Source organism: Theropithecus gelada, chromosome 16, assembly GCF_003255815.1.
Source record: "Theropithecus gelada isolate Dixy chromosome 16, Tgel_1.0, whole genome shotgun sequence".
Classification (NCBI taxonomy): Eukaryota; Metazoa; Chordata; class Mammalia; order Primates; family Cercopithecidae; genus Theropithecus; species Theropithecus gelada.
In genome coordinates, this window is record NC_037684.1 from 28,485,479 (window position 1) to 28,537,432 (window position 51,954).

The 51,954-nt window shown below is 51.5% G+C and overlaps 1 protein-coding gene and 1 pseudogene across 1 annotated transcript; one reads left to right on the forward strand and one right to left on the reverse strand.

Annotated features, from left to right (window-relative positions):
* Positions 1–17,067: 17,067 nt before the first annotated feature.
* Positions 17,068–17,509, reverse strand: LOC112610071 (annotated as a pseudogene).
* A 3,272-nt stretch (positions 17,510–20,781) lies between these two features.
* Positions 20,782–36,384, forward strand: IGFBP4 (insulin like growth factor binding protein 4). Its single transcript, XM_025363373.1, has 4 exons — positions 20,782–21,443; positions 30,643–30,800; positions 31,634–31,768; positions 35,110–36,384. Exons 1-4 carry the CDS (start codon positions 21,095–21,097, stop codon positions 35,242–35,244), a joined length of 777 nt encoding a protein of 258 aa, XP_025219158.1. The 5' UTR covers positions 20,782–21,094; the 3' UTR covers positions 35,245–36,384.
* The last annotated feature ends 15,570 nt before the right edge of the window (positions 36,385–51,954 follow it).

Consider the following 51,954-nt stretch of genomic DNA (forward strand, 5'->3'; position numbering starts at 1 on the left):
GTTAAGTTGTAGATCAAATTGACTTTTATTGTGATTCATGAATTGGGGCAGCCCCCATTCTACAAAATAGAATGAAAGCTTCTACTGGGCAATAGCAGAACAGTGGGTTTTGTAAGGTGGGAACCAGGAAGCAGCAATAGAAAAAAACCTGATTGGTTAACATCAGGTACTTCAGGTTACTTTTTTGTGGAGTTAAAGCAGAGGGGACTTCCTTATTAAACTGACTTAGGTAGATTGGATTCCTGTTTTCAGGAAAAAGTGGTCCATTTTGGAATCTATCTGCTTCTTTAAAGTTTCAGTTGGATTATGTGGCATTTAGCATGAATGACTCCATCTTGGTTTGGTCTGGTCTTTTGGGGCCTAGTGCAGGAGCCCAGTTTAAAACAATGACCTCCATAATTTTTTTTTTTTTTTAGACAGAGTCTCACTCTGTTGCTCAGGTTGGAGTGCAGGGGTGCAGTCTCGGCTCACTGCAACCTCCGTCTCCCGGGCTCAAGCAATTCTCCTGCCTCAGCCTCTGGAGTCGCTGGGATTACTGGCGTGCACCACAACGCTCAGATAATTTTTGTATTTTTAGTAGAAACGGGGTTTCACCATGTTGGCCAGGCTGGTCTTGAACTCCTGACCTCAAGTGATCAAGCCTGCCTTGGCCTCCCAAAGCGCTGGGATTACAGGTGTGAGCCACCGCGCCCAGCCAACCTCCCATAATTTTTAACAGTCTAAAATGGGGATAATGGGAGTACCTTCTCCTGCTCCTCATAGGGTGACATAACACAAAGTTCTTAGTGCATTGTCTGGCAAGTAATAAGTGCTCAAGACATGTTAGCAAAGACTACCTCTACTCCTTTCCAGGATCTTCTCTCCCTGCTAGTCCCACCAATTCCTTCTCCAAAACCAGTTCAGAATTATCCTCCCCAGGGAACCTTCTCTGACAGTCTTTTTCATTGAACCTCCTCAAGTCTTTTGAGGTATATTTGCATATGTAGATGAGTTCCTTTTATAAGTATTCTTTGGTTGTTTTCTCCTGGGTTGTGTGCTTCCGTTCTTTCTGCTCTTTGGCTGGGGGGTTGGGGGGGGGTGGGGGTGGGGAAGGTCCTAGAGACATAGTGTCCCTTTCTTGGATCTGGAAGGTCCCCTAGAAAGAGCAGCGTTTCTTCTCTTTTGCAGGCTTTCCCAGCAGAAGGAGGCTAGACTGAAACTGTGGCTCTGGATTTGGGGTTTGGAGCTGGCTAGACTGGACCCCACTGGGAATTCCTGGATGAGGCTGGGCCGGCGCCAGAGTACTCAGGTGGTTAGGGCTGGGCCAAGAAGCTCTGTTTACTTTGAGGTTGACAACTGGCAGAGTCTGGTCAGTTTATTTATTTATTTATGTTTATTTATTTATTTTCACCAGGGATACCAGCCTCCAGTTGGAGGAGGCCAAGAAAACCCAAAATGTCCCATAGAGCCCAGCCTATAGGTGGCCCCTGGCAAAGAAATGTGGACAAAGTTGGGAGGAGAGCAAGGGAGGTTACAGAGGGCAGCAGCTCAGGACTAGAGATGAGTAATCCCTAAGTCTACACAGAAATTCCCTAACCATCAAAAATTTAAAAGTGTATACACCTTGTAACTCCGCAGCTGAACTTCTAGGAATACTGAATTCAATCAATTCAAATCAGTTGTGGAATTGTGCAAAGATGTATGTACATATGTATAGGATTTTTGCAACGTTGGTGGTTTTCTTTTTCTTTTCTTTTTTCTTTTTTGTTTTTGAGACGGAGTCTCACTGGGTTGCCCAGGCTGGAGTGCAGTGGTACAATCTTGGCTCACTGCAACCTCCATCTCCCAGGTTCAAGTGATTTTTCCTGGCTCAGCTTCCAAAGTAGCTGGGACTACAGGTGCCTGCCACCACGCCTAGCTAATTTTTGTATTTTTAGAAGAGATGAGGTTTCACCACATTGGCCAGGCTGGTCTCGAACTCCTGACTTCAAGTGATCCACCTGCCTTGGCCTCTCAAAGTGCTGGGATTACAGGTGTGAGCCACTGCACCCAGCCTATTTATCGCAATATTGTTTTTAATAGAAAATAACTGGCAGCAAGCTAATGGAATGAAATGATATGCAGCTATTAAAGAGATGGACGTTGGTCTAAGTGTACTGATATGGAGGTCTCTCTAAGAGATACCGTTAAGTTTTTTAAAAAGTGAGGCAAATACTGTGTAGAGCGTAATTCCATTTGGGTAAATAAAATTATATATATATATATATATATACACACACACATATACACATATACATATATATATATATGGATTGAGAATATCTGGAAGGAATTGTAAGGAGGTGGAGGGAAAAGGAAGACTTCTTTTCTTCTTTCTTTTTTTTCTGAGACACAGTCTCAGCTCTGTTGCCCAGGCTGGAGTGTAGTGGCACCATCTTGACTCATTGCAGCCTCAAACTCCTGGCCTCAAGCGATTCTCCTGTCTCAGCCTCCCTGGTAGCTGGGACTACAGGCCTGTGCCACCAAGCCTGGCTGATTAAAAAAAATTTTTTTTTGGTAGAGACGAGATCTTGCTATGTTTCCCAGGCTGGTCTCCAACTCCTGGGCTCAAGTGGTCCTCCCAGTTCAGCCTCCCAAAGTGTTGGGATTACAGGTATGAGCCACTGCACACAGCCAAGACTTGCTTTTTTGTATTTTTCCTCCTATTTGAAAATTTAAAAGGATGGTCACCCTTCTCACCCCTGTCACCTCACTGAAGGCAGGCATACCTGTCTATACAAGTTTGTGTGAGAATGTAATTTTTGTAGATAAAGATAGATTCTCAGTAGACTTGGGAACTCAGTGGTAAGAACTCTACAGAAAAATTAAATCTTTGGACCAAAGTAAGGGACACTGTGCTGTGGCGAGAAGTCCCAGCCCAGCTCTGCTGTCCCTAGTTGCGTGACCTTGGGTAAATCCCCTTCTCTCTCTAGTTTTCAGTTTCCCCATCTGTAAACTGAAGTTGAGGTACCCCAGTTAGAGGAGTGGGTTGCAAAATGCCTTCCTTACAGTCTTAGAGAGGTGACAGTGAGAGCACTTGGAGGAGGTGAGGCCCAGTTAACCAAACCAAAGATGAAGCCACACCTTCATCTTTTCATATTTTGGGTTCTGTGTAAGACTTCATTAAACACAGGGATCCACTGCTTAGAGTTTTTAAATTCATGGGTAAATGATTGTTAAGGGCTCTTCAGGTTCTGACACTGTAATTCCAAATATGACTTTTCATGTATTGAGTTGGTTTAAATCAGGGTATGCCTGCAGTTTTGTCTTCCTTTCCCCCCACAGAGCCCAGCCAGGCTGCAGAGGAACTCAAGCCCATTGGGGCTGAACCCTGGTATATGGGGAGGCAGAGCAGGGCCGCAGATTCTTTTCATTCTTTATGTGACATCCCTTCCCCATCTTCTGGCCTAGTGGTATGGCCGGGGCTCTGCCAGCTCCCTAAGACATCCCCATTGCCCCTCTCTGGCACCAGTGGCTGCTGATGGCAGCTGCTGGAACTGGATCTTGTCCTTAGTTTCATGCCTACTGGAGACTTGATCAGCAAGACCTGGGCAAACATAATGAGCCCCTTGCTGCTTCCTCACCCCTAAACTCTCTAGCTCCCCACATCCTTCCTCTGTAGCCCACAGAATGGAAGTGGTAAAGTGGTCCTCCTATCTGACAGCAGAGGCCAGGGCTGGGCCTCTCTGTTCTCTCAGCTTTTCACACCAGGAAAGGGAGGCAGAACCAGACTGAGTATCTTGCTAGTCCTCAGGCTACTTGAATGGTCACCCCCAGTATGTTTTACTTGGTCACTGTGGAACACAGAAGGTCATCACCGAGGAACTTCTGTGTTGGAATCTTCTACCTTGGAAGAAGAATAAAAACGTACATCTCTGGAGTGTCTTCCCTCCATTATCCAACAGTTGTCCCCTCTGCTGCTATCTCCAAGGCAATCAGGGCCAGTTTATATCTGTAGGGGTCCCTTCACTGATGGTCTGAGACACCAGGCAGTTTGGAAAGGGGCGGAGTGGTGCTAGGAGCAAATTATTCACATGAAGAAAATAGAAAGTTAGATCTTTCTGTTTAGGATTGAAGAAAATAATGATGTTTCCCAAAGGCCTGCAGTTAAGTTCTGCTTATGTGGTTTTCTGTCTTCCTTCCTGATCATGAAAGGAGAGAAGCTACAGGAGCAGGAAGATGGGAACCCTGACTGATACACACTCTATTTCCAACAATAGTTTTGCTGATGATAGTTTGTTGAATGCCAATTATAACGTTATGCCAAACATAACGTTTCCCCTAATCTTTACAACAATCCTTCAAACTGAGGCAACTCAGGCTTGCAAGAGTTAGGCAATGTCCCCAAGATTGTGAATTTCTACTGATCTTTCAAGACACAGATCCAATGTCACTTCCTTTAAAAAAAAATTATTGACTTATTTATGAGATGGGGTCTTCTTATGTTGCTCAAGATGACCTCAAACTCCTGGGCTCAAGGATCCTCCTGTCTCAGCCTCCAGAGTAGCTGGGATTGTCACCCAACACACCCAGCTCAATATCACCTTCCTTTGAAGATTGCTCTAACCACCCTTGGTTTATCTTTGTTTTCTTGGCTTCCTGTGCATTTCTCTCTATTACACAGCGCTGTGTGTTAACCCACAAGTCTTCCACTTCAAACCACAAGCTATTCTAAAGGCAGGGATTTGCTTACTTCTTTGGTACCCTCAACACCTAGTACAATGCCCACCCATTGGAGGCCTTCTGTGAATGGTATTATTAGCACTATCATTGTCCACCTGGGGGCAGCACACCCAGCTACAGGCCCCTCGTGTAGGAAAGCCAGGTCTCTGGCCATGAGGCTGGGCTGTCAAACTCCTAAGTGAAGGGAAATGTCCACACAAGCCTCTGCTTATGCCCCGGTAGAAGCCAGGGATGACTGTATCAGCAGTTTGTTCCATCCTCTTGGGATTCAGTGGAAGGTACAGTACTCATTGCTGACATCAGCTGGGCTGTCCTTGTGGACACTGGGGCTATGAAGGAACATCTGTACCTTGGACTCAAAGACCCAGGGCTACGGTTTGAATGTGTCCCTCAAAAAGCATGTGTGGAAATTTAACACCCAATGCAACAGTGTTGGAAGGTGGGGCCTAATGGGAGGTTTGTAGGTCATGAACTCCCCCCTCATGAATGGATTAATTACAATTATAAAAGGAGTTGAGGCTGCAAGTGTGATGTCTTGCTCTCTTGCCCTTTTGCCTTCTGTCATGGGATGACACAGCATGAAGGCCCTCACCAGATGAAGGCCCCCTGATCTTGGACTTCCCAGTCTCTAGAACTATAAGAAATAAATCCATGTTTTAAATAAATTACCCAATCTCAGATATTCTGTTATAGCAGCATGAAACAGACTAAGACACCCAGTGAGAAAGCTGCAGGAAAGAAAACCCAGAAGGGGCAGAAGGGGTCAGTTGCAAGGGTCTCAGAGAAAGCTTCTCTTGAGTAGGGCTGCATCTCATAGGTAAAAGGGGAAAGGAATTCTCCACTAGAGCTAATGAACCCTGCTCCTAGCTGGGAAGTGGATAAAGTGTCAGCAGGGGTCTGATTGAGGAACCAGGTTATGTCTGTCCTCTGGAAGCGGAGGAAAAACAGTCACAGGGGACAGTGATAGAGTGTCTCTGTAGACACCTTCCTTCTTCTGTTACCAGGGGAACACCTGGAGGCAGAAGGTGCTAGGGGTAATGATGGTGGCATTAGAGGCAGTAGGGAGGAGGGAGAGCATCCACTTCTGCCAGAGAACTTTGAGAGAAGGGGAGCAGATGAAACAATGAGGGGAGTGGCAGGGTATGGCCAATGACTTAAATTATGAACAGATAGGTGAGAGAAGAGAGGGCAGGGGAGGTATCTGGCATCTGGAATTATTTATTCTGAGAAGAGAAAGACATTTTCTTCTTCTTCTTTTTTTTTTTTGAGACAGAGTCGCTCTGTCACCCAGGCTGGAGTGCAGTGTGTGATCTCAGCTCACTACAAGCTCCGCCTCCCTGGTTCATGCCATTCTCCTGCTTCAGCCTCCCAAGTAGCTGGGACTACAGGTGCCTGCCACCATGCCTGGCTAATTTTTTGTATTTTTTAGTAGAGACGGGATTTCACCATGTTGGCCAGGATGGTCTCGATCTCCCAACCTCATGATCTGCCTCCCAGAGTGCTGGGATTACAGGTGTGAGCCACCGCGCACGGTCGAGAAACACATTCTCATAGGCTTCACTGATATATGAGAATTGACATGTGTGGCTGGGCACGGTGCCCACGCTGAGTCAGGGAGCTCAGCTCCCTCCATGTCGACTGACATCTGGTCCCAGACGGGGCACCCCACAGTCACCGCCGGTGTGGGCTGAGCAATGGTGCATCAGTACAGCTGCCTTCCTGCCCACCAGGGTGCCATACTTGGAGAGGCCGGATCAGGAGAGCCAGGATCTCCACAGAGACAACACAGTGCAAAGGGAGGCCTGATCCAGCCCAGCCCCAGACTGTGGAGCCTGGGTCCTTCCCTGGGCACACATGGTTCCAGAGGTGAACACCCAGGCAAGACATGGGGAGGGGAGGGGAGAGCCATCCGCAGCTGGGCTGGCCAGGATCTGGTTTCATATCTCCAGGCCATCCTGCTCAGCTGCTTACCAGTTTTGTGACCACTTCCTGTTCCTCAGCTTCAGCTTGGCCATCTGTGAAATGGGGGAAGGCAACTCACTGAACTGTGAAGTCCCTTCCAGCTGTGGCAATCTAGGAATCTAGGACCTCCGGATGATTCCTTTTGCATGGTCCAAGGCCCCATGCTGGCATGGCTTCCAACGCTCCAGAGCCTGCAATGCTTCCAGGCCAATTGGCACCAACGGGAGCGCTTTCTCATTGTCCAAAGCCTAAGCAGGAGACAAGCCAAGTGAATGATGTTGGGCCCTATGAGCGTTCTGTCACCATTCCGAGAAGTGATGAGGCTAACCCAAGAGTGTACAGCTAGGGTTAGCCAAGACTTGTGCCAAATACAATTACTGCCTCCTACAATTTTAGCCTTCTTTGACCGGGAGCTATGGACTCAGAACTCGAGAAAGATGGGGGTAGGGGCAGAAGAAGAAAGTGCAACCTGGGAAAATCTTGCAGAGAACATTTGCAAAAGCAATGACACACAGGGGACTCTGAGCAGAGAGAGAGCCAGAGATTGGGCTGGGAAATCGTTTGCCCTGCTTCCCCTGATGCTTGTTGAGTCAAAGGGCAGGTGGCCTGACAGATCAGAGATCCAGAATCAGAGCAGACACCCTGTCCAAATTTCCTAGAGGGCCTCCAGGCCCTGACTCCTGCTTCCCCAACCCTGGGGAAAAAAGTGCCACCTTCCCCTTAGGAAATCCTAAAGAGACCAAGGGAGCTCTGAACGCAGAGAGTCCTCCAAAAGGGCTTTAGGCTTAGAGACGCCCCCACAGAGGGGGCATAAGACTTTAGATTCGGTAAGCCCCTAGAGTTTGCTGGACCTTCAGAGTGATGTCCAACACCCATGCACACAGGGACTTACCCCCCAGCTGCATGCCTCCCCCTTTTCCCCACCAGCAGTAGGAGCTCACAGATAGCATCAGTCATGCCTTCTGCATATGCCCAGACTCTCTTCTGTCCCCATCATTCCATCGCCAGAGCCAGGATCCTTCATGCCAGCGTCTATGCCTCATCTTTTCTCTCCTCCTTACCCCTGCCCACTTCCTCTTCTCCCTTCCCAGAAGAACATCCTGGCCTGAGGGGCCTCTCAAGATTGGTGGTGACCAGACATCCCAGTCCCACTTGGAAAAGTAGGGAAGGGCCTCCAGGAAAGGTGAGGGGATTACAAGAGAGGAAAGGCATGCCTCCATTTCCTCATCTGCGGAATACGCTGTGCATGGGATTGTTATGAGAAACTGTACAGAGTGGGTGGTAAGAGTGCCTGCTTCCGATTATGTCTCATTTAATAAATACATATGGAAAAACATAATGGGAAACCACTCCATACCCACCAAATGGGTAAAAAATTAAAATACTGACGATACCAGAATGTGGAGTAAGGGGATTCTCATATAATGCTGGTAAGAAAACAAATTTGTACAACCACTGAGAAGCAACCAATAATTCCACCCCTAGATATATACCCAGCAGAAATGTGTGTGTGTGTGTGTGTGTGTATTCCAAAACATATGTTCAAGAGTGTCATAGCAGCACTCTTCAGAATAGCCAAAAAAGGAACCAATAGTAGAATAGTTAAGTCTCGACTTGAATATGCTGTTGATACATCCAACAATATAGACAAATCATATGTTAGCAAAAGATTACTACTGTATCACTCTATATAATCTCAAAAACAGGCAAAACTAATGCTACGGTTTGAATGTCTCCTCCAAAACTCATGTTGAAATGTAATCACCGTTGTGACAGTATTAAGAAGTGGGGCCTTTAAGAGATGATTAGGTCATGGGGGCTCTACTCTCATGAATGGATTCATACTGTTATCACAGGAGTGGGTTAGTTATCACAGGAGTGGGCTCCTGATAAAAGGATGAAGTTTACACCGTAATCTCAGCACTTTGGCAGGCCAAGACAGGAGGATCACTTGAGCCCAAGAGCTTGAGACCATCCTGGGAAACATGACGAAACCCAGTCCCTACAAAAAATACAAAAATTAGCTGGGTGTGGTGGTGTGCACCTATAGTCCTAGCTACTCAGGAGGCTGAGGTGGGGGAATCACCACCTGAGCCTGAGGAGGTGGAGGCTGTAGTGAGCTGTGATTGCACCACCGCACTCCAGCCTGGGCAACAGAGTAAGACCTGGTCTCAAAAAAACAAAAAGGTGCTGGGCGCAGAGGCTTATGCCTGTAATCCCAGCACTTTGGGAGGCTGAGGCGGGTGGATCAGCTGAGGTCAGGAGTTCGAGACCAGCCTGGCCAACATGGCGAAACCCGTCTCTACTAAAAGTACAAAAATTAGCCAGGCATGGTGGCACATGCCTGTAGTCCCAGCTGCTTGGGAGGCTGAGGCAGGAGGATCACTTGAATCCTAGAGATGGAGGTTGCAGTGAGCTGAGATCATGCCACTGCACTCTAGCCTGGGTGACAGCAAGATTCCATCTCAAAAAGAAAAAAAAAAAAAAGATGAAGTTTGGCCTCCTTCTCTGTCTCACACACTTCTTGCTTCTGCCCTTCTGCCTTCCACCATGGGAGGACCCTTGCCAGATCCCGGTCCAATGCTCTTGGACTTTGCAGCCTCCAAAACCATATGCCAAATAAACTTTTATTGTTTATAAATTACCCAGTCTGTGGTATTCTGTTATAAGAGTAGAAAACAGACTAAGACAACTAATCTATGTTTTTAGAAATCAGGATAAAGTTTACATGTGGGGAGAGGAGTGGAGGTAGCCTTTTGGGGTACAGGTAGTATTATTTAGTTACAACCTCACTAAGTGAACATTTATTAAGCTAGACATTTCTCATTTCTGCACTTTTCTGTATGCATGTTATACTTCCATTTTTACTGGAAAAAAAAAAGGCTTTTCCTGTTTATGTTTTTCAAAGAGTGCTGGCTCTCAAGTCAGCCTGCCTGGGCTGCATTCCTGGCAGCAGAAACTGGGATAAGTTAGCCTGTGCCTCAGTGTCCTCATTCTTTGTATTAAATGAATATTATTATAGTGTGGCTATGATGACTAAATGAATGAATCTGCATAAAACATTGAGAGTGCTGCCTGCCAAACATTAAGTGCCCAATGAGTGTTAGTTATTAGCCATGACCAGCCAAGTGAGTGAGATTAAGAGCCTGGAGCCAAAAGTCCTGCACTGAATCCTGGATTTGCCATTTACTAGCTCTGTGACTTTGGCAAAGTGGCATCCTCCCTCTTATCCTCAAATGCCCTCAGTTGTAAGAGAGATAATGCCAGCCCAACCCAATAGGGCTGTGCAGAAACCTACTTAGACAATGTGCGTAAAGCACTAAACACAGTGCCTGGCATGGAGTAAGGCTCAATGCCTGTTATTATGATCATTGATCACCATGGTAACCCTATAAACCCATTTTATAGATGGGGCTCGAGGTAGTAAAAACATGGGCTTAAGGTCACATGCAACTAAATGTCATTCAAACTTATTTTTAGGACAACAGAGCCTGTGTTCCATTCACACCCAGCCTCTAATTGGCACCTCCCCCTCCCCACCTCCAGAGGCAGCAGAGCCTTGGAGACTTTTCTCCCAAATCAGCACCTTTTCCTCCTGTCCAGTGGTCCTGCTACCCACTGAAGCCCTTGTCTTTCCAACTCCAGTTGCCAGATTCTGTGTGCCCAGAGGGGGTTGTGTCTTCCCTGCTGGCCCAGCTGTAGCACCAACCTAAGAGTTCTGGTGCCCTCAGTCAGGGTGCATCCCGGGCCCCAGATCTAACCTCAGCTGTGGGAGGAGAGGATCCCAGAGGGAAGCCACAGTGCCCAGCAAGCTTCCCATACCAGGGGCCTCTATCACTGCAGTCTCCTTTTGTCTTTGGTCTGAGAGAGGTAAAGATGACTGGTGACGGCTGGGGAGAACTTGACGGTAGAGGAACAGGGCTGGGTAGGCCCAGCAACAAGGCCTATCACGCCTGGAACTCCTAATCCACAGAGCCTCCGTGTCCTCTCCTGAAGCCTGGATTCACTCCCTTGGCCTGCACCATTTTCAGAGACTTGATGTTTGGAGCCAGTCATCTTTGAGATCTGTGCAGGCTGTTCCTTACCCCCACCCAGTCATGATGATCTAAAGAGCAGCAGAAGCTGGGCCCCAAGCCAGGGAAAGCCAGACAGCCTGAAATGGAAAAGAGCTTTGCTCCCAGCTTGGGATGCACAAACTGTGGGGCAGTCTGCACTGGTCCTGCAGTCTGAGCCAAGGGTTCAGATCCCAGTTCTGCCCTTATTAGCTGTGGGCTTGTCTCTTCACCACTGTGAACCTCAGTTTCCTTATCTGCAAACTGGAGATGCTATTCCCTACTTCACTCCGGCAGGCTGTTAAGGAAGATCAAATGAGGCTGTCTATAAAAATGACAGGCTTGTATACCAGAAAGCAGGTTACAAATTGATAGTGTCCTTATTATGACCCTCTTGGATCTTTTTTGATGCTAAAATTCTATGATGATTTGGAGTGAAAGGATAGAGAGAAGAAGAGGGAGTACTAGCAAGCGAAAAACCAAGAGAGGGAGGGGCTGAAACAGGGAACAGGACAGGGAGACGGAAAGGCAGAGAAGGATGAATAGATGTGATGAAATGAAAAACTTGGAGAGATGGGAGAGATTTAGAAACAGATATGAAATCAAAGATCCCGGTCCAAACCCTTCCTCTTCATTCATTTGTTCATTCCTCAGAGGAAAGAATGAGGTAGTAGCTGTCAAGCTAGACCAAGTCTCAGAGCCCACATCTACCCATCAGACTTGCTCCCAGCATCACCCAATGGACTGGAGGATGGGTTTCTGCAGTTCCTCAAGTCAGACCCCTGGGTTCTGAGTCCAAAGTCCGAGGCGGGGGTCAGCTACTTGGAATGCTGGTCCCCTGCCCCCACTCCCACCCTGACTCCCACTAATGAATGGGAGTTTCATTAGGCTCTTTCAGGCCACACTGATGTGTACCCCTCAGTATCTGGCTCCTATACAGGCAAACAAGTAAGCAGGCATGGGATAGAGGAGGGAGAGAAGGTGTAGAGCCTGAAAAGGTGAGATGGTCAGGGAAACAGATGGATGCCGGGTAGAGGCACACAGCACTCTACCCCATCCTACTCCTCTCTTCTTTGGCCCCACCCTAGTGCCTCCCAAGGACCTCATGTGGAATGTCAGAGCTAGGGAGAAAGTGACAGGTTCAGGTGACCCTATTCCCCACCACATTAGGAGGCATCGCTGGCTTTCTCACCGCATCCCCCAGGTCAGCTTGCTGCCCCATTGCAGTCATCTATGGTTACACCTCTCTCTGGGCCTTAGTTTTCCCATTTGTACAATGGGGAGGTGGGACTTAGTAATCTAAAAGCCAGCCTGATTCTAACCTCTCTTCCATGCCTATCTCATCCTGCTCCCAACTCACCTTCTGGATATGCCTGCCCTGCTGGGCCCCCTGAATATCAATAAGTGCCACCTTGGGTGAGAAATCTCTGGGCCTTTGGGATGCCCTGGGTTGGCAGTGGAGGGGAGGTGGGTGAACAAACGGAAGACTAAGGAGCTGGAGTGAGACAGAAAACCCTCTCCTCCCTGCTTCCATCTCTACTGCTTGCCCCATTTGTTCCAGCAGGGAAAGCAGGGGCAGAGGAGTGCCCCAGGACAAAATGGGCCCCTGGCTTTCCTGGTGAAAGGGAGCTTTAGGGAACCCAAGATCCCCTGCTCCTTAGGAACTCCTCAGGGGACCCCCAGACCCTCCTCAGAGACCCTGGCCTCCCAGTACCCTCTGTGGCCCCCGATTAGCACTATCTTTGGAGGGAGCAGCTAGACCAGAGCTGAGGGTGGGTGGTATGCAGTTGGTAGGAAGTGGGTGGTGAGTTGACAGTGGGCAGACAAATGGGTGGATGGTGAGTGGGTGGGGAGGAGGGTGAATGGTGGATGGGGCTGAATGAATAGTGGGTGGGTAATAAGTAGGTGGTGGGTGAATGACAGGTGATGGCATTATTTGGGTAGAAGGGTGGTTGAAGGTCCTGTGAATTAAGGGTCTGGGGTAAAGGTGGTGACAGGAGTCTCAAGCTAAGAAACCATATTGTCTCTAACTATAGAGACAATCTCTATATTTACACTCAAGTGCTGGGATAGGTCCTGGAACCCAGTAGCCCCACCCCCAGGACCATCTTGGATTTCCCTAAGTGATCTCAGGGCCATGGGCCCTTTCCTGTGTGCATGCTCTAGTCCCAGCAGGGTTCCCAGGCTTGGCCCCACTGACTGCCCCTATAAGAGACTCCCAACTTCGAATACACACCCCTACTTCTGTGGTTCACATCCACCGCTCCGGCCTCTTCTTCCAGTTGCAAGGTAGAATTGGGCCTCTGGACCTCCTGGCAGCCCAGGATCTCTATGACCCCTAGGACCTTAGGTCTACTCTGGCCATGAGGGCCCCAGGACCACCCTGGATGCCCAGGAACTTAGGGGCTGCCAGTAACCCTGTGGACACTGGGCCTTTCAGGGTTGCCCAGCCCAGACAAGCTCCTAAGAATCCATGGAGTTCAAGGACCAGTGAAGCCTCTGGGCCAGGGTTTCCTCAAGGACAACCAGGCCAGCCAGGTCTATAGGTGAGAAGAAGCCACCTACCCTGCCAACCCACTCCTCTGTCCCAAGCCCTCCTGAAACCTTGACATCCCCCTTTTAACTTCTCTCAGGTGACTGCTCACTTATCACTGAGCTTTTTAGCCACCCTTTCTCTAGATGTCCGATTGCCACAACTGGAGTATGGGTTAAGAGACACTGACGGCCGGGCGCGGTGCCTCACACCTGTAATCCCAGCACTTTGGGAGGCTGAGGCGGGAGGATCATGAGGTCAGGAGATCGAGACCATCCTGGCGAACATGGTAAAACCCCATCTCTACTAAAAATACAAAAAATTAGCTGGGCATGGTGGCACATGCCTGTAGTCGCAGCTATTTGGGAGGCTGAGACATGAGAATAGCTTGAACTTGGGAGGCAGAGGTTGCAGTTCATGCCACCACTGGACTCCAGCCTGGGCGACAGAGTGAGACTCCGTCTCAAAAAAAAAAAAAAAAAAAAAAAGATTTAACAACTGCGTCTTTCTTTCTTCCCCTTCCCTTTGTTTCTTCAGTCTCTTCCTTCCTTCTCTTTCTTTAGCACCCCATCCCCCATCCTTCCCTACATGTTTTCCTACAACAAATGCTGCCTACTTGGTTGACACTGTGTCCTACACAACCCTGTGTGGTCAGAAACTGAAGCTTAATAGATGCTCAGTAATGCCTATTGGCTCACTGAGCCTGTACCTCACTCCCCTAGGATCTCCCCCTGGGGGGTTCTCCAGGGGCTGGAGAGCTCATCTTATCCAGTATTCTACCCCCCTTCCAAATATAGGGTAGAAGAGAGAGCAAGGCTTGCATAGTGGGAGAGGCTTGGAGGGGCCTCCTGGAGCCTCTAGTCCATCTGAAAAGGTGATCTATGCTCAGGTGGGTCTCCCTGAGAGAACAGAAGAGGCCTGTGTCCCTTTCTTCATGGCTGCCCTTTCCTCTTTCTCTTTTACCTCCTTGTGATGGTTAGTACTGAGTGTCAACTTGATTGGATTGAAAGATGCAAAGTATTGATCCTGGGTATGTCCGTGAGGGTGTTGCCAAAGGAGATTAACATTTGAGTCAGTGGGCTGGGAAAGGCAGACCCACCCTTAATCTGGGTGGACACAATCTAATCAACTGCCAGTGCGGCTAGGATAAAAGCAGGCAGAAGAATGTGAAAATACTAGACTGGCTTAGCCTCCCAGCCTACATCTTTCTCCCAGGCTGGATGCTTCCTGCCCTCAAACATTGGACTCCAAGTTCTTCAGCTTTGGGACTCGAACTGACTTCCTTTCTCCTCAGCTTGCAGATGGACTATTGTGGGACCTTGTGATCATGTGAGTTTAATATTCCTTAATAAACTCATATATATATATAAAATATATGATATATATATCTGATATTATATATGATTGATATATGATATATGATATATATAACATATATATAATATATACCATTAAGGATTAATTCCCTTGGCTTTGAGGAAGCAGTGTGTACAGTAGAACATCCAATAGATCAGGAATTGAGATCTTACACGTCAATTTTTTTTTTTTTTTTGAGACGGAGTCTCACTCTATCACCCAGGCTGGAGTGCGATCTTGGCTCCCTGCAAGCTCTGCCTCCTGGGTTCACGCCATTCTCCTGCCTCGGCCTCCCGAGTAGCTGGGATTACAGGTGCCCACCACCATGCCCGGCTAATTTCTTGTATTTTTAGTAGAGATGGGGTTTCACCCTGTTAGCCAGGATGGTCTTGATCTCCTGACCTCGTGATCCACCTTCCTCGGCCTCCCAAAGTGCTGGGATTACAGGCGTGAGCCACTGCACTCGGCCACTCTGCCTCCAGGTTCACGCCATTCTACTGTCCTGTCTCAGCCTCTTGAGAAGCTGGGACTACAGGCGTCTGCCACCATGCCCGGCTAATTATTTGTAATTTTAGTAGAGACGGGGTTTCACCATGTTAGCCAGGATGGTCTCGATCTCCTGACCTCAAGTGATCCACTTGCCTGGGCCTCCTAAAGTGCTGGGATTACAGGCATGAGCCACCACGCCTGGCTTAACTTTCATTATTACATAAGGTTTGCCTACTCAATCAGACAAGATGATCCCTAGGGCAAGCCCATTAACTCAGGGGTTCCCTCAGGGCAGAACTGTGTCTTTCCCCCTGAGAACTGAGCTTGCTTTTTTCCTATCTATTCTGTCTCTCTCTTTTTTTTTTTTTTTTTGAGACGGAGTCTTGCTCTGTTGCCCAGGCTGCAGTGCAGTGGTGCTCTCTCTGCTCACTGCAACCTCTGCTGCTCAGGTTCAAGCAATTTTTGTGCCTCAGCCTCCTGAGTAGCTGAGATTATAGGCACCTGCCACCATGCTTGACTAATTTTTGTATTTTTAGTAGAGATGGGATTTCACCATATTGGCCAGGCTGGTCTCGAACCCCTAACCTCAAATGATCCGCCCGCCTTGGCCTCCCAAAGTGCTGGGATTACAGGCGTGAGCCACCTCACCCGGCCTCTTCCTATCTATTCTCTAAGACGCCCAGCCTGAACGCTGCAGAGGTTGGAAATTGTACAAACAAGGAAGCCAGTGAGACCTTCTAAGTAACAAGCTGGCTAGGGTGGGAGGTAGAGGAGGCTGGGAGGGAGTAGTCATTTTCTTCATCCATTCATCAGGAGGAGTGTCTTCCCAGTCCTTAGGGTACCCAGGAGGCAGGGGCAGACAATGATGCTGTGGGAGAGGAGGTTTCATTTTCTGGTAGAGCCCTGGGCTGAGAAAGATGTCAGGGAAGGAGGGCCAGATTTCTGCCTTGGAGAGGGTCCTAGTCAGAGCTCCCAAAGTGCTGGGATTACAGGCGTGAGCCACTGCGCCTGGCTGCTCTTTTTAGAAACAATTTTATATTTTATTTTTAAAAGACCAGGTCTCTTTCTGTTCTCCAGGCTGGGATGCAGTGGCACTCATAGTTCACTGCAGCCTTGAACCCTTGGGCTCAAGGGATCCTCCTGCTTCAGCCTCCTGAATAGCTAGGACTATAGGCACATGCTACCATAGCTGGCTAATTTTTTTTTTTTTTGAGACAGGGTTTCACTCTGTTGCCCAGGCTGGAGTGCAGTAAGCTATCTTGGCTCACTGCAACCTTGACTTCCTGGGCTCAAGTGATTCTGCTACCTCAGCCTCCCGAGTAGCTAGGACCATAGGTGCATGCCACCACGCCTGACTAGATTTTGTATTTTTTTTTGCAGAGACAATGTTTTGCCATGTTGCCCAGGCTGGCCTTGAACTCCTGTGCTCAAGCAATCCACCTGCCTTGGCCTCCCAAAGTGCTGGGATTACAGATGTGAGCCACCGTGCCTGGCCCCATGCTCTTTATATAGCCTCTCCCAGACACGACACTTGCAGGCTGAAGGCGGACACTAAATCCAGTCTTCCGAGAGCCTCTAGTTCAGTGGGGGAGACACAGGTCTTGCCACCAGGGACTCTTAGCCATGTGGAGAAGTTACAGTTCCCAGCAGAAGAGGGGTAGGAGGGAGCAAACACTTGGTGCTTACTACGTGCCAGGCACTTTCGATAGGTCTCTCTCTCTTTCTTGCTGCAAAGTCCCATTTTCCAGATAAGGCCTAAAGCTCAGAGAGCTAAAGCAACTTGTTTTAGGTTTCCTAGTGAGCCCAGTGAGCCTAGTGAGCACAGCTGGGGTCAGAATCCAGGTCATCCTGACGCTCGCACTGTGCTGATTCTTGTAGCACGGAGGGCCATTGGCTCAAGGATCATCTCTCTCTTTTAATTTTTTTATGGTGAAAAGATACACATATATTTAGAATTAGCCAGCTGGATTCAGTTTAGATGATCCCAATTTTGTTGGCAACATCCAAAGCATCGTAATCAGGAGCCAGTCCAACATATGCCTTCTCTCCATCAGGCTGAATCAGGGTGTTGACCTGGGCCACATCAATGTCATAGAGCTTCTTCATAGCCTGTTTGATCTGGTGCTTGTTGGTTTTAACATCCACAATGAACACAAGTGTGTTGTTGTCTTCTATCTTCATGGCGGACTCAGTGGTCAGCAGAAACTTGGTGATGGCATAGTAGTCAAGCTTGTTTCTCCTGGGGGAGTCTTCCGAGGATATTTGGGCTGCCTCTGGAGTTGCAGTGTCTTAGGCCACCGCAAGGTGGGTGACCTGCGGATCTTTTTTTTGTGTGGCTGTGGACACCTTTCAACACTACCTTCTTAAGTTCGGCTTTAGAAGGGGCAGGAGCTTCCTTCTTCGCCTTCAGTGCCATCTTGTGAAAAAGGATCATCTCTAATGAAGGCTTTCAGCCTGTATGCCCTGAATGTAGAACTGACCACCTGTGGCTCTGGATCCCCACTGTGCCCCATATGAACATCTCCCAGGGCACCTGCACACTTCTCAGATTTATTTTATTTACATACTATCTTCCCTCATTAGGCAGTGAGCTCCTTGAGGACAGGGGATGATCTTGGTCATCTCTGCATCCCTGGTATGTAGCATAAAGCCTGTGCATATTAGGTATTCAGTAAATGTGTGTTGCATGAATGGTGGGAGGAGCTTGGAAGGCCTCTTCCTGTGCATCTTCCTGCCTCCTTGGAATTAACCCAATGATGAGGGGTAGAGGGACACCAGAGGATGGACTGAGGGGCTGGGGTTGAGGTGTGGGAATGTCTTGTCTGGCAGCCTTTCCAGATTCCCACACTCACCTGCACTCACGCTTCATCCCAGGCATGCTGCATGACATTGTCCAGCCTCTCCTGCACTCCTGCCTCCATGTCCCGGCACCTTTTCTCCTCTTGGGTTTGCTGACCAGGGGACATGTCTGGCATTGGGAGCAGAACTATTCTTTTCCATTCTATTTTATTCTCACAAGAGCTTCATGAGGTAGGATGGGTGGAGATGCTCTGCCTTCATGTTACAGCTAAGATGAGTCAAACTCCAAGTTCACACAAGTTGGTGGTAGAACAGGGTCCAGTGATGATGGGGTGGGGGCAGTTTTCTTTCCTTTTCTTCTTTTCTCTTTTCTTTCTTTCTTTTTTTTTCTTTTTTGAAATGGAGTCTTGCTCTGTCGACCAGGCTGGAGTGCAGTGGCGCAATCTCAGCTCACTGCAACTTCCGCCTTCCAGGTTCAAGCGATTCTCGTGCCTCAGCCTCCCCAGTAGCTGGGACTACAGGCGCGTGCCACCACGCCCGGCTAATTTTTTGTGTCTTTAGTAGAGATGAGGTTTCACCATGTTAGCTACGATGGTCTCGATCTCCTTACCTCATGATGCGCCTGCCTTGGCCTCCCAAAGTGCTAGAATTACAAGCGTGAGCCACCGTGCCTGGCCTGGGGGCAGTTTTCTGAATCAGGCACAGGCTGGGCTTCCCCAGGGACTTGAGGAAGCTGGTTCTGTTTGCCCTTCTCCAAGGCATATGGGGCAAAAGGGTCCCCACTTCATCTCTGAGATGGAATGGAGAGAACCCCAGAATCTTGGCCCCATCACTTTCCAGCCCTTCTGCAGTCTTGATGGTTGCCAGTAGGTGCCGTCAGTTTGCAACTTTTTGGTCTGTCCTGCAGGTCCGGCTGCCAGTCCCAATCTCCCTGCAATCATCTCTCAGTCTGCACTTGCAGGAAGTAGGAGGTAGCCCAACCCCCATGAGGCTGAAAGACTCCTGTCCTGGGGAAGCAGGAAGGGGGTCTCTGAACTGCATTTCAGCTTGGTTGACCTGCAGCTTTCCAGGCCAAGACAAAAACAAACAAACAAACAAACCAACCACAGTGGGTTACTGATTATTCCTGGACAGGTACCCTTATCCTGAAACCAGCTCCAGTACAGCAGAAACCTTTGTAGGGGAGGATGGGTGGGAATTAGGGGGGTCCTGAAAGGGAACCTAGGAGATGGATCTTTGCTCCAAATGCTACTGCAGGGCTCTTCTCAATTTGGGCAGGATTGGGCAAGGTTGGGGGAATAGGGGCATCAATAGGACTTCACAGAGGGTCAAGCCAGGCCCAACACTAGCCCAAGTAGCAACACTGGGTGAATTAAAAAAGCATCCCTTCCTTAAAATTCTTTTTTTTTTTTTTTTTTTTTTTGAGGAGTCTTGCTCTGTCACCCGGGCTGGAGTGCAGTGGTGCGATCTCAGCTCACTATAACCTCCTCCTCCTGGGGTTCAAGCGATTCTCCTGCCTCAGTCTCCCAAGTAGCTGGGATTACAGGCATGTGCCAGCATGCCTAGCTAATTTTTGTATTTTTAGTAGAGATGAGGTTTCACCATGTTGGCCAGACTGGTCTTGAACTCCTGACCTCAGGTGATCTGCCCACCTTGGCTTCCCAAAGGGCTAGGATTATAGGCATGAGCCACCACACCCGACCTTCTTTTACCTTCCTTCCTTCCTTCCTTCCCTCCCTCCCTCCCTCTGTTTCTTTCTTTCTTGACAGAGTTTCCTTCTTTCACCTAGGCTGGTGTGCAGTGGCATAATTCTAGCTCACTGCAGCCTCCAACTCCTCGGCTCAAGTGATTCTCCTGCCTCAGGCTCCCGAGTACCAGGGACCACAGGCGAACGCCACCACACCCGGCTAATTTTACAATTTTTTTTTATAGAGACAAGGTCTCACTACATTGCCCAGACTGGTCTTGAACTCCTGGGCTCAAGTGATCCTCCCGCCTCAGCCTCCAAAATGCAGGGACTACAGGTGTGAGCCACTGCTGCAGGCCCCTCAAAAATCCTTCACTGCCATCTGGTAAATAATCACAACAGCTCTACAAATACATAATGACTACAAGGAATGGGGCCCCACTAGAGTTGTTCAACGCAAAACTTGCACACTGCAAATGGCAATCTCCCAGGCCTGCCTCCCTCCACGAGTGGGTCTGAGTGGGCCTGAGAGGCGAACATTCAGGAAGGAGGAAGAGGCTCGGTAGCACCTCCCTCCCCGGGAGTTCCGCTGATTCCATCCTGGGGAAGCAGAGTGGACCAGGGCCCAGATGAGCCCTGGGGAGATTGCGGGGGTGGGAGAGGTTGCAAGGGGCAAGTGGGAAGAAGCCTGTTAACGTTTTAGGGCCACCAAGCCTTTCTGTGCCCCAAGCTAAGTGCCTGTACGCTTTACCGCACCTCACAAGGCTTGGTCTCCAGCGGTTGAGGCTGAAAGCACCGGGGTGGGGTGGAAAGGGTTCTGTCCAGGGAGACCAGATCCGCAGAGCCGAGTTCGGGCTAGGAGGTCCCTTTCTCGGTGGGAGACTGAGGCCGCCTTGGCGGGGCGGGACAAGACTCCTCCGAGGTCGGGAGAGGGGGCCCCGCAGCAGCCCCTTGGCTTCCCTTCTCCCTTGCCTCCCCTCCGGGGCTCCGGTTCAGAGGCGCTCTGGGCGCCTGCCACGGCTTCCAAACTGCGCCGCTTCCTTCTTCGGCAGAAAAGGACTTTCAGATGTAGCGGCGGCGGCGGCGGCGGCGACTCAGGACAGCGCCCCCTCCCCCTAACGGCCGCCTCTCCCTCTCCCCCTCGCCCGCCCCGGCTCCCCCACCTCTGGGAAGGCGCTGGGGGTGTGGCCAGGGACCGGTATAAAGTCCGGGGGAGCCGGTCCCGGGCAGCCGCTCAGCCCCCTGCCCCCTCGCCGCCCGCCGCCTGCCTGGGCCGGGCCGAGGATGCGGCGCAGCGCCTCGGCGGCCAGGCTTGCTCCCCTCCGGTCCGCCTGCTAACTTCCCCCGCTCCGTCCCCGTTCGCCTGCCGGGCCGCCCCGTCTCCCCGCGCCCTCCGGGTCGGGTCCTCCAGGCGCGCCGGGCGCTGCCGCCGTGTGCCCTCCGCCGCCCGCCCGCGCGCCCGCGCTCCCCGCCTGCGCCCCGCGCCCTGCGCCCGCGCCCAGTCCTCGCGCGGTCATGCTGCCCCTCTGCCTCGTGGCCGCCCTGCTGCTGGCCGCCGGGCCCGGGCCGAGCCTGGGCGACGAAGCCATCCACTGCCCGCCCTGCTCCGAGGAGAAGCTGGCGCGCTGCCGCCCCCCCGTGGGCTGCGAGGAGCTGGTGCGAGAGCCCGGCTGCGGCTGTTGCGCCACTTGTGCCCTGGGCTTGGGGATGCCCTGCGGGGTGTACACCCCCCGCTGCGGCTCGGGCCTGCGCTGCTACCCGCCCCGGGGGGTGGAGAAGCCCCTGCACACACTGATGCACGGGCAAGGCGTGTGCATGGAGCTGGCGGAGATCGAGGCCATCCAGGAAAGCCTGCAGCCCTCTGGTAAGGTACCCCTGGCCTCCCAGTTCCCTCCTGAGTGCACTCCCTTCCCAGCGGCTTCTTCCCCATTCCAGCCACCCTGGAAGGCCCTTAAAAATCCCCCGTGAGTTGAAGAGAAGGCAGGTACGTGGCAGGGCCCGACTGGCATGGGACGGGCTCACCAAGGAAACTGCTACCGAGTCCCTAGCAGCCTGTTGCCATCACCAAGGGGGACTGTCCCATCGCTCCATCTGAAACCTCCAAGGGCTGTCTATTTGATAAGGGGGTCCCAGTGGGAGGCCTGGCTGCTGGTGCAAGAGTGGCAGATTAAGGTCCAGTTAAGTCAGCTGTCCAGGGCCAGAGAACTGGAGGATGGTGGTGGGGTGTGTGTTGGGGAGGATGGGGGAGGGGGGAAAGCTTTCTGTTCCTGATCCAGGCCGAGGGTGAAATCCCAGTGGTCTGGGGAGCTAGAGCCTGAACTTTTTTTTTTTTTACATGGTCCAGTGGTGGAGTGGGACATACAAATTAGAGGGACTTTGGCGGTGAGGGGCATTAGACTTGCCCTTCCCCAAAGCCCGGAACCAGGTCACCTTGTTGTTTGAGAGGCAGTGGGAATACAGGGGTCCCTCTGCCAGACCTGGGCACCTCTGCCTGCCCTGGTATACAGGCCCCCTGTTCTTCTCTCCAGGTAGGTATGATTTGAGGTGGCAGAAAAGTCTTGGCTCCCAGCCCAGAGCTGCAGAAACCTCATGTGTGTAGGTTAGGGAATAGAGAAGTGGATGGGGGGCCAGGGGAGAAAAACAGAGAGAGACAGAGAGAGAGAGAGAGAGAGACAGAGAGAGAGAGAGAGAGAGACACAGAGAGACAGAGAGAGAGAGAGAGAGAGACTCTGAGAAGGCCCTTGCCCTAACCTCATTGTTACACTTTCTTTTTTTGTTTCTCAGTGAACCTTTCTCAGTTTCTTCTTAGACTCTCAGTGTCTTTTCCTTCTTTCTCTTGCTCTTTTGTTCTTCCTGATTTGTCTCTCAGCCTCTAGTTTCACTAGTCATGCTCTCCAGTTCTGTTTTCCTCAGTGTCTTCTGCTCATCATGCCTTTCTTTCTCCACTTTATTCCGTGTTTCTGTTTCAGTTGCTTTGCTTCTCTTCCTCTCTTTCTGTTGCTGTTTCTCTGTGTCTCTGTCACTGTTTCTGTCTTTCTCTGTTACTTTGGGAATCTCTCTGTCTGCCTTTCTGTATCTATGCCTCTGTTTCTCATTCCATCTCTGGCTCTGTTTTGCTCTCCTGTGCCTCTGTCTGTCTCTGTCTCTTTTCCTGGTGCTTGAAGCTTCCATTGTTGCAGTCCGGATACTGGGACTCCAGCCCCAAGCTTCCTGTCCTGGGTCCCAAACCCTCTACTTCCTCAATCCTCTGCAGCTTGTCAGCCGAGGAGAGCAGGATGCAGGGAAAACAGGAAGGAGGTGGACTCCAGGGGTCTGGGCCTCGGGCCTCTCTGCCCTTCCTGCCCTTGGGTAGGGAGAGATGGGTCAGCAGAAAACATTCTCGGAGAAATGCCAGCCTGGCACCCAGCATATCTGAGAAGGGGGGTTCTGGGGGAGAAAGTCGCTAATCTTGGGGCAGAGATGCCGGAGGCAGTGGTAGAGGAGGGGTACTGAGACTGGGAGCAAGGCTGAGCCCTTGGGTTCTCAGGGTACAACAGGGTCACGTTCCCTTTGAATCTCCATCCTCCACCAGCCAGAGGGTATCTGACACCAGATAAGGATGGCTGCTAGCCTCCTCCTCTCTCAGCACTTTGAATGCAAGACAGAAGAGCCCTCAAAGGGCTGCATAGGAATACCTCATCCTCTGGTTGGGTTGGAATACTCCATCCTGTAGTGGAGGAAAATAAGATCCTCTAGGGGTTTGGGGAGGGCATGGCATGAAAAGTCCTTGGTTGTCCTCTGGATGTAATGCAAACTGGCCTCCAGGAGTCTCCAGGAGTGTCTAGGGTCTGAGTGTGGAGGTTCATGCTTGTAATCCCAGTACTTTGGGAAAATTACTTGAGGCCAGGAGTTCGAGACCAGCCTGAGCAATATAGCCAGACCCCCATCTCTACAAAAAAAAAAAAAATAGCCAACTGCAGTGGCTCATGCCTGTAGTCCCAGCTACTTGGGAGTCTGAGATGGGAAGCTCAAGGTTACAATGAGCTATGATCACATGATTGCATTCCAGCCTGGGCGACTCTATTTCTCTATTTCGTTAAAAAAAAAAAAAAAAAGGGGTAGACTGGGTGCAGTGGCTCACGCCTGTAATCTCAGTACTTTGGGAGGCTGAGGAGGGTGAATCACCTGAGGTCAGGAATTTGAGGCCTGGTCAATATGGTAAAACCCCGTCTCAACTAAAAATACAAAAATTTGCTGGGCATGGTGGTGCCCGTCTGTGGTCCCAGCTACTCGGGAGGCTGAGGCAGGAGAATCACTTGAACCTGGGAGGTGGAAGTTGCAGTGAACCAAGATTGCGCCACTGTACTTTCACCTGGGTGACAGAGCGAGACTCCGTCTAAAAAACAAACAAACAAACAAACAAACAACAGTGTCTTGGAATGGGGCGGCTTTAAGTCCCCTTTGGATGACACAGCCAAGGTCTGTAATGCCCCTTCTCCTTTCCTCCTTGCCTTGTCCTCCAGCCATGCAATGGATGCAGGTATCTGGAGAGAGACAGGAGAAGCCTGGAGGTACCTACTGAGCAAGCTATGCCTGTGCCCTCCCACACCTCCTAGTCATCATAGAAGTAATTCCTTGCTGTGACCTGGGCCACATGGCACCATGTAAATGGCACTCTCTAGAGTTCTGCTGCAGCCCTGCAGGGTCTATGGGTGAGATAAGGTGACCAAGCCCCTACCCACCCATCTTTTTAGCCTTACACAGTCAGTAGGCCACTGTCTGCTTTAGGTCCCAAGGATTGGGCCCACTGGCCTGCGAATAGCTTGATCGAGGCTGCCTGTCTATTCTTTCTGCCTTTTCTTTTTGAGGCTGAGTGTCAGCAGGTGGCTGGGGGAGGGTGGCCACTTGGCATGCCTCCTTTTTTGGCTGCTATGGTCCAGCTGCCTCTTGTTTGCCCCAGGGGCAGATCTCCCCTTTCCATCTCCAGCCACCCCCGCCCACCCTCCTGTCTCAGCTTTCCATGAGCTGGCCAGCTTGTGGTTTAACACCACTGAGGCCATCAGAGATGAGGCGGGGTATGTGCGTCAAAAGTCCACAACTCTCCATCTTGGTACTGATCCTCGACTCATGGAATCTGGGGGAGTGGACAGCGGAAAGATCAGCGTTTGGACGGGGAGTTCCTAAGCTGGACTCTCAGTCCCTTTGGGACAGGGTTAGGGAACAGGCAGGCTGGGTTAATTTTTAGTCAATGCAGCAAATACTGACTGCCCCCCTACTTCAGTACTGGGAATCCAGTTATGTCATGGGAACAAGGGCATTCCCAGAAATTCTGTGCCTTGTGGGGAGGGGGAGGGAGGAGCATGGCTGCTTCCCATTTTTAATTTAGTGCTGGCAAAGCCAGCAGTATTGGTGCCTCGGGTATCAGGAGTCTTTCCACTTAAAGACAGAGTGCTGCAGAGCTAAGTCTCTCCTCCTCCCCTTCCACCAAGTCTACTTCAGTTTCCTAATTTGCAAAGTGGGGAGGGCAACAGGACCTGCCTCACAGCGTTGGGGTGTCTGGCATGGGGTAAGAGCTCAATAATTGAAGTGATGATGAAGATGGTGATGAAGAAGAAGCCGATGCTAGGACTTAGGGAAACAGTAGGACAAGGGAGCAAATTTGGGGCAACATTCAGAGAAGTTGAGAGGGGTGGGGTGGCCTTTGGTGCATTTTGCTGCTGTCACCATGGGAAGAACAGGCCAAGTTGTCTTATCTGACTTTTTATTCTGAGGCTGGCAGCATGACACAGCTGTTGGGGGGATACCCCTTGAGCCAGACCTCAGAGAAAGGGCCTGGTACCCAGCACCAGTGGTCTTGGCTTCTCCAGCCAGAGTCTAGGGGAAGAGGGAAAAGACCTTTCTAGCAGGACAGGTGGGTGACCCTCTGGATCACAGCCGAAATTTCTGGTCGGGATGGATGAGCCCACTCAGTACATAGCCTAGGTGTCTCTCAGGGGCCAGGGGGTGGTGTTGGGGAGAAATCGTGAGGGTAAAATCAGGCAACAGGAAAGAGGAAATCCTCTGACTTTTGCCACAAACTTTGCAGCCGGTGGTGCCACAGCTGTGTGGCCTCTTCTCTCTCTGACGCCTTCCCTTCCTCTGCTGCTGGAGCAAAGACCGAGGTTTCCCCTATAGCCAGATGTCAGCTGGCTTAGCTCCAAGCTGGGGGCTATAGGAGGACCAAGCCTGCTTGGAAGTCCCATCTCCCAAACAAGCTTTTTGGAGGTCAGACTTTTCAGGGGAATAGGTCTGACTCCACTCCTGCTCAGAGGGGAACCCACAGGCACTGAAATTTCTCCAGAGGGCACTACCAGGATGAGTGGCACCAGGTGGCTGGAAACTAGCAAGTATTTAGCCAGTTTTGGAGATGAGAAGGTTAACGTTATCAAGAGACTCAATGCTGTAACCCTTACCCCCACAAAAACCTAGTGCTTAGGGGTGGATCCTGGGGTGGCTCTTCAGTCTGCCAGTTAAGCAGTGTTGGGCAAGGAAAAGTTACAGATTACATGGAAAGTCAACAAACCACGGTGCAGAGAAGCTGTTGAAGTCAGCATGCCCTGCCCTGGCTCTGTGTCTCTGACCAGGGCAGGGTCAGAGTGCCCAAGTGCATGTGAGTAAGGCACATGTGGATGAGTGTGTGTCTGGACACGTGATTGTTTGTATACATTTGCGATTCTTGAGCCCCAGCCTGTCTGTGTGTGAGTAGGCAAATACAGATTTACCCTGTGTCCCCATGAGACTAGGGAGGGAGCTACTCTCCCTATCTGGTGGGTTCTACTCCTTGTAGACAAGAACTGGGGATAAGTAGGATGGCTAATGCGGACTCTAACAAGGGAGAAGCCAGGCAGGCTGCTGGCTCAGCTTTTCCCAGGTAACCCCTGATGTGACATGGGGCCACACTAACCCAAGAGCATGAGCCATGCCTCTGGGCTCACCCTGTGCCCCATGCAGCCCTAGGCTTCAATGAGCATACCTAATCCTCCTTGATGGTAAACATCCCAAATATCCATTAACAATCCTCTGAGGGTTAGTTGTTTGTGAACTTTGACTCATACAAACTCAGCGTTGTGGCTCACACCTGTAATCCTAGCACTTTGGGAAGTCTATGTAGGAGGATCACTTGAGGCCAGGAGTTTGAGACCAGCCTGGGCAACATAGTGAGACCCTGTCTCTTAAAAAAAGAGAGAGAGAAGAAGAAACTCAACATGGAAAGCATAGTTGTGGTCATGCTTCTATTCCATATCTCTTGAGATTTTTGAGGCTGCTGCTACCCTAATGCTCCACACCTCCAGGATGGGAGCTCGCTCCTGAAAACTCTTCCCCGCTCCTTGAACTCCTGAAAACCCTTCCTTACTCCCTGAACCAAAGAATATTCTGCCCACTTACTGAGAGGAATGAATCACTGTACAAAATAGTGCTTGCTTTTTTAAAAAATTGAGATAGGGTCTCACTTGTTGCACAGGCTGAAGTGCAGTGGCTTGATCACTGCTCACTGCAGCCTCGACCTCCTGGGCTCAGGTGATCCTCCCACCTCAGCCTCCCAGGTAGGTGGGATTACACGTGTGCGTCACCACACCAGGCTAATTTTTTGTGGAGATAGGGTTTCATTATGTTTCCTAGGCTGGTCTTGAACTCCTGGGCTCAGCGATCCACCTATCTCGGCCTTCCAAAGTGTTGGGATTACAGGCATGAGCCACTCCGGCTGGCCCCTAGTACTTTCTTTTATGGTCATTACAAGAAAGCAAACTCAGGAAAAACAAAGGCTTTCCAGGTTGGAAGGGTGCCCCCTGGTGTTAGTGTCCTAGGCTGTGGCAAACAAGTCTACGTGATCTCCTCCAGTCGTACCTAAGTAACACGGTGGGGCCTTTGTTCATATCTCAGCTCAGCCTCTGTCCTTCTGACATTTGGTTCTGATTCTTTAGTTCTTGAATTTTTTGTTTGTTTGTTTGTTTTTGTTTTAAGAGACAGGGTCTCGCTGTGTTACCCAGGCTGGAGTGCAGTGGTGCAATCATAGCTCACTGTAGCCTTGATGTACTGGGGTCAAGCGATCCTCCCACTTCAGTCTTCTAAGTAGTTAGGACCACAGGCATGTGCTACCACGTCTGGCTATTTTTTTTTTTTTTTTTGGTAGAGACAGGGTCTTGCTATGTTGCCCACGTTAGTCTTGAACTCCTGGCCTCAAGTGATCCTCCCACCTTGGCCTCTCAAAGCACTGGGATTACAGGTGTGAGCTCCCAGCCTGGTTCTAATTCTTTGAGGTCTTCCATTTCCTCTTTCTCTCCACTCCCCAGCTCCAGCTTACACCCCTGAAACACTGTGACTCCATCCTCAAGCCTTATGGCTTTGTGCAAGGTGGAGGCATGGAGGGAGGTGATCACTGGGCCAGCTTAGGTTTCTTTGGCTGGAGGAATTCCTTGGGAGGGTCTCCAAGGAATGGCCTAGATCCCAGATCTTTCTCTGGTTCCTAACCGAGGGCTCAGGATCCATCTTCTTATGGGCTCCTTGGCACAATCCTCATCTTCTGAAGTTTATGCTTCTTCTTTTGCTGCCTACCTTGGCCGGGGGGTCTTGCTATAGTGTCTTCTCTTTGGTTGACTCTTAGGAACTTGATGTAGGACTGGAGTCCCCTCTGGACTGTCCTTGGGATTTTATTTTTTTTTTTTTTTATTTTTTTTTTGAGATGGAGTCTCGCTCTGTCGCCCGGGCTGGAGTGCAGTGGCCGGATCTCAGCTCACTGCAAGCTCCGCCTCCCGGGTTTACGCCATTCTCCTGCCTCAGCCTCCCAAGTAACTGGGACTACAGGCGCCCGCCATCTCGCCCGGCTAGTTTTTTGTATTTTTTAGTAGAGACGGGGTTTCACCGTGTTCGCCAGGATGGTCTCGATCTTCTGACCTCGTGATCCACCCGTCTCGGCCTCCCAAAGTGCTGGGATTACAGGCTTGAGCCACCGCGCCCGGCCTGTCCTTGGGATTTTAAATGTGCAGAAGGATGGATTATATCTGTCTCCTCTGTTTATTTCTTTCCTTTTTTTTTTTTTTTGAGACGGAGTCTCGCTCTGTCGCCCAGGCTGGAGTGCAGTGGCCAGATCTCAGCTCACTGCAAGCTCCACCTCCTGGGTTTACGCCATTCTCCTGCATCAGCCTCCCGAGTAGCTGGGACTACAGGCGCCCGCCACCTCGCCCGGCTAAGTTTTTGTATTTTTTAGTAGAGACGGGGTTTCACCGTGTTAGCCAGGATGGTCTCGATCTCCTGACCTCGTGATCCGCCCGTCTCGGCCTCCCAAAGTGCTGGGATTACAGGCTTGAGCCACCGCGCCCGGCCTCTTTCCTTTTATTCCTCTTTCTAAGCCAGCCCTCCACCGTGACAAAAATCTTCTTCCATCCTTAGTGAATTTTATTAATAACCTTTGGTGTGGAAGGTTATTGACAAAGACTTTCTGGTTAGATTCCTCCTTGCCTTGTTTGCTTTTATCCACATATTTCTCCCTACACCCCCCAAACTAGGAGAATGAAAAGAGAACCAACCCCCAAACTTTGGCTAGGCAGAAAAATACCATTTGACCCAGAGGCAGCTCTGGGATTGCTGCCACGCATGGAGGAACCTGCTAACTCCTCAGGAAAAAAAAATCCTGACGCAAACCAGATGTAACCTCCTGTCCGGCTGCCAACATCTGGAATGCTGGCAGGGGCTTTGCACTCAGGCCGGCAGAGAGCTGCCAAGCCTGAGCATTTCAGAGGTGGCTCTGATCTGTAGAGAGGTCTTTCAACCTCTTTCTCCAGCTCGCCCTGTAATCTGGTTTTGACTGCCTGGAGGGAGGAGCAGTGGTTACAGTTCTGGGACTCGAGCATGGGGTTTTTCTTTTTTTAAAAAATGTATTTTGTTTTATTTTTTAAGAGACGGGGTCTTACTCTGTCACCCAGGCTGGAGTGCAGTGGTGTGATCATAGCTCACTGTTAACCTGGAATTCCTGGGTTCAAGTGATGCTCCCGCCTCAGCCTCCTGAGTAGCTAGGACTACAGGCACATGCCACCGTACCCGGTTAATTAAAAAATTTTTTGTAAAGATGGGGCCTTGCCATGTTGCCTAGGCTGGTCGCAAACTCCTGGCCTTAAGTAATCTTCCCTTCTCAGCCTCCCAAAGTGTTGGGATTACAGGCATGAGCCACAATGCCCTGTTTAGATGAAGTTTTTCTTGAGCTCAGATAGAGCCTTCAGGAGATCCCACAGAGGGGTTGAAGGTCCAGCCTCATCACTCCTGTCTCCAGATCCCAGGTGCCCTGGTTCTGGGCAACCCCTATGGACTTTGGATGGAGTCTAAAGTCTAAGAAGGGAAACTTCCAGGTGGGGGACTGAAGGAATGTGTGAGGCTGTTCTTGTGGTCCTGGGACCACACAGGTTGTATTACACACACACACACACACACACACACACACACAAACACACACACACTCACTCTTCCTCATGCAGGCGGATACACTAACTCCTACTCTCTCCCACCCAGCCAATGGGGAGAGCCTTTTGGGCTAGAGTTCTCATTGCTCATGGAAACTCTGATTCTGGCCATTTGGAAGAGGGTGAGCAGAGCCCACAGCCCTGGGGATCCCCTGGCTGGCTCAGCCAGCCACCGAAAAAATCAGGAAAGGCGACAGGGAGAACGATCAGATGGAGAGGGGGATGGCGGGAGGAGCTGAATGGAAAGGGGACAGGATCCAGCAGGGGGCCCCCCTGCCTGCCTCAGACCTCCCTGCAGGGCCCAGGGGACCCTCCTGCCATCTGGGCAGCTGCAGCTGGTGACTCATCTGAGCACTGGCCTGGGTGGGGTGAGGGACAAGTCAAGGACTTCAAGAGGAATATTCTGAGAGATCCAGGGGAGAGGGGAGGAGGTAGGGGGCTGCTTTTGTTTCTTCCTGCTCCCCAGGTCCCCTGCTCTTCTCTAGCTCCAAGCCGGAGAATCCCCAGGAAGGAGAACGTGGGTGGGAGGCTGGGTTGGTGTGATGCTCTGACCTCTTCCGGTGCTGACCTCTCCTTATCGTGACCTGAATGCAGACAAGGATGAGGGCGACCACCCCAACAACAGCTTCAGCCCCTGCAGTGCCCATGACCGCAGGTGCCTGCAGAAACACTTCGCCAAAATTCGAGACCGGAGCACCAGTGGGGGCAAGATGAAGGTCAATGGGGCGCCCCGGGAGGATGCCCGGCCTGTGGTAAGGACCTCCAATGCACAAATGTGCATGTGCATAGACACACACACACACACACACACACGCCCCTCGCCCCCAAGCAGGCACACACACATACACCATCATCACCAGATCTGGGTGTGTTCATTCAGCACACATTCTAGGGTGACTACCGTGTGCAAGGTACAACTAGTGTGAGTCATCAGGACCCAGAGAAAGCACTCATTCCCTTCCTTGGGATTCCTTTCCTGCCCATCAGTTATATCCATCGGGACAGCTTAAGTGATTATTAAATACTGAAAAATACTGAAAATATTATTCAGTATTATTAAATACTGAAAAACTTTTATACCGGTTGGTAAAAAGCAGTTGCCCAAAGTGCCCTGGGGTTTCTTGACCTTTTTTGGATTCCCCACCCCAGACCTTCTCAGTAACCAAAGGGTAAATGCTGGCCATAGCAGGGGGCCTGAGGACCCTGCTTCAGGGTCTGGCTAATGTCCCTTCTGAAGGTCTTACAAGTTGTCAGTTGTAAGTTTTATCTGTCCCTTCTGCATAGAAATCACCCCCTCCCTGGCTTTCTGCATAGGTTCCCATAGCCCCTTTCCCCACAGTGTCCCCTCACTTCCCACCCCTCCTTTGAAGAAGCTCTTTGGCTCGAGACCCTTTCCTTCATGTGTCTGCCCTCCCCACTGTGTCCTCTGGACCCAGGCCCCTCTCTTCACCTCACTGGGTCCTGCCCAGCCCCCGGGGCTCCGGCCTCCTTTTGGGGCCTTTAGTTCCCACTTAGCTCTGACCCCAGGCCTGGGCCTCCTGCCTCTCTTCCTTCTGCTGAGCAATTTTGTTCTCCCCTCCTCCAGCCCCAGGGCTCCTGCCAGAGCGAGCTGCACCGGGCCCTGGAGCGGCTGGCCGCTTCACAGAGCCGCACCCACGAGGACCTCTACATCATTCCCATCCCCAACTGCGACCGCAACGGCAACTTCCACCCCAAGCAGGTGGGTCTCTGTCTCCCAGTGGCTTGCCCCTGGCCTTGCCCCTGGCCTCAGCTCTGGGGCATTCCCAGCCTCTCCGCAGGATGGTCCAGGATGGAGATCTCAGGAAGGGGGAACTCCTCAACCCCAACCCAACCCGTTGGAGCCTCCCTAAACCCTACATCAGTGTCAAAACGTCACTCATTTTGGAGATGAGGAAACGGTGATCCAGAGAGGAGTAAAAGCGCCCGGGCTAGTCCAGAGTCATAGAGCAAGTTAACAGCAGATCTTGCCTCCCTCTCCAGGGCAGTTTCCCTCAGCCCTGGATTTCACCATCTCTGGTACAGACCTAGCAACCCTGACAACCTCTGGCTCCCAACACTCTCTCATTCACTCTACTCTATTCCTATGAGTCATTCCTCCTGCCACTGAGTGAGGTTTCATCTGGGAATGGAGGGCCAAAGTCATGAGGAGTCAGGGAGGAAACTCAGCCTCCCCCTCCCTACAGGGCGAGCAGCAAAACCACCTGGAGTACAGCAAGGGTGGAGGTCAAGCCAGACTGGATGGTTGGAGACAGGCACTTTGGGTAGAAGCAGAGGAAGGAGTGGGCAGGAGAGAAGACACAAAGGCAGCAACTTCCCTATTCCTTCTTGCCCTTGGAAGCTGGGGTCCTCTGACAAGCCTCCAGGAGGCTGGGATGGTCAGCAGGGTTGGCCTCTTTCAGCCCATCTCTGGCCCGTCAGAATGGGTGGCCCGTCTGGGCAGGGCCTGGTGTGCCTCCTGCTGGGTGTGGCCTGGGGAACCCTAGCCTGGAGCTCTTTGTGGGTGTAGACAGACCCATTGCCCTGCTCCATGAGCTATAGATAAATCCACAATTTGAGCTGCCACTCGGCCAGTGGAGGCCTAGATATAAGGACAAAGGCTGCCCTGGGTCTGTGCATCCCAGGATGGCATGAAAAGGGTATGAGTGAAGGGCCAGAGAGGGCACCCCAAAACCAATGCCTAGCCTATTTCTAACCTTTATCCTAACACGGATTTTATCTTCGTCCCAATTTAAAAAACTTTTTCTTGGCCGAGTGTGGTAGCTCACGCTTGTAATCCCAGCACTTTGGGAGGCCGAGGAGGGCGGATCACGAGGTCAGGAGATAGAGACCATCCTGGCTAACACGGTGAAACCCCGTCTCTACTGAAAATACAAAAAATTAGCCGGGCATGGTGGCGGGTGCCTATAGTCCCAGCTACTCGGGAGGCTGAGGCAGGAGAATGATGTGAACCCGGGAGGCGGAGCTTGCATTGAGCCGAGATCATGCCACTGCACTCCAACCTGGGTGGCAGAGCGAGACTCTGTCTCAAAAAAAAAAAAACAAAAACAAAAACACAAAAATACCTTTTTCTCTTAATTTTTGTTTTTTTTTTTTTGAGACAGAGTCTCGCTCTGTCACCCAGGCTGGAGTGCAGTGGCCGGATCTCAGCTCACTGCAAGCTCCGCCTCCCGGGTTTACGCCATTCTCCGGCCTCAGCCTCCCGTTTTCTCTTAATTTTAAAGAAACAATTAATAGCTTTATTTTTTAGAGTAGTTTTAGGTTTATAGAAAACAAGCAAGAGTACAGAGTTTCCATGTACTGTCCTCTACCTCAGTTTCCTCATTATTAACATCTTACATTATATTTGTTGCAACTGATGAACCAATATTGGTATATTATTATTAATTAGTGGTTTATATTAGGGTTCACTTTTTGTGTTATATAATTCTATGCATTTTCTTCTCCCATTTTTTTTTTTTTTAGAGACAGGGTCTCACTCAGTCTCCCACACTGGAGTGCAGTGGTACCATCACAGCTCACTGCAACCTCCACATCCTGGGCTCTTGTGATCCTCCTACCTCAGCCTCCTAAGTAGCTGGGACCACAGGCACACAACTATGTCAGGCTAATTTTTTTTTGTTTTGTTTTGAGACAGAATTTGGCTCTTGTTGCCGAGGCTGGAGTGCAATGGCGGAATCTCTGCTCACTGCAACCTCCACCTCCCGGGTTCAAGTGATTCTCCTGCCTCAGCTCCTGAGTAGCTGGGATTACAGGTGCCTGCCACCACGCCTGGCTAATTTTTTGTATTTTTAGGAGAGATGGGGTTTTGCCATGTTGGCCAGGCTGGTCTTGAACTCCGGACCTAAAGTGATCCACCCACCTTGGCCTTCCAAAGTGCTGGGATTACAGGCGTGAGCCACCATGCCTGCATGCCAGGCTAATTTTTTTTTTTTTTTTTGTAGATGGAGTCTCACGCTCTGTCCTCTAGGCTGGAATGCAGTGGCATAATCTTGTCTCACTGCAACCTCTGCCTCCCGGGTTCACGCCATTCTCCTGCCTCAGCCTCCTGAGTAGCTGGGACTACAGGCGTACCACACTGCCTGGCTAATTTTTTGTATTTTTAGTAGAGATAGGGTTTCACCGTGTTAGCCAGAATGGTCTCGATCTCCTGACTTCGTGATCCGCCAGCCTCGGCCTCCCAAAGTGCTGGGATTACAGGCGTGAGCCACCGCGCCCAGCCTATGCCAGGGTAATTTTTAAAAAAAAAATTTGCATAGAGATGGAGGGGTCTCTCTTTGTTGCTCAGGCTGGTCTCAAACTCCTGAGCTCAAGCGATCCACTGCCTCTGACTCCCAAAGTGCTGGGATTACAGGCTTGAGCCCTAGGCCTGGCCTCTTCCTCTGATTTTTATCCCATTGAAAGTTCTGACACTTGAACTTTATCCCCAGACCAATTCTGATCCTTAAGCCATCCTTTACTCCAAGTTTAATTCTCACACTGAAATATACATTTGCGTCCCCTGAACCCCCTACTGTCTAGTTTTGACCCAAACTTTCGCTTAACTTTAATTATTCTGATCTTGACCTCTGTCTTTATCCCAATTGTGTTTCTAACCTGGGCTTTAACCCTCACCCAACTCATCCAACTCAAATTTTAGTCATATTTCCTAATTCAACTGCAACTCTTCTCCTGGTCCTACCTTAATCCCATCTTGAATCCTACTCATAACTATAATCCCTTTCTTAACATCCCAACCCAATCAGAATATGTACCCAAAACATCTCCGACCTGAACCCAGCCTTTCAAATCCAGCTGTGCCTTTAAACCCGAGGGCCTTCTTAAAGTCCTGCCTTCTAGAACTCTCTGGACCTTTCCTTCTTGACCGTGTTCTCCCTGCTTCAGTGAGCTCAGAAGACCCATGCTCAAAAGAGAGTCACCGCCCTCAGAGGCCATCTTGAAGCAGCAACCGTCTGACTTGGGGGCTGGGCTGGGATTGGGGTGGGCCACTTGGGGTCTCTTTTCCTGCCTTGGAACTGACTCCTCATGCCCTTCTCTTGGCAGTGTCACCCAGCTCTGGATGGGCAGCGTGGCAAGTGCTGGTGTGTGGACCGGAAGACGGGGGTGAAGCTTCCGGGGGGCCTGGAGCCGAAGGGGGAGCTGGACTGCCACCAGCTGGCTGACAGCTTTCAAGAGTGAGGCCTGCCAGCAGGCCAGGGGCTCAGCGTCCCCTGCTACTCCCGTGCTCTGGAGGCTGCAGAGCTGACCCAGAGTGGAGTCTGAGTCTGAGTCCTGTCTCTGCCTGCAGCCCAGAAGTTTCCCTCAAGTGCACGTGTGCATGTGTGCGTGTGTGTGCGTGTGTGTGTGTGTGAGCATGGGTGTGCCCTTGGGGTAAGCCAGAGCCTGGGGTGTTCTCTTTGGTATTACACAGCCCAAGAGGACTGAGAGTGGCACTTAGCCCAAGAGGTCTGAGCCCTGGTGTGTTTCCAGATCGATCCTGGATTCACTCACTCACTCATTCCTTCATTCATCCAGCCACCTAAAACCATTTACTGACCACATACTACATGCCAGCTCCAGTTTTCAGCCTTGGGAGGTTTTATTCTGACTTCCTCTGATTTTGGCATGTGGAGACACTCCTATAAGGAGAGCTCAAGCCTGTGGGAGAAGAAAAATCTCATTCCCAGGGTCAGAGGAGAAGACACATGTACCTTGACCATCGTCCCTCCTCTCAAGCTAGTCAGAGGGTGGGAGCCTAAGGAAGCGTGGGGTAGCAGATGGTGTAATGGTCACGAGGTCCAGACCCACTCCCAAAGCTCGGACTTGCCAGACTCCCTTACTCTTCTTCCCCAGGTCCTTCCTTTAGGTCTGGTTGTTGCACCATCTGCTTGGTTGGCTGGCAGCTGAGAGCCCTGCTGTGGGGGAGGAAAGGGGTCAAACTTGAAGCACAGAGGGCTAGGGAGGTGGGGTGCATTTCTTTGAGCAGTCAGGGTGGGAAGAAAGAATGCAAGAGTGGACTGAATGTGCCTAATGGAGAAGACCCACGTGCTAGGGGATGAGGGGCTTCCTGGGTCCTGTTCCCTACCCCATTTGTGGTCACAGCCATGAAGTCACCGGGATGACCCTGTCCTTCCAGTGGCTCACTCCCTGTGGCTCTGCCTCCCTCTCCATATCTCCTTCCCCTACACCTCCCTCCCCACACCTCCCTACTGCCCTGGGCATCTTCTGGCTGGACTGGACAGAAGGAGACTTAGGAACTTACCAGTTGGCCATGATGTCTTTTCTTCTTTTTCTTTTTCTTTTTTTAACAAAACAGAACAAAACCAAAAAGTGTCCAGAGGATTGTGTTTGGTTGATTTATTCTCAGTTAGACACAGGGATGCACCAGGGGTGGAGAGAGGGGGACAGATTTTGGGAGGTGAGCATTGTGTGGTTCCTAGACCTGCCTGAATGGTAAGGGACTGCAGAAGGATGGCCAATCCACTTTCCTTTTCCCTGCAAGGGAAGTTTCCTAGGGAACTCCTTGGCTTCAAAGTCTGTGCTGTCTGTACTTAGACTCCGGGCAAACAATGGCTCCTGAAAGGGGGCGTGACCAAGGACAGCCCTGTGGGGGCAGAGCTGTGTCTGGGGTCAGCTGGCATGCAGGGCTGGGGCATTTCCTAGGGCATCGGGCAGACTGGGCTTGCATCTGGATTTGATTTAATAATTTGTTGGGGAGGGGCAGGGACACTGCCCTGCATTTGGGGAAATGGGGTAGATGCTTCAGCACATTCCACAGCTCTGACTGCCGAGATCTCTGACTCGGGCATTGTGCTGAGATTGGATTCTGAGGCTGGGAGGGGTTGACTTTGCTGTAGACTCAGTGCCAGCCACAGCTTCAGAGTTTGTGCTCACATGGTATGCCTGGATTCTTGGCCATCCTCCAAATGCCCCTCCCCTCCCACACCTCTGTGCTCTGTGTGTGTGTGTGTGGGGGGGGGCAGGGGGTAGGGGGTCTGTGTGTGTGTGTGTGTGGCAGGGGGTAGGGGGTCTGTGTGTGTGTGTGCGCACGCGCATGTGTGTGTGGCAGGGGGTAGGGGGTCTGTGTGTGTGTGTGTGCACGCGCATGTGTGTGTGGCAGGGGGTAGGGGGTCTGGGAGCAGAAGCTGATCTCTCAGTGGGGGCCTTTTTCCAGGAGGTTGCAGGCAATCTGGAGATGCTGCATGGAGCCTGCCGCCCGCTGTGGGGGCTCCCCCCTGTCTAGCTGTGTCCTGGATTCTCAGCCCCCTCCCCAGCTCCAGAGGCACTCCCAGGCTTCTGATTTCACTGGGCCCCAACTTTGTTGGCACCTGTCCGGTCTGCATCTTGAGGCTGGGTCTGCAGTTCCATCTCTAGCTCTGCCCCAGCAGCAAAGTCCTGCAGCCATCTGGTCTCCCTGAGGCACCACGGCGGCTGCCAGCAGCAGGAGATAAAGAACAAAGCGGGGTTGAGGGTTGCTCCCTCAGCCCCAGTCACTCTTCACAGAGCCCCTTCCTTCTGGAGCCCAGGCCAAGGGAAAGTAACTCTTTCCCTAAGGCATCTTTTTCAGCCCCCCTTGTCTCTAGGCCCCTTCCCGATGCTCTAGCCTTGCACCCTTGGCAGTGGTGGTAGGAGGTCCTTTTTCTTTCATGAGCCTCCCCAAAAAGCCCAGTCAGCTTGGAAGTAGCTGTGTGCATGGCGTGGGTGTACCTTCGTGACACACATGCATTTGTGGAGTATGTGTGTGTGCATGCATGTGAGTGAGTACGATGCAGTGATACCTGAAACGTGACAGCGTATGGGCTTTTTGGGGATGTGCATGCCTGTTTGATGTGTGAAGGCAAGGTGTGCATTTGTTTGGTGTGTATATGTGGTGTGTGCATTTGTGTGGTGTGTATATGTGGTGTGTCTGAGTGTGAACACGTGTGCGATGTGAGGAGAGAGGGAGTGAGACATTCACGGAACACACATGTCCCGCCTGGCTGTGGATGAGTGGACTCTCGCTCATTAGGTGATCCCGCCTCAGGGTTTGTGGGGAGATGTCTGCCACTAGAGAATAAACATGTACTTTTGGGAGAGGACTTTCACATCACAGAGAAACACTGCCGTATCCAGCCTTCACGCCCACAGGATCCTGGAGCCAGGTCCTAAGTACCAAAAAGCAAATAAAAGCAGCTTCATGTTTGCACCTAGGCCCTCCCACCCTTGAAATGGTGGGAATACCCGAATGGTCTCTCTAGTTGCCACAGGGGTGTCAGCACCTCTGGGAAATGTGGGAGGGAGGTCCTGGTGGCACCACCAAACCTGGATGGACTTGAGAAATGAAGTCCTTGAGTGCTCTGCCCTGCCTCCTGGAGACATGTCATTCCCTCCCACTGGCTTGGAGCAGGGGATGGGACATCCCGCCTGCCAGCAACCCCTAGCTGATCTACATAAAGCATTTGGTTTCCATTTCCCAGCTCACTAGTGGAGATCAAGCCCTGATGTCGGCTGGGGGTTGGGAGCTGGGTTTTCCACTGGCAAGAAGGTGGGGTGGGAGGAGGGAGGAAAAATGGAGACCTGAACTGATTCCAGCCTTGGATTCAGGTTGGGGAATCTCTGGAGAGCTGGCCAAGCCTCCTGGCCCTGCTTGTTCTTCAGGCCCTGAGGTTCCAGCCACTGCAGTCCCCCACCTCTTTCCAGGAAAAGGCTGGTTGTCCTAACCCCGCTGTCCCCTGAGCCACATTCTGCCACCAAGCTGCTCCAGGAATGTTATGAGGCATGCAGGATTTGGGGCGCCTGCTCAGTCCTCCTTCCCAGTGTAGGGGGCTGTTATATGGCTGTGTGGTAAATGGCCTGCAACATTCCCTGACAGAGACTCCCCCTGTATTCCAGGCCTCTCTGACCTCGAAAGAGAAGGTCGGTGTTGGGTCGGGACTGTGGGGCAGACTTTTGGGCACACCCGTGGAGAAGCAGACACTGCTGCAGCCAACCAAGGGTCTAATTAGATCCTCACTCCCAGAGTGACCCGTCCCCTCTTATGTCTGAAGCCCCAGGGTTGGGGAGGGTGGGGTCAGGGAGTAGAAGTTGGGGGAGTAGCTGCAGATAATTAGAAACATGCTCTACTGAATGAGCAGGCGCCACCAGGACCACCCCTCCCCTCACCCCTACTCCCCAACCTCTTTTCCTTAGGTCCCCAACCCCCTTCCCTTCTACCTGGACAATTCCAGCCAAACTGGGGGAGGCGCTGGTGGAGCCTGAGAGCAGCAACTCGGTGGGGTTGGCTTCCTAGGCCCTTACACAGTCTCTAAAGTGCAAACAACATATTTTCGCCATGCAATAGGATTTAATTACACATAAAAACAGAGCCATTAAACGGAAATTAAACCCTTGTTGGAATCACTTAATTCAGGGCATGACAAATTGCTTTCAGTGGAGGCGGCAGTGCAGTCCCCCGGGGAAAGATGGAGATTAGTGGCTTCCATGGCTGGCTGGGTCCCCTCCTGCTCTTGGTCCCCTTGCCAGCTCTAAATTCTGAAATTGGGGTCAGAACCCTTTTTCTGAAGACCACCCAAGCCAAGGGGAAGCCTCTAGGTTTGTTCAGGAGGATAGGAATGGAGGGTTGGGGAATTACAGAATCACTGTCCAACCCAGATTTAGACAACCCAGTACATTTTATTGATGGGGAAGTCAAGGCCCAGACACCAAGGTCATCCAGAGCCAGGATTAAAACTCTGGCACTAAGCCGTAACTAGAGAGGCTGTTTTTTTTTCCTCAGGCTCGTGTCCTTTGACCTTGGGCTTGAAGACAGAGATTGAGGTTGGGGCCGCATGGATAAGGGGTGGGAACCAAGGCAGACCCTGGATGGGGATGGTGGACTTCTCCAGAACTAGATTCCCACCTGGTCAGAGTCTGGAGACAGTGGGAAAGGGAAGATGGCCCTGGGGTTTGGGCGGTCGAGGCGGCCTTCACTTCTGGTGGGCAGCCTGGAGCCCAGACTCGATTCAGGCAGACCTGGCTGCTGACCACCTGAGTGAGGTTGGGCAGGTAAGACCTTCTGCTCCTGTGAACCTACGTTTTCCCATCTGTCAAATGGGAATGGTAATTCCTATCTAGAGTTGTGGAGACCATTAGATGGGCATGATGCATGAACAGGCTTGGGGCTGAGCTCACTAAGTTCTGTTAGACTTCCTTCTCTGGACTTCAGTTTCCCCATTTATAACAAGATCCAGCTGGAATCTGATGGCTTTTAGAAGCTTTGCTTGCTCTTTTTATGTTGGCAGCCCTTCTTCCTCCCTCTAGCCCCTTCCTTTCCTTCCCTTTCCTTCCTTCTTCTGTGGATTGAATGTCTAACTATGGACAGAAGTCTGGGGCTGTGGTCAGGTGATTAGGTAGGAAAGGGAGGTCCACGCCCCCTAAGGTTTCCCTGCCCCACGTGGCCCTCCGGTGGCTGTGTGTGAGGCCCATCTGGAGGGTGAAAGGAGACCAAATGGGACAGGGGCTGCACTCGGGAGGAGCTTGGGGGTCCTGAACAAGGGCGGGCTGCTTGTTGTCTGTGGCCTCCCTCCCCATGTATCCTCTATGGTCTGGGAACCTGTTCTCTTGATTGGAACCAGATGGGTCTGCTGCGGCTGGAGGCCTAATCTGTCTACTCATTCCGTGTCCTCCCCCAGGAGAGGAGGTGGGGGTAGACCAAGGGCAAGTGGTGGAGGTGTGTGTGGGCTCCCTTTTCGCAGGGGCTGGGAGGGAGACTCCTTCTTCCCTTCTCCGTCTCTCTAGGCTTGTGGCCTGGAAATCTTTCTATTAGCCCACAGAGGGTGGCCAGCTGTGGACAGCCTCTCACCGAGGCTTGGGTGGGCAGTTTGCTACCTTACCCGATGCCACCCTCTAGGAGCAGTACCCACTGCCCTCACCTCCCTACCCTGCCCCCCATTCTCAGAGCTCAGCTCAGCTGCAGACTGTCAAGTGAGGGCTGACCATGCCTGACCCCTGGTCTCCTGGAGTAGCCTCAAGGCCATTTCCTTCACCTCGGCCTCCTTGGTCTTGGCAGACACAGAGGTCCCTGCACTGGGGCTCGAGTGAAAGGGATGGAGCTGGGCTGGGGCCCAGGGTTCCCATCATTTCAGGCCTGGCAGCTACCCAGTTGCAAATGGTGCCCCAGCACAAATATTTTGCAGCTGTCCCTCGGTCGGCTTGCCCTGGAGAGCTTTGAGACAGAGGTGGGGAGTCCAGGAGACAGAGGGCACAAGTAGAGAGCAAGGGTGGGTGGGGGACAAGCCCAGACAGACCCAGGCTGCTGGGAGAGTGAGAGTGATGAGGAATCTCCAAGTTCTTGAAACAGCCTCCCCAACTTGCAAGGGTTGGGATGGGGGCTTCCCGAGGCAGGATGACGGGGAGCAGGGGCTGCCTGGCAGGGCCAAAGCTCAGGGTCTCTGCTTCCCTCCTGGGTCCTGGTCTCTGAGCAGAACCAGAAACTTCTAAGTTGGAACGCAGGGAGGGGAGCTCAGCCTCCACCCCACCCAGGGGAAATTAGACTAGACTGCCCAGGAAATAAATTCAATTTTCCAGCATCATGGAAGGCTAGTCGGACAATAGAGGATTTTTTTCCCCAAAAAAAAATTCAAAAGAAAAAACAAAACTCCAACTGCCTTTGGCTGAGCTGTTTTCCAACTTCATTTCTCAGCCACAATTCAAAACTTCTCATTCAAAGTGACATGTGACTTCTCTGTGACCCTGGTCCGGCCGGCCGCCTGCCCTGTGAGGGGTCAGGCCAGGCCAGCACAGAACTCGAGCTCCCAGGATCTGTGACCACCCCCACTCTCAAAAGCCCTCTGAGGTCTGTTCTGGAGACAAGGCCCGCAGGACTCTCTCTGGGCAGCCCCAGCGCCTCACAACGAGGGAGGGGCTGCGGTGGAAACAAACGTGCCTCTAAAAGACAGGAGAGTTTAGGCGCGGGTGATTCCTACAGCCTAGGCCCAGGCCCACAGGGGTTTATGTTACAATATAAACTGGAGCCTTAACAACTTGGAGAAAGTGTCTTATTTTTAGGGTTGAGGCGGGGAGTGGAGGTTGTCTTAAGAATGCAAATGGGATGTTGCCGGGCGCCGTGGCTCAAGCCTGTAATCCCAGCACTTTGGGAGGCCGAGACGGGCGGATCACGAGGTCAGGAGATCGAGACCATCCTGGCTAACAGGGTGAAACCTCGTCTTTATTAAGAAATACAAAAAAAACTAGCCGGGCGAGGTGGCGGGCGCCTGTAGTCCCAGCTACTCGGGAGGCTGAGGCCGGAGAATGGCGTGAACCCGGGAGGCGGAGCTTGCAGTGAGCTGAGATCCGGCCACTGCACTCCAGCCTGGGCGACAGAGCGAGACTCCGTCTCAAAAAAAAAAAAAAAAAAAAAAAAAAAAAAAGAATGCAAATGGGGTCGGGCGAGGTGGCTCACACCTGTAATCCCAGCACTCTGGGAGGCCAAGGTGGGTGGATCATGAGGTCAGGAGATCAAGACCATGCTGGCCAACATGGTGAAACCCCGTCTCTACTAAAAATACAAAAATTAGCTTGGTGTGGCGGTGCGTGCCTGTATTCCTAGCTACTCAGGAGGCTGAGGCAGGAGAATCCCTTGAACCTGGAAGGTGGAGGCTACAGTGAGCCAACATCGTGCCACTGCACTCCAGCCTGGGCGACAGAACGAGACTCGTCTCAAAAAAAAAAAAAAAAAGAATGCAAATGGGCCTTGTAAACCCCTCCACAGGGATGTTCTTAGGGCTCTAATGAGTGGGGAAGGCCCTGCAGGCCAGGGAAGGGCCAGCCTCCAGTTGTACTGTCTGCAGTCAGCAGCCCTGGGGCACTGGCAGAGGACGGGAGGGTCAGTGCAATCCTAAGTGGTGGGTGGGCAGGGAGGGGATAAAAGGGGGAAGAGCAGAGGCTGCCAGAGGCGGATCTCAAGGTTCTGGGGTGGGAGGTAGGAGAGGGGGCAGACCACACAGGAGGCTTTGGGGAGAGTAGGGCAGGGTCACGGCTGGAGAGGAGAGAGCAGGGTGTATGTGTGCATGTGTGTATGTGTGTGTGCATGTGTGCATGTGGTCAGGGGAAGGGAAGGGATGGCTCTCTCCTGTGGCTGAGAAAGGTCATCCCCAAGACCAGGGTTGGGACCAGCACATTCCTCTCTGGCAGGTCCATTATGAAGATGGGAAACCGAGGCCTCGAGGGGCCTGAACTGGCTTGTTGGAAGGTGTAAATGAACTGGTGGCGGAAGCAGATTAGAACTCAGGGCCGTATTCTTTCCCCCAGTGTCTCCTGGTGGGATGAAAAGGGGAACCTAAATAGGAAGGGGCACTTCGGCCACCAGAGAGGTGAAGCTAAGCCAGGGGCTTTCATTTGGGAGGAAGGAAGGGGGCACAGTTTCTGGGCAGAAGAGCCATGATCCTACGCGAGGGGGACGGATGTGTGTGAGGTCCTGCTGGGGACCACACACCTATGTGGTGGCCTTATGTACCTGAGCTCAGGGGCAGAGGAAGGCAGTGGAGAGGCATCTGCTTGGGACCCTGTGTAACATCCTCCAGAGGCCTCCTGTTGAATACCTTCCTTGGCCTGTAGGGCTCTCTCCGAGTTTCTCCAGCCCCTTTAGCATGACGCTGCCAGCCTCAGGGCCTTTGCACATACTGTTCTCTCTGCCGAATCACTCTCACCCCTGCTCTTCACAAGGCTGGCTCCCCGACCTCCAGCCTTCAGCCAAATGTCGCCTCCTATGAGAGTCCTTCTCTGACCATCCTAGGTAAAGAATCTCCCTCAACCTTACTTTTCTACCAGCTTGTTTATTTCCTGCATGATGTTTTTCACAATTGTTCCCTGGGTTCCCTTGTTTTTCTAAAACACATGCTGGTCTTATTTAATTACACTTGAATCTCCAGAGCCGAGTGCACAGTAGGTGCTCAACGAATGCTTATTGAATGAATAAGTGAATAAAAAAAGAAACGGGCAGCAGTCCTGGGTGGCTGCAGGGCTGAAGGCTTTTTACAAGGGGACCAGGGCCCTCTGCTCATTTCTGCCTTTCTCTTCACTCTTCCTGCTCTAACCCTGTGGGGTCCCTAAGGACAGCCCAGGTGGCAGAAGCCTTCCTGAGACAGGAGAGCTCAGTGCGACAAGAAAGCTGGCACTTCGACATCCTTCATCTTTTGTTGTTGTTTTTGTTTTTGTTTTGAGACAGGGTCTTACTCTGTTGCCCAGGCTGGAGGGCAGTGGTGTGATTATGGCTCACTGCAGCCTCAACCTCTGGGCTCAAGAGATTCTCCCACCTCTTGAATAGCTGGGACCACAGGTGTACACCACCACGCCGAGCTAATTTCTGTATTTTTTTTTGTAGAGACAGGATTTTGACATGGTGCCCAGGCCGGTCTCAAACTCCTGGGCTCAAGCCATCCTCCTGCCTCGGCATCCCAAAGTTTTGGGATAACAGGCGTGAGCCACCCCAGCCAGCTAGCTGTCTTTCTATCTATGCCTCTGTCTTTCTGTGGGTTCCTTTGCCTCTGGTCCTGGTTCTCTTATTTGGGCCTTATCTTTCCATTTTCTGTGTCTTGCTATCCTGTGCTCCTGTCCCTTTTCTCCCTCTCTGTCTCCCTCTCCCACTCCCCCTTTTTTTCTTTTTTTTTGAGATGGAGTCTCGCTCTATTACCCAGGCTGGAGTATAGTGGCGTGATCTCAGCTCACTGCATCCTCCACCTCCCTTGTTCAAGTGATTCTCCTGCCTCAGCCTCCCGAGTAGCTGGGATTACAGGCGCACACCACCACACCTGGCTAATTTTTGTATTTTTAGTAGTGACAGGGTTTCACCATGGTGCCCAGGCCGGTCTCGAATTCCTGACCTCAGGTGATCCACCTGCCTCGGCCTCCCAAAGTGCTGGGATTACAGGTGTGAGCCACCATACCCGGCCTCCCCCTACGTCTTAAATCTGCCCCATCACTGAGTTTTCCTGTGTCCCACTCCCCGACACTACTCTGTGGTCTGCCTGGAACTGAGGCATGCCCTCTCCTGCCACCACAAAAGACCCTCTGCAGTGCGAGATAGGCTCTGCCATAATGCCAAGGCTGCCCGGCTTTTGGGAGGGGAGGTGGATGGAGGAAGTGAGGGTGAGGCACCAGGGATCTCCCCACACACCTGCTCCCAAGCGTGTCTGAGGGCTCAGGCGGCCCCGGCCCCCACCCTTCAGGGAGGGCAAAGTGGGTGGTTTTCTGTTCATCTTCCTCCTCTCCTCCACTATGCATTAGTTTCCATCTTGGCAATTTAGTAGAATGATTGGCTGCCCTGTCTGGGAGGATGGTCCTCATGGGGGTATCTCAGAGAGTCCTGCCCAGCTGATGGGAGGGGTGGGGCAGGGATCTGACTCAGAACTCAGGTTTTCATCCCTATCCTAAGCTGGATCCTCCTGGCTCTCCCCATTTCAGGAGAGGGTTCCACCATCATTCCTGTAGGCTGGAACCCTGGAAGTCCTTCTAGATAACCCCCTCCCCCACTTCTCACTCCTGTTCCATCTCAAAGTCCTGTGGATTTTAACTGTCAGTATCTCTCTGCTCTATCCCTGCTGTCCTGCCTCCATCCAGGTCCTAGACGTAGCCTCCACCATTGCTTCCTTTGCTTACTCTACAGCCATTCTCAGCTTATTTATCCTCAGTTTTTTGTTTGTTTGTTTTTTGACAGTCTCACTCTGTTGCCTAGGCTGGAGTGCAGTGGTGCAATCTTGGCTCACTGCGACCTTCACTTCCTGGGTTCAGGCAATTCTCCTGCCTCAGCCTCCCAAGTAGCTGGGATTACAGGTGCATGCCACCACGCCTCACTAATTTTTATATTTTTACTAGAGATGGGGTTTCACCATATTGGGCAGGCTGGTCTTGAACACCTGACCTCATGTGATCCACCCATCTTGGCCTCCCAAAGTGCTGAAATTTTAGGCGTGAGCCACCACACCTGGCCCCCAATCAGTTCTTCCTACAATACCAGGAAATTGAGTCCTGTCAGCCTCTTGCTTCCCTGGCCTCTCAGGGAAGGGTCAAGACCAAAGCCCCCAACATGGGCTGAAGGTCCTGCTTGGCCTAGCCCCTGCCGACCTCACCAGGCCCCCTGCCTTTCACACCCCCTTGCTCTCTGGGGCCGCTAGCCAGACTGGCCGTATTGCATTCCCTTCCACCACAGGGTCTTTGCACATGCTGGTCCCTCTGCTTTCAAGGCTCCCAGTGCCCCCTTCTCCACATCCCCGACAATGGATTTTCTTTCAGCTCTCATCTCAGCCATCATCACCTCCTTAGGGAAGCCCTCCCTGACTTCCCTGAGCAGGTCAGTTCTCCCGACTATTCATTTCAGAGCACCTTGCGCATCTTCTCAACAGAAGAGTGTTTAGTTAGGCATTCACAGTGCAATTACTCTGTATCTTTGTCCCTCTTTTCTTTTTATTTTTTTGAGATGGAGTCTTGCTCTGTTGCTCAAGCTGGAGTGCAGTGGCGTGATCTTGGCTCACTGCAACCTCCGCCTCCTGGGTTCAAGAGGTTCTCCTGCCTCAGCCTCCTGAGTAGCTGGGATTACAGGTGCCCGCCACCACACCCAGCTAATTTTTGTATTTTTAGTAGAGACGAGGTTTCACCATGTTGGTCAGGCTGGTCTTGAACTCCTGACCTTGTGATCTGCCCGCCTCGGCCTCCCAAAGTGCTGGGATTACAGGCATGAGCCACCGTGCCCGGCTATCCCTCATTTGTATAAGCTCCATGAAGTCAGGAACCTCATTCATCACTGTAGCTCCAGGCTACCTATTTAGAAAATAAAAAACACAGCCCATTCAGTTCTGTGTGAATTTCAGATAAAGAACAAATAATTTTTTAGCATAAATGTGTCCCAACCCATCTCTAAGGGCTAAGCACAGTGCCAGATACACAGGAGGCCTGAGGCAGATATTGAATGATGACTGAATACATGTAGCAAGGGGCTTTCTGCCTGTCTCTTCAATGCCTACTTCCCATAAATGCTTTTCTCCTGTGCTCTGTACCTTTGGCACCTAGTAGCCCTATTTCTTCTTTGTCGTCGTCTTTTTTTTTTTTTTTTTTTAGATGGAATCTCCCTCACTTTGTCACAGGCTGAAGTGCAGTGGTGTGACCTTGGCTCGCTGCAACCTTTGCCTCCTGGGTTCAAGGGATTCTCCTGCCTCAGTCTCTCGAGTAGCTGGGATTACAGACGTGTGCTACCACACCTGGCTAATTTTTGCATTTTTTTGTGGAGATGGGGGTTTCACCATATTGGCCAGGCTGGTCTTGAACTCCTGACCTCAAGTGATCCGCCCACCTTGGCCTTCCAAAGAGCTAGGATTATAGGTGTGAGCCACTGTGCCTGACTTATTTCTCCATTTTGTAAGACGGAATGTGTCTCTGTAGATTGCCTTGATTTGGGTCTCCTGTCTTCTGGCCCTGTTCTTCCTCTGGGTTTTCTTCTTCTCGGATGCCCCTCCTCCTGGTTTCTCCATGCCCTTTTTTTTTCCTTCCTGTTTCTCCATATCTCTTTTTTTCCTGTCTTTTCTCAGAAAAAGACTCCCGAGTAGCTGGGACTACAGGCGCCTGCCAGCACGCCTGGCTAATTTTTTTTTTTTTTTGTATTTTTAGTAGAGATGGGATTTCACCGTGTTAGCCAGGATGGTCTCGATCTCCTGACCTCGTGATCCGCCCGTCTCAGCCTCCCAAAGTTCTAGGATTACAGGTGTGAGCCACCACACCCGGCTGGCTTCCAGTTCTTGATCCAAAAGAAGCAAGTGTGTGTGTGTGCGTGCGCACGCACGCACGTGTGTTTGCATACATAGATGGGAGTGGAGTGAACTAAGAATATGTCCCATGTCAGTGTTCAAAGGGTGTCAAGTCTGAATTCTTGGAGGAGAGAATATCGCTTCCTGGGGCACGTGTAAGCTCCCCCAGCTCCTGGCCAACCCCGTTCGCCTGGCTCTGCGTGGTTCACATGGGAGCACAGCGCTTATTTGTTGAATGCGTGAATGAATGAGTGTGTGTTGCTCGCCCTCCTAACCCCCTCCTCATTCTTCCTCTCTGGTTCCCTCCTTCCCGGCTTGTCTCCCTGACCCCCAGGCCTGCTCCCAGCCAAGCTCTACTTGCCTTTCTTGGCTAGTCCAGATGGGGAGAGGAGAACACTGAAAAGCCTTCCAGGAAACAGTTGCAAAATAAGCCCCTGGCTGGCCCTGGGAGCCCGGGAAGTTGAGGATCTCCTTTTCTGGGGCTGAGGGCTCCAGCCTGGTCCGGACTGAGGCTTGGTGGGGATGGGGAACACGACTGGGCAGGACTCTGCCTGGATGGGTGCTGTGGATTGAGCTGTGTCCCGTCAAATTGGCATGCTGAAGCTCTCATTTCCCATGTGACTATATTTGGAGATAAGGCTTTTCTGAGGCTTAAGGTTCAGTGAGGCCACAAGGGTGAGATTCTAATCAGATGGTGGCTTTAAAATAAAAGGAAGCGAGGGAGAGAGATGTCTTTCTCCATGCACACACACTGAGGAAAGACCATCTGAGCACACAGGGAGAAGGTGGCTGTCTGCAAGCCATGAAGAGAGTCCTTACCCAGACCTGGCCATCATGGCATCCTGATCCTGGACTTCAAGCCTCCAGAACTGTGAGAAAATAAATTTCTGTTGTGTAAGCTGCCCAGACTATGGTATTTTGTTATGGCAGCCCGAGAAGATGAATAATACAAGGGGGAATGCAGGCCCCTGGTCCTGCTCTGTCTCACATAGTCCTCCCAAGCTCAGAGAGAACCAGGGACCCAGGCCTGGATCAAGCAGGCTCCTGCCCCAGCGTGTCTCAGGGTGAGAGCTCCTCTTTTTAGGCTCTCATCCCTTCCCTGGTCCGAACTCCAGGTTCTCATCCCAGCATTCTTCTCCCCAGCTTCAGCCTCAGATGACATCTCCGGCCTCCATGTTTCTAAAGCATAAATCTGGTCAATTACTCCTCGGCTGAAATGTCTCCCTGATGCAGGGCAGGCGAGCCCCAAATTGGGGCTTAGCCTGGGAGGGTTCTTGGCTTCATTCAGGGAATAATTCAAGGGCAAATGGTGGTAGAAGAAAGCAGCTTTCTAGAGGTGGCAGTGTCACAATCCCGTGACTGCTCCTCCAGAGCCGGGCTACCCCAGTGTGCTGAGAGCTGCAGCTCAGTAGCTTCCACACTCTTATTTGCACCCACTTTTAAACACATGCAAGTTAAGGGGCAGAGTATGCAGAGATTTGTAGAAAAAGGGTGGTGACTTCTGGGTCATCAGGTTGTTGCTGCCATGGAAAGGGGTGGTAACTTCTGGGTGTTGCCATGGCAATGGTAAACTGACATGTCACACTGGAGGGTGTGTCTTATGGAAAGCTCCTCCTACCTCATCCCTGTTTTAGCTAGTCCTCAGTTTGGACCTGTGTCCAAGCCCTGCCTCTGGAGTCCAGTCCTGCTTCCTACCTCATCCTCATTACCTATGGGATAAAGCTGAACCAGGGTGCCATGTATGACCATGCACTGCATAGCCTACAAAATCGTACACGGCAGGCCTGAGTCCCACCTCATTAATTCAGCAAGTCTTCAATCTCCAGACATTCTCAGCTGGCACCCAAGGGTCCTGAGGGTCCTGTTGCTGCCTTTTTCTTCTGCTTTCTCTCTCACCTACTCCCTTAGGTACCATGTACTTGAGCCACATCAAACATGGTACATCTTTTCACACCTGTGTGCTTCACACACGAATGTCTCCCTCTGCTTTCTCTGAACGCTGGGGCAATAGGATGGGCATGGACTTGAAATCCTGTTTCTCTGCCATTTACAGTTAGGAGAAGTTAACCCTCTGAGCCCCAGTTTTCTAACCTGTAAAATGGGATTAGGCATATATAATGTGCCTCTGATTATATGTAGCACATGAGAGCCCCTCCCCCTCCTAAAAGTTGGTTTCTACCTCTCTTTGCATGCTGAACTCCTATTCATCCTTGAAGACCCAACTCAAATGTTACCTTCTTGGTAACATTGCCCTCTTTCCCTTCAAGTGGGTAAAGTTTATCTTTTCCAGTTTCTACTCTTTCTGCCAGCCCTGCACAGCACTTGTAAACCTCTGTTAGAAACACTGTCATATTTTTCTGTTTTCCTGGTTCACATGAATAAAGCACACAGCCAGAAAGCATTTGTTGCATGAATGAAGGCATTGGCCCTGGGTTGAAAGCCTTTAACCCTGCCCCTGCCCTGGGTCTAAGACCTTGCCCTGGGTCTAAGCCCTGGCACAAGAGTGAAGGACCAGAGGCCAAAGATAAAACAGAGCAGTGAGCAGCCTCAGCCCTTGGTGGGTCATGGGCATGGGGCAGCGGCTGGTCAGATGGTCGGGGTAAGGGCACTTCAGTCTCCTGAAGAGGCCTCTGTAGCCTGAGAGGAGGCAGGGTTTAGTGGGAGTGGGAATCTGAGTTTTTTTTTGTTCGTTTGTTTTTTGTTTTTTGTTTTTAGAGACAGCGTCTTGCTCTGTCATCCAGGCTGGAGTGCAGTGGCACGATCACAGCTCACTACAACTTCCGCCTCCCAGGTTCAAGGGATTCTCATGCCTCAGTCTCCCGAGTAGCTGGGACTACAGGTGCGCTACCATGCCCGGCTAATTTTTGTATTTTTTGTAGAGACGGGGTTTCACCATGTTGGCCAGGCTGGTCTCAAACTGGAACCTCAGTTTTGAGAAACGATTGGCAGTGTGAGAGGCTTCCGGTTCCCTTCTCATGAACTCCAGCAGCAGCTGGACTCTGCTGCATGTCCAGCCACCTGGGACAAAGGGGCGAGGAAATTCAACTGGAAAAGAGCAAGAAGCTGGAAAGGTTTCTCTGCGAAGGGGTGATCGAGTAGAGAAGACATAATGAGGAGAGATGGTGAGAAAGGAGAGAGAGGAAGTGGGAGAAGAGAGGGAGGGAGGGTGGGTGGTATGTGTGTGTATGGAGATCAAGAAAGGGATGGGGAGGGATGAAAAGACTCGGGGGAGAGAGACACTGGAGCGGGGGCTGCGGCAGGGGTTAAGACCGAGGGCTATAAGGCCTGGAGCCTCCTGGAGAAAACTCTCCTCTGGTGTTCCTGGGTGGATAGGAGGGTGGCTCCTCCCCTCCTGGCTCCTGGCTCGGTGGTTGTCCTGCCTCCCCTCTGCCGTCCAGCCCTCCCAGCCTGTCCAGCCGTCCAGCCCCTGCCGGGCTGGCTGCTTTGCCCTCAGCAAAAGTCTTAAGTTCTCTGCTAAATCTTCTTAGGGGAAACATGAGCTGTGGCAAATGCAGCAGAAATGATCGCCTTCCACGAACTCTGTTCCATGCTGGGCTAAGCAGGGCCAGAGCAGGAGACTGAGAGGAGTCTCCATCTGGAACTGCACTGGGGCAGTGGAAAGGGAGGCAGGGTCTACCCCGCGGGGGTTCAAGGCCCCTGCCACTGGGTCACATAGCTCAGCCCACACAGGAGGGGCTCTCCTGTTCCCAAAGCTCTTTAGGAGAACAGAAGTGCCACAGCCTCTCTTGCATCGCTTGCTGAGGCCTTCTCAGGGCATGCCAGCCTTGGCTTCCTAGTTGCAGTGAAGTCTGGAGCAGGTCTGGGAGGGGGGCATTCCTCTGGGACTGGTTTAGGGGAGGACTGCCACTGGAAGGAGCTGGGGGTAGAACTCCCCACGCCCAGGGTGGGATCAAGAGGCCATAGTCCAGTTCTTTTTCTTTCCTTTTGAGATAGAGTCTCACTCTCACTCAGGCTGGAGTACAGTGGCACAACCACAGCTCACTGCAGCCTTGAACCCCCAGGCTCAAGTGATCCTCCCACCTCAGCCTCCCAAGTAGCCGGGGCTACAGGTATGTGCCACCACACCTGGCTAACTTTTTGTATTTTTTTGTAGAGATAGGGTCTCCCTGTGTTGCCCAGGCTGGTCTCAAACTCCTGG

What these genes read in the sequence shown, in the direction of transcription:
- IGFBP4 (XM_025363373.1), top strand. Translation starts at nt 21,095, where the DNA reads ATGCTGCCCCTCTGCCTCGTGGCCGCCCTGCTGCTGGCCGCCGGGCCC. An exon ending in GGAAAGCCTGCAGCCCTCTG is followed by an intron (nt 21,444 to 30,642) that starts GTAAGGTACCCC and finishes ACCTGAATGCAG; the next exon opens with ACAAGGATGAGGGCGACCAC. An exon ending in GGGAGGATGCCCGGCCTGTG is followed by an intron (nt 30,801 to 31,633) that starts GTAAGGACCTCC and finishes CCCCTCCTCCAG; the next exon opens with CCCCAGGGCTCCTGCCAGAG.